At 50.5% G+C, this 70925-nt stretch overlaps 1 protein-coding gene and 1 pseudogene across 1 annotated transcript; one reads left to right on the top strand and one right to left on the bottom strand.

Moving 5' to 3' along the window:
- Window positions 1–35970: 35970 nt before the first annotated feature.
- On the bottom strand, window positions 35971–51989 carry LOC131571852 (zinc finger protein 239-like; annotated as a pseudogene).
- Window positions 51990–54781: 2792 nt separating this feature from the next.
- LOC131571851 (zinc finger protein 239-like) lies at window positions 54782–55865 on the top strand. The gene is made up of 3 exons (XM_058824607.1): window positions 54782–54833; window positions 55019–55086; window positions 55281–55865. Exons 1-3 carry the CDS (start codon window positions 54782–54784, stop codon window positions 55863–55865), a joined length of 705 nt encoding a protein of 234 aa, XP_058680590.1.
- Window positions 55866–70925: the final 15060 nt, after the last annotated feature.

Genomic DNA, 70925 nt, shown 5'->3' with positions numbered 1-70925 from the left:
TCCCTCTGACGGTGCCCAGGGCAGCCCCACTCTACAGCACATCCTCCTCCTGCTCCTCCTGTGCCACAGAGAAACTCGAAGAGTCCTCCTGACACATCCCCCAGGCTGTGGGGTGTGCTGGCTTCAGGAGATCCCTCCAGGAGCACAGGGGACACTGCCCTGCGCCCACACACTCACCATGAACAGGGCTGTGAAAATGTTTCCCCAAGTGAAGTCTCAGCTCAATGTCTTCCCAATCCTGATTGCCTTCAACCTGTCTCTGCCTGGCTCCTGTGCCCTCAGTGCCTGCAGGCAGAGCCCTCAGCCCTGCTGGGCTGGGAGAGGAGCTGGCCCTGGGAAGAGCTGTTCCTTTAAAGCTCAGCAGCACAGACACAGCCCAAGGACTTTAATGGACCTCTTGGGACTTTGGTGTTGTTTACATCAGACTCAGTCCCTGAGAGAGTGCTCAAAAACTTCTCAAGAACTCAAAATTAAATTGAAACTCTGAAACTTCTTGAAGATTTAATGGTTCCCACTGAGGAACATGACTGAGAAAGTGTCCCCAAGTTCCAGTTAGTGCAGAACACTGGAGGCAGTGATCACAGCTGGGGACAAAGAAGGCAAAGGTGTCTCTGGTGCTGAGCAAAGCTGGATGTGTTTCAGGAATGCAAAGGGCCAAGGCCTGAGCCCCAGCCCCTGGCCAGGCAGATCCTGTCCCTCCCTCCTTGCTCAGGGCTCTTCCCGGGATGGGCACTGGCATGTGGGGATGTGCAATGGCAAGGGCAGGAGCATGGGGCGGGCCCTGCCAGGCTGCTGAGCAGGGACAAGGAGGCAATGAGGCCCCAGCCCTGAAAGGGTCACTTGTCTCCTGCTCCTGCCTCAGGCCCAGTCCCAGCAGCCATGGCCAAAGTGCTGCCCAAGTTGGCTCTGGCAGGGCTGTCTTGCAGCTGCTGCCCATCCCTGTGCCCTGTGCAGCCCAGGCTGTCCCACGGTGTCCCTGCCCTGCGCCTCTGTCCCTGCAGGCTGTCGGCATCCCCTGGCTGCCCCACCTGGCTGGGCCCTTCCTTTGCTGCCAGCTCTGCCTCCTGCCTGCCCACACAAAGCCTTGGGCTGACCCAGACTCCTTTTGGAGGCGGCTGCACCACAGCCCTGCCCTGTGAGAGAAATTCCTTTGTCCTTGTGTCCAGTCCAGATCTCCCCAGTGGCAATTTACATTAATTTTTCCTTTTATCTCCCTGTTTACTATTATGTTAAAAGGATCCACCATCTCTGAAAGCGCCCTTCAGTCCCTCCCAGGGCTCTCCTCTGCTGTCCTGTCTCCACCCCACTGAGCACAGAGCTCCTCTCTCCCTGTACAGTGCTCATGTGCCTGAGGCCATAGGCACCTGGACAAGAGGCACAGCTCTTTTCTACAGGAAGGAACCCCCAGAGCCCCAGGGTTTTGAAGGCAGATCAGAGGCAGTCACCAGAGGCCAAGGCAAGCCAGACCTTTCTGTCCTTGCAGCTTTTGTCTGAAAGCTAATTTTGGATATTTGGGGAGTTTTGGAGGTGGAATTCCATTTAAGCCCGGATTGCTTGGAACAGAATGGCAGTTCTTCTCCACAGGAAGGAAAGGGCAGAGCCCCAGTGTTTCAAAGGCTGATTAGAGGCAGCCCCAAGGAGGCCAGACCTGTTTGTCTTGGCAGCTTTTGTTTGGGAGCAGTCCTTGGGTAGATGAACTTTGGGATGCCAAATTCCAGTTTTGTCCATGAGCACCTGGACAAGAGTGACAGTTCATTTCAATAGGAAGGAAAGTACAGAGCCCCAGTGTTTCACAGGCAGATGAGAGCTGGCCCTCAGGAAGCCAAGGGAACCTAGACAGTCGTGGCAGCTTTTGTCTGGGAGCTATCCTAGGAAATAAAGAATTTTGGAGGCGGATTCCCGATTTTGGCTATGGACACCTGCACTTGAAAGATGATTTTTCCATGGAAAGACAAGCTTGGCCCCCCATTGTTTTTAAGGCAGATGAGAGGTGGCCCCCAAGATATCAAGGTGTCACAGTGGTCACAAGGGTTGCAGGATGAAGAGAGAATGGTAACCTCATGTTCAGAAGGCTTGATTTAGTATTTTATGATATATATTACATTATGACTATACTAAAAAGAAATAAAGAAATAGAAGGAAAAATTCTCAGAAGGCTAGCTAAGCTAAGAATAGAAAAGGAATGAATAACAAAGGGCTGTGTCTCAGCAGAGAGCAAGACCCAGCTCTGCCGTGAGTGGTCAGTAAATCTAAACATCTAAAGGAGGCTAATCACGGATCCACGTGTTGCATTCCACAGCAGCAGATAACCATTGTTTACACTTTGTTGCTGAAACTTCTCAGCTTCAGCAGGAAATATCCTAACAAAAAGATTTTAATGAAAAGATGTCTGTGACATCAAGGTCACCCAGAGCTCTCTGTTCTAGGAGGTTTCATACAGGAATCATCCTTCAATATAATTGAATTTGGATGTAGAATCCCACTTTCAGCCATGAACCCCTGGAGGAAAATGAGAGGTCTTTCCCACAGGAAGGAAAGCACAGAACTCCAGGGTTTTAGGGGCAGATGAGAAGCAACCCTCAACATGCCAAGTTCAGCTGGACCAGTCAAGCCAAGCCAACCAGAACTTTTCCATGTTCTTGGATCCTTGGGGCCCTGCAGCATCACAATGGCCCTGTGGTTCCATGAGGGCCCGTAGTATCACAACAGATCTTTGTTTCCCCAAGTCCAATGATATCACAGTGGTCTCTCTGGGTCCCCTTTGGCACAATGGCCCCTTGCTTCCATGAGGCCTTGCAGTGTCAAAATGGTTTCCTTGGTTCCATGGTGTTGGGGAAGATGAAACAGGAATGGCTTATAAATATTATTGTCTGGTAAAAGAATATAGAAACTATAAGAGAGATCGATAAGAAAGCAGGCTTTGAGATACCTTAGTTACTAAAAAACTGGAAACAATAAGTGTGGCCAGACTGAAGGTAATCCCCTTTTGATGAAACAATACCCTCTGCTTGCCGACAGGTCCAAGGGTAAGAGCAGACCCTTCCAGCTTGGCAGAAGGGGCCCAAAGAGGAGATTTAGGGTTTAAAATGTAACACAGTATGGTAATGTAATGATTCCTATAGGCTGTATGTAAGTGCTATAGGATTTGTATATTGTACTAGATTGGTTAGTGAGAAATAGAATATTCAACACAGAAGATTTATTGTATTGTAATGGGAACCTCACTCTCTTATGCTTTTCCTTTCTTACCCTTTTACTCTCTTACCCTCTCATTCTCTCTACCCCTCTCTTCTCTTGGGCCTGCTCTGAGCTGTGGCTGGCAGCTCCAAGTAGGGCCCCGGCACACAGACCCTCTGCAATAAACTGCAAGTTCCGTGACCTGGCTTCAGAAATCTTTTGTCTCCATCTGTCCCGACCGTCCTACTCCCCAACACACCGAGACCATGGGACTGTGCGAAGTACCACAATGGCCCCATTGGGAGCTGCAGCTGCTGCTATGCACTTGCAGGGGCTGAGGCCGTGGGGCAGTGCCCAGAGCAGCCTGGCCTGAGCCGGTCTCGGGGAAACGTGGGGCTGCCCCCCGGCCCAGCACAGAAGGGGGAGTTCCCCGGCTGTGGGAGGCTTGTTCCTCCATGGCTCTCCTCCATGACCAGCCCCGGCTGAAGGCGAATGCTCAGCGCTCCTTCCGCAGGAAGGTGGCCCCTGCCTGGCTCCCAGGGCCGTGGCAAACTAGAGCCGGGACGCCCTGAGCAGCCCTGACCAGAGGTGACAGGGGAAGGGAAGGGACACAATCCCCCCAGGAGGGGCAGGTCCCCATCCCGCCCCCTGGGCACCTCGGGATCTGCAGCGCTTGGGGACACCGTGGTGAGGGATGGGTACAGGGGTGGGCACAGGGGTGGGCACAGGAATGGGCACAGGGGGGCCCTGCTGAGTGTCTGCATCCAGGTGAGACCCCCACAGCACCCCCGAAGGTTTGGGGGGCCGGGACCGTGCAGGGCTCTGTCCCCAGGAGGGAAGTGCAGCCCCGGCATCCGGGGGACGGTGACACGGGCACAGCCCTGGGGCTGCCGCGGTCACCCAGGGGACGGTGACACGGGCACGGGCATGGGCACAGCCCTGGGGCTGCCACGGACACTTGGGAGATGGTGACACGGGCACGGGCATGGGCACAGCCCTGGGGCTGCCGCGGTCACCCAGGGGACGGTGACTTGGGCACGGGCATGGGCACAGCCCTGGGGCTGCCACGGACACTTGGGAGATGGTAACATGGGCACGGGCATGGGCACAGCCCTGGGGCTGCCGCGGTCACCCAGGGGACGGTGACTTGGGCACGGGCATGGGCACAGCCCTGGGGCTGCCACGGACGCTTTGGGGGGACGGTGACATGGGCACGGGCACAGCCCTGGGGCTGCCGCGGTCACCCGGGGGACGGTGACACAGGCATGGGCATGGGCACAGCCCTGGGGCTGCCACAAGCACCCAGGGGATGGTGACACGGGCACGGGCACAGCCCTGGGGCTGCCCTGGGCACCCGCGGGGCAGGCGGGTCTGGGGGCTCCCGAGGGTCCCCACCCTGCTGAGCCCGACGGCCGCTCCACAGCCGCTCTCTGGCCGGGATTCCAAGCGGCGCCAGCTCTGCCAGGATCAGGATGGACACTCTTGGCTTTCGGGGGTGGCACAGAGGTTCTGCAGCCTGTGGGAGCTGCTGGGAACCTCCGGCACTGGGGGCTGCAGGCACAGGAGTCCAAATGTGCCTGGAGGCCACCTGTCCCCCCTGCCCCAAAGTAACACCGGGGGATGTCCCAGAGAGGGGACAGCGACCTCGGGGAACAGCTGTGGTGTCACAGAGGGGCTGTGTCATCGAGGCACCACTGTGGCTGTGATGAGAGGGGCACAGAGCAGCTGTGATGCCAGCAAGGGGCTGTGTGACATCACAGAATGGGTTGAGTGGAGTGGGCAGTGACATCACAGAGTGGGTTATGACATCACAGAGTAGGTTCTGTGGAGTCATTGATCAGGTAAGACAAAATAGATGGGACTGTGTGACATCACAAAGCCAGCTGTGACATCAGAGCGCAAGCTTTGACATCACAGGACAGATTTGTGACATCACAGGGTGGACTGTGACATCACAGAGTAAGTTGAGATATTACAGAGCAGGCTGTGACATCACAGGGGAGATTCTGGCATCATAGAGGGTGGCAGAGTGACATCACAGAGTGGGCCATGACATCAGGGAGTGGGATGTGACATCACAGTGAACTGTGTGACATCACAAAGCAGGCTGACATCAGCTGTGACTCCCAGAGCAGGATATGACATCACAGAGCAGGCTGTGATATCACATGAGGGCTGTATGAGTTCACTGGCTTGGTCACTCTGCCTTAGCCTCCCTCACAGTTTCCCCCCAGAAGTTCAATGCTGTTCATGCCGAGCAGAGTCCCTATCCCCTGATATCCCCCTGGTCCACATGGAGCTGCAGCCTCCCCCAAGGATGTTCCACAAGATCAACTCCAAAACCTGACATGGGGACAGGGGGCTGGGCTGTGTGATCAGGACATCAAGGACATGGATTATCCAGATCACTGTGGCCTGAGTTGGGTTCCCCAGGGCAGGAAAGATGTCTGGCAGCTGGAGCAGGGTCTGGGAAGGGCCTCCAAGGTGGGGCTGGAGCCCTTGGGCTGTGAGCAGAGGCTGAGGGAGCTGGGCTTGTCCAGCCCGCAGCAGGGAAGGCTGAGGGGCTCCTCATGCCAGCCTGGCAGTGCCAGAGAGGAGGTCATGGAGAACACAGAGCCAGGCTCTTCACAGGGGGGTCTGGGGGGCAGACAAAAGCCGATGGGTGGAAGGGGAAAGAGGAGAGATCAGCCAGAACAGGAGGAGATGAAATGAGTCAGGCTGGTTTCAGCATTTCCTCAACACTAAAAGCAGCTTGACCCCCTTCTCCATCCACCACTGACAGCTTTGCAAATCAGGAATTATTCAGGCTGCTTTACCCCCAGTCCAGGATGGGCATCCTGATACAAGAACATCACAGTGTTTATCACAGAACCATATTTATCTAAAAATAATTTTAGTATGGAAATCACTTGTGAATGGTGGAGATGTCAGATGCTGCTGGGACGTTGCACATAGCTCAGGGAAGAGCGTGGTTGTTATTGAATTGTGTCCTGTTCAACTGTGGTCTGTTGGCCATGAAGAGAAACTTCCTGTGCCTCTGAGTCTCACCAGTTCCTGACCCCCAAAGGACACAAAACTGATGAGTTCTGGTTTCCACTCCAGTGGTGGCACCTGCACCTCCCTCCATCCCCAGAGCAGAGCTCCCTTGTCCCAGGGAGTCCCTGGCAATGAAGGGATGAAGGAAACAGGACAGGCTGTGGGGATCAGGGGCAGGGTGGGGCCAGAGATTTGGGGTGGTTGTGAGACCAGGGCAGGACCCGGCCCTTGGCCTTGGTGGACCTCATCCAATTGTCCTGGGCCAATGGCTCCAGCCTGGCCAGATCCCTCTGCAGAGCTTCCTGCCCTCCAGCACAGCCACACTGCCACCCAGCTTGGGCTCACCTGGGAACTGGCTGAGGGTGCACTGGATGGCCTCATCCAGATCAGCAATAAAGAGATTTCACTGATCTTGGCCCAATCCTGAGCCCTGGGGACACCCCTGGATGTGACTCCACTCAGCTGCTGTGAGTGCCCGGGATTGGATGGGGGAAATGCTGGGGTGGGGGTAGGGACAAAGTGTGATTGATTGTCAGCCATGAAGGGTCTTGATTTTCATATCTGTTCAGACTGCATGAGGAGGTGCTGGGGATCAATATCAACTGGGGATTGCTGATAGCAATTTTAAAAGGGGAAAATAAAACTAAACAGGACAAAACAATTCTCCTTTCATTGTTTTCAATATAGTAGATTCACTTTGAATATACTTCTGAAATCTGCCTGATTAACCACAGAAGAATCAAAGACTTGAATTATTCCCATGGGCTTGTAATGTTTGGGTGTTTTGAACAAATGTTTATGAGCCTTTGTCACTGAATTTCTCAACTGAAGAGCTCAAGAAAGATGAGGCCTCTGGAAAAGTAAAATTCATCACCAATCTCCAAGGGGCTGAGGATCCATCCCCATCAGAGCAGCAATGAACAGAAATGGGCACAGCTTGGTGGCTGCCCCAGCTTTGGCATGGGCCCTGGGCCTGCAGCAGGAGCAGCTCTTGAGGGCCCCAAGGCCAGGGCTCTTGTGCTGCCCTGGGCAGATGGGATGGCAGCAGGGGCTGCAGAGCTCTCAGCACCTCAGCCCGAGGGGAGCAGGGCAGCCAGGGAGCCTCCTTTGGCCTTGGCCAAGCACCTTCCCCCATGGCTGGGGCTGAGTCCTGTGGCAGCTGCAGCTGCTGCTGTGCCCTTGCCAGGGGCTGAGGCCGTGGGCCAGTGCCCAGAGCAGCCTGGCCTGAGCAGAGCTGTGGGGCCAGAGCCGGCTGGGCTGGGCTGGGGAGAGGCCCTTGGTGCTGCCCAGAGCTCAGGGCAGCTGGCAGAGCTTGCAGGGAGCTGGGCTGGGCTCAGAGAGCCTGGCCCAGAAACCATCAGTGTCCATCTCAGCCTGGCTGAGCGTGCAGGGGCCAAGAAGAGCAGCCCAGAGTCTGTAAGTTCTCTGGGTGGGAGCTGAGCTTGTGAGCCCTTGAGCCCTGCCAAGTGCTGGGGCTGCTCCTCCAGCTCCAGAGGAGATGGGACAGATGAGAGCACAGACAAATCATTCATGCTGCATTCTTTCTTGTGTTGTGTTATATAGATGACCTGGATCCATATGTAGAGGATGTGTTTTGTGTCAGATAACACTGGTAGAGTTAGAAGAATAGTACTATGTACCTGAAAAAATTGTTTCATGCATAATACACACTGAGGAAAAAAAGGCACATATGATCAGAACAGCATCTGAGTTTTTCAGAGGATGAGAGACCCATTGATTTTCCAGTAGTCAAACCTGTTCCAGTACTTTCCTCAGGGCTTCCTTGAGATGAAGTGACCAGCAGAGGCCAAGGCCAGTCAGAGCTCTCTGTCCTGGCAGCTTTTGTCGGGGAGAACCCTTGCATATAGGGAGTTTTTTAGAGGGAGTATCCGTTTTGGCTGTGAGAACCTGGGAAGACAGATGGTTCTTTTCCATCGGAAGGAAAGCACAGAGCCCCAGCTCTCCAGGGGCTGATGAGAGGCAGCCCCCAGCATTCCAAGATCAACTGGACCTATCAGGTGGCCCCTGGGAGGCCAAAACGGCCAGATCTGTTCAATCTCCCCTTGCTTCCAGGTGGCCCTGCAGTATCACAATGTTCTCCTTGTTTCTGCAATGTCACAATGGCCTCATGCTTCCATGAGGCCGTGCAGGGTCACAGTGGCCCTTTGGTTCCATGGGGCCCCACAGTGTCACAATGGTCTGTCTCCATGATTCCATGGGGCCTTGCAATGCCACAATGCTCTCCATGGATCCATGGTGCCCTGCAGGATCACAACGGCCCTTTGGCTCCACGAGGCCCTGAAATGCAACAATGGTCTCACAAAGCCCTGCTGCTCCACACTGGGCCCTTGGAACCATGCGGCCCAGCAGTGTCACAGGGATGGCCTTGGTGCCACGAGGCCCCACAGTGTCGCAGTGGTCTCCACAGGAAGGAAACAACCGAGCCCTCATGTTCCAGGGTCAGGTGAGGGGCAGTCACCAGAGGTCAAGGGCAGACATATTGGACAGTGCTGGCAGATTTCATCTGGGAGCAATTGTTAGGTCATGTACGGGGCGTGAGGGGCAAGGAGATCCAGGCAACTCATCCCCAATGATCTTGTGGCACAGAGGAAGTTTATTTTCCAGGCTACTCTTTATATAGAACATTTGAAAGACCAGTGTGGATATTCTTGTTGGTCTGAGCTCCATACCCCCTCCGGATTTGGCCAGTTAAATGCTTACAGCTTCATAAGAGACCTGACTGGGAGAAGCCCCTGACAGTCAGTCCTGGGACTTGGTAGCAAATATGCTTTTTGGTAAAAAGCAATCTCCAGATATTTGGAGTTTTAGAGGCAGAATATTAATTTTGGCCATGCATGCCTGGAGGGGAAGGACGGTTCTTTTCCATAGGAAGGAAAGCATGGAACACCAGTGTTTCAGGGGCAGATGAAAGGTGGCAATCAGAGGCCAAGGCCAGCCAGACCTCTCTACCCTCGTAGCTTTTGTCTGAAACCAACCCTTGGATATAGGGAATTTTGCAGGTGGAACCTACATTTGGCCATTTTTACTTAGGTGAGAAGGATTAGAAGATGAGAAGCACAGAGCCCAAATGTTTCAAAGACAGAAGAGTAGACAGGTGGCTCCCAGGTAGCCAAGCCAGCCAGACCTGTTTTCTAGGCAGCTTTTGTCACCAAGAAATCCTTGGATATACAGAATTTGGGGGGCTGAGTTTCAATTTCAGCCCTGGACATGCTGATGAAAAGGATGGTTCTTTTCCATTGGAAGGAAAGCACGGAGCCCCAGTGTTTCAAAAGCAGGTGAGAGGCAGCCCCCAAGAGGCCAAGGGCAACCTGTCTGTCCCGGCAGCTTTTACCTGGGAGCAATCCTTGGATGGATGGCGTTTTGGAGGTGGAATCCCAGTTTCAGCCATGAGCACCAGGTCAAGGTGGATGGTTTTTCCAGAGGAAAGAAAAGTGCAAAGCCCAAGATTTTTGGAAGAAGATGAGAGGTGGCCACACATGGGCCAAGAGAGCCAGACACCTCCTGACATTTTTCATCTGGGGTAAATCCTTGGATATAGGGAATTTTGGAGGTGGAGTTTCAGTTTTTGTTGTGGGTGCCTGGCCAGGAAGGAGAGTTCTTTTCATTAGGAAAGCCCAGAGCCCCAGTGTTTCAAAGGCAGATGAGAGACAGCCCTCAGGAAGACAAGGCCAGCCAGATTTTTATCTTCTAGCATGTTTGTTCTGGGATATATGCTTGGATATAGGGAATTCTGGAGGTGGGTTCCCAGCATTGGCCATGGGGACCTGGACATGAAAAGTTCTTTTCTCCCATAGGAAAGAAAATCACATGGCCTCAGTGTTTCAAAGGCAGATGAGAGGTGGACTCGGGGTGGTCAAGCCAGAAAGATCTGTCTGTTCTGGCAGATTTCATCTGGGAACAATCTTTGCATATAAGGAAAAATGGAGAAAGAATCCCAATTTTGGCAATGGACACTTGGAAAGAGGGACAGTTCTTTCCATAGGAAGGAGAGCCCAGAGCCCCAGTGCTTCAGGGGCTAATGAGAAATACCCCTTGACATGCCAAGGTCAGCCAGACCTGTCAGATGGCCCCCAGAAGGCCAAGCCAGTCAAACAGTCAAGACCTGTTTCATGCTCCCTGGATTCCATGGGGCCCCACAGTATCACAATGGTCTCCTTGGTTCCCTGAGTCCCTCTAGTGTGAAAATGTTCTCCTTGTCACAATGTTCTCCTTGCTTCTGTAGAGTCACAATGGATCTTTGCTTCCATGAGGTCTTGCATTGTCACAATGGTTTCTTGGTTCCACCAAGCCCTGAGGCATCACCATGTCCCTTTGGCTCCATGTGGCCCCACTGTGTCACAATGGCTCCTTGGTTCTATGGCCCCACATCTTCATCCTTGAGCCTTGGTTCCATAGGGTCCCTGAGTTTCACAACGGTCTCCTCAATTCCATGAGGCACAAGGGTGCCACAATGGTCTCTAATTCCATGAAGTTCCAGAGTGTCTCCATGGTGTCCTTGGATCTGCATTGCCACATGTCAGGATCCATCCTAGTGAACAGATGACCTGATGGTTCGTAGGAGTGACCTCAGAGTGCAAAAACTAGCACAGTACAAAGGGATTTGCAGTGATAATCAAACCAAATGCAGTTTTATTGAAATAACCACAGCAAAAATGCAATAGAGGGATTAAGAGAATGAAAAAGATAGAGAAAGAGAGAGAAGAGAGAGAGAGAGAGGGAATATAGCTACCAATGCAGAGACGAAGTCCTTCGGTCCAGTCCAGCCGAGGGTCCGCCTGCTACGCTGGGGAGATCTCAAAGGCTCTAGCAAACTCAGAGTTTTTTATTATTGAAAATTGTGAGGGGAGGGGGGGAAACAGATACAATAGGGAACAGATGTAACAGGTAGTCCATGTTCTCAGCAGTAAATGAGCTTGATAGATGTAACAGGTACTCTATGTTGTCAGCAGTAAATGAGAGTCATTGTTTTCTTGGTTCAGTGGTCACAATCTGCAGGCAAACATCTCGCTTCAGTCAGCTTGCCTCCCCCACACACCTCCCCCGGGCTGGGGGTTTCAGCCCCAGTCCTTGGAAGGAGCAGAGGGGCCTTTTAGGAGTTTCATGTCTCAGTCTTTGGTGTGGAAGCTTCTTACATCTCAGTCTGTCTGTCACAGTGGCTGTAAAACAAGTGAGGGTCTTCTATGGGAGACCACCTGAAACACAGGAGAAGTCCAGCCAGGCCGAGAGATGGGACAGCTTCCAAAGCTGCTATTGTTGCAAATGGGGCACTGTCATAGGAGGGGGACCAGGACACCAAATGGTTCATCACAGGTCCAGTTTATTGAAGAAAGCATCAAACACTTATACAGCAAATAACAAGCTTATGAATATTCTGTAAGCCAAGCAGTCTATTGGTTAAACTATACCATGAACTCTTCCTCATTCCTTAGGGGTTACATCTCTCTTTCTCATGTCTCTTTTCACTATTTGTTATCCTACTACAGCTAGGCCCAAGGACACGCTATCTCACAGGTGCAGAACATGGAATTAGCCACGGCTTTGTACTTTTCCATTCTCTAGCAGCTAAGATCCCAACAGAACACAGTGCCGCCTTCTTAGCATACAGCAAACACACCTGTGAAAACAATAGCTTAACACTGAGCTTTCCGGTCTCAGGGCATTTGGCATGTGACTTTTCTCCTTCAGAGCCAGATATAGATGGGGGTGTCTTCTCTTCAGTGGTCTCCCAAGGACGGTCGTGAGGCAGATGAAGGAAAATTCTGACAGACTCTCACACCACAATGGTCCCTTGGTTCCATGAGTTTCTGTACTGTCAGCAATGGTTTCTTTGTTCCAACGAGGCCTCGATGTGTCGCAATGGCTCCTTGGTTCCATGACATTCCATAGTGTAATGTATGGAAAATCATACTATGAAAAGCCAGTGTCTATAAATGAGACAGAGGAGTCCTGCAACTTTATTCCAATAAAGGGAAAGAGTCTACCAGGGCACACACCCACAGGGTTTTCTCTCTCGAGGTTTCAGAGGGTGCAGCCTCCTTTTATCCAAACTCCTGGCTGCACGTTGCCCTATTCCTGTCCCCATTGGCCGAGGTACTAGGAAGGTTCAGCCTTCCCAAATCACCTGTCACATATTCCCCTCTCAAACCTGTAATTTTACCCCAAAGTTCAGAAACTCAAACCTGTCATTTTACCCCAAAGTTCATAAACTCAAGCTCATGCAGACCCACATGTCTGTTTCAGGAGCCAAGCTGTCTAGACTCTGTAATAAAGTTAATGTACACATTAAGACCATTTCAAAGATGTTAACACCAAAACCTTTACCCATCAAATTGCCTGTAATGAATCTTCCTTACAATTCACAATGGACTCCTCATTTCCATGAGACCCCACTGTGTCACAAGGGCCCCTTGGTTCTGTGAGGTTCCCCAGTGTCACCATGGTGTCCTTGGACCCACATTGTCACATCTGACCCTTGGTTCTGTGAGGTTCCCCAGTGTCACCATGGTCACTGTCAGAGTCTGGATGAGATCAATGTCCCGAGACACCTTGGGATGAGCTGTCATTCAGTCACACAGTGGGGGACAGCGCTAACCCAGCCCTGGTTGCCCAAGCAATCACAAATCCCACCTGGGGGGAGCCCCACAAGGGCACAGGGGTTTAAAAACACAGAGCACAAGGTCAGCCCCTGGCATGAACTGTTCTTCTCCTGGGTTTGTGTCTCACCCACGCTGGAACCCCAGGAGCTGGGAGCCACATGCATGTCCTTCTATAGAGCTTCTGTCTTTCTGTCTCTCTCTTTCCTCTCCTTCTAATGCTCTTCCTATGGAACATTTTTGGGTACCTCCAGAACTGAAGTGTTTAAAGGTTTCCAGGTTAAATGGGCCAAGTTAATGAAATTACTGCTATGGTGTTTTATGTTGAATTGGATGTTACATTGAATCTTTTCCCAAAGTTTCTTAGATTTTGTACTTTACCAGTAAAACTGTGTCATTTGGACCTCTTGAGAATATCTAGTAGGTGATTCTCCTAAGCACCAAAGTCAAGTAAAGGAGCCTTTGGTTGCCCCCAGCATTTGAATGTTCTGGGGTGTCCCAGCCCCGCAGGCTCACAATGGCCTCTTGTTTCCATGAGGCCCTGCTGTGTCACACCGGCCCTCGGTTCCCTGAGGATCTGTAGTGTCATATGGGTTTGTGACATTCGTCCTTGCTGCCCCTCACATCCCCCTGGCCCACCAAGAGCCCTGAGGCACCCGTGAGGGACAGGTCCTGCTGTCTCAGGCTGGGCTCAGGGCTTGGCCTTTCTGCTTCCTGCAACCAGCCCAGGCCTTGCTCAGCATTGCAGTTCCCTGCTCAGAGCCTTGGGCTCCCTGCAGTCCTGGCCTCAAGGATCTGCTCTCACCAGTCCTTGGGGAGTCTTTGGCACTCCCTGCCCTCAGTGGGACCCAGTGATGCTCCAAGGCACTTGGAGTTTTGCTTCCGACTCCTTGAGCAGTTTCTTCAGCCTTCTCTCAGCACCTGAGGGTCCTGGACTCGGCCACAAATCCACCATGGGGCTCAACAAAATACAGAAAGCCCTCGGGGGCTCTTTCTTTTCCTTCAGTTGTCTTTCAAGTGTCCAGGGCTTGTGCAGCTGACTGGAGTCAGTTTGGAGTTCTGTTAACAAGGAAGATTTCAAAGTGCACCTCATGACTTTTCTTGTTTACTCAAGGCAATGTTTTTATTTTTCAGCTAAGAGAAGAGCTGATAGAAGCATTCCCCAGGTGATCTTGATGCTGAATGTCTCCATAGGAGGTCTGGGCACAGAGAAGAATGAGCCTCTTGAGGGCTGACCCTGTTTGGACAAGCTGCTCCTCACCCCCAGCCTCACCATGACTGACATGGCCCACCTGGCACTGACATCCCTGTGCCCTGCAGCAGAACCTTGTCCCCTGAGCTCTGAAGCTCCATGTCCCAGCCCATTGCACCATGTCCCACCTGCTCTCCTCAGGGCTCTACCTGCACACAGGCCCAGGAGAAGTTTTCCTGTTGGGAAGGAAAGCATGGAAAAGCCTGAGCAGGTTTCCTAAACAACAAACCCCACTCAGGAACCACCTACTCAGTCCAGGCTACCTGGAATGGTGGCACCTTTCTCCAAGGGACAGTGTGAGCAGAAATGATCTCTGGGAGCAGAATTCTCTGAGTCTTGCAGCTGAATTCTCTGTCCATGTCCTTTCCCTGGATCTCTGTTAAAGATAGAAGCTGCTGGTGCCATCCTCACTGTTAACCTCTCTCTTGAATGCAAACAAATATTTCCAGGTGTAAAGATTTTTCCTTTTTTCTACAAAACTTTTGCATTTCCCGTGGAACGAAGAGGCCCTTTTTTGCAGTGAGGGGGTGACATGGAAGCAAGGAGTCAATTGTGACCCTGGGGTCTCATGGAACAAATGGGCCATGGTGACACAGCAGGGCCACGTGGATCCAGTTGTCCATTCTGACACTGTGGATCCAAGGAGACCATGGAGACACCCCCAGAACCTCATGGAACCAAGGAGTCCATGGTGACACAGCGGGGCTGCATGGAGCCAATGGTCCATGGTGACACTGCCCATCCAAGGAGGCCATTCTGCCACTGCGGAAGCTCATGGAGCGAGGGAGGCTATTGTGACACTGAAGAACTTCTTGGCACCAAATATCCATGGTGACACAGCAGGGCATCATGGGAACCAAGGAACCTCTGTTTGCAGTATGGACACTCATGGAACCAGGGGCTGTTGTGGCACTGCAGAACCAACAGAGCTGCTGGACCTTGTCCCCTGGCCCTGCACAGCTCCTTGGGAGGCATGGCAGGAGCAGCACCCTGGGAGCCTCAGGAATGCCCTTCTGGGATCCATGGCACACACTCCCAGGGGCTGCAATTCCAGTTCCCAGCCAGGAAAAGATGTTCCTGCCCTCAAAGGCAAAGCTCTTAAGAAGGAGCCAAAAGCCAAGTGGAGCAAGATCCTACAATGACATTTCACTGCCAGCCTTCATAACTTCACCCATGGTTGTTGTAGCTCATGGATTGGGAAGTAAATCAGGGCAGGATCTTTGGTGGGAGCTGCCCTGGGTTAAGAGACACACTGAGAGAGAAACAGAGCAGGCAAAGTGAGGCAGGAGAGAAAGGAGGACACAAACACAATAAGCTGAGAAGGTGACACTCTGAAAAACAGAACTGGAACTGATGGAAAATGAATGGGACAGAAATCAATAGTTCTGAAAGTTTTATTTACTATCAAAATAGATCACACACACCCAGACCTACACAATCCCAATCCCACACCCTCAAATTTCGATCTCACTTCTCCCAATCTCCTTCCAACACCATCTCACCCTGGAGATTGTGGAATCAACTAGATATGGCATGGGACTGAGTTTTTCTGAGGTGGGAACAAGGCAATTTGACATGAATTGAGCCATTTTGGGGTAAAATTGAGGTGTTTTCAGTGGGATTGAATAATTTTGAGGTGACAGACCAATTTATCTTGAATTCTGGAGTGCAAGAATATGGAGAATACTTCCTGAAATCCCCCAAGAACACACAAATCTTCCAGAATATGTTCCCAAACCATAAATTCCACCTCAAGCACCTGTTAAATAGTAGGATTTTAGATATCCTTGATCAATTACTTTCTTTTTTGTCATATTTCAGGTGTTTGTAAGTGATAAAGAAAAATCAGGAGAAAATTAGGGCCAAACCAAAAGGATAACCAGCCAGGTGTCCTCCCAACATGGATCACAGGAAATGTGGGTCACCAGGGCTCTGACCAATGTGGATCCTCCCATGGGGGATGAAGCTGGAGCGGTGCACGAAGCTCTTCGGCAGTTGGAGCACTTGCAGGACTTCCCTTACCGGTGCATCCATTGGTGTCTGGTCAAGTCAGAGCTGCCAAAGAAACTCTTCCCACACTGGGGACACTCGTAGGGCCTCTCCCCAGTGTGGATGCACGGGTGGGTGACGGGGATGGAGTTGTCCTTGAAGCCCTTCCCACAGTCAGGGCAGCAGAAGGGCCTCTCCTCAGTGTGAATCCACTGGTGGCTGAGGAGATTGGAGCTGGTCTGAAACCTCTTCTGACTCTCGGGACACTCATAGGGCCTCTCCCCAGTGTGGATTATTTGGTTGACGATCAGCTGGGACCTACAACTGAAGATCTTCTCACATTCCCCATACTTGTAGGGGAGGGCATTCCCTGGTGTGGATCCTCTGGTGGCAGCTCAGGCTGAAGCTCCAGCTGAGACAGAGTAAAGATCCATTCTGAATTAGGTGAAGTGTCTAAGAGAGGTGAAAAGTCTATGAGGCCAAAGCTGAAGGAAAAACTCGCATGCCGAGACAGCAAGGAGACAGAGAAAGAAAAACAGAAAAGACCACAAGGTCGATTTGCCCCCGACTTAGAAATTCCTTTGATAAAGAAGAACTGGTGCTAAATGTCACACGGAATGAATATGTATGAACTTATTGTGAAACTGTATGCACATGCATTTGGAAGGGGGATAAAAGACGACCTGAGGTCTTCAGAGGTACACATGCCTTGCTGGGGGACTTGCGTCAGGCACGTGTCGTAAAACAAACATACCGGGCTTTACAACTTTTATAAAGTTGTGAGGTTTCTTCTTTTCTCCGCAAAACACAGTGTGGAACTCAGGAGATTCAGATTGCTTCAAAAACCCCAAAAAGTGAAAACCCCTCTTAGGCTGGGTGCAGCCAGCTCTGCAAGCACAGCAGGGCCCAGGGCAGTGAGGACAGACAGGATGGGGCTGGGCAATGTGGAGCAAGGTTGTCCACACTGGGTCAGAGCTCCAGGCACAGCTTCTGTGAGCAGGCCAGAGCTGCTGAGGGGAGACCCTGGGTCAATATCAATCACAGAATCCTGCAACCAGATCTGCTCTAAAGAGAAATAAAACAAAATACTTCCTTTAAAATAGGAATGTGTATTTTTTTACAAGGTGTTTGAAATCTTTCTCCATAAAAGGACTTGGAAAATTTTAATGACCCTCTCAGGACTTTGGTGTTGTTTACATCAGACTCAGTCCCTGAGAGTGTCTTCAAAAAAATTCTCAAGAACTCAAACTTAAATTGAAAGTCTGAAGTTTTAATGGTTCCCACTGAGGAACACGACTGAGAAAGGGTCCCCAGGTTCCAGTTAGAGCAGAACACTGGAGGCAGTGGTGACAGCTGGGGACAAACAAGGCCAAGGTGTCTCTGGTGCTGAGCAAAGCTGGATGTGTTTGAGGAATGCAAAGGGCCAAGGCCTGAGCCCCAGCCCCTGGCCAGGCAGATCCTGTCCCTCCCTCCTTGCTCAGGGCTCTTCCCGGGATGGGCACTGGCATGTGGGGCTGTGCAATGGCAAGGGCAGGAGCATGGGGTGGCCCCTGCCAGGCTGCTGAGCAGGGACAAGGAGGCAATGAGGCCCCAGGCCTGCAAGGGTCACTTGTCTCCTGCTCCTGCCTCAGGCCCAGTCCCAGCAGCCATGGCCAAAGTGCTGCCCAAGTCGGCTCTGGCAGGGCTGTCTTGCAGCTGCTGCCCATCCCTGTGCCCTGTGCAGCCCAGGCTGTCCCACGGTGTCCCTGCCCTGCGCCTCTGTCCCTGCAGGCTGTCGGCATCCCCCGGCTGCCCCACCTGGCTGGGCCCTTCCTGTGCTGACAGCTCTGCCTCCTGCCTCCCTCTGCCTGCCCACACAAAGCCTGGGGCTAATACCAAAAATGTTTATTCCATTTTTACCCTGCCTGTGAACTTTGAGCACAGGAACAAGGCATGCAGGGGCTGCTTTCCTAGCAAGAAAGAGGAAGAGAAGAAGAAGACATCTGGCTCAAGGGTGCAGGGATAGAGAAAAAAATGAGTGAATCTGGGGACTTGGGATGGGTTTTTTGGAAATGGGTAAATTGTAATTCACATTTAGGGACTATATATAAGTAACACACTGGTAGAATTCCATGTCCACATAGAGGTAGGAGTTATCCCATGTTGGACCTTAGGCCTGAATAAATGATTCTCTCTAAAAGAGCAAATGAGGGTTATGGAGCCTTATTCTGATATTTCAGAGATTTGTTGACAGTGGGGCCTCACAGAAACAAGGAGTCAGCTGTGACACTCTGCAAATTCATGAAACAAAGGGTCCATTGTGACACAGCAGAACCCCATGGAACCAAAATCCATTTTGGCCACATTGGGGCCACATGAAAGCAGTGGTCCATTGTGATACTGCGGATCCAAGGAGACCATTGTGACCCTGAGAAAACTCTTGGAACCATGAGGCCATTATGACACAGCAAGGCCTGATAGAACCAAGGGTCCCTTGTTAAACAGTGTGGCCTCATGGAACAATGAGCCATTGTGACACAGCGTGGCCACATGGAGCCAAGGGGCCACTGTGACACTGTGGATCCAACGAGACCATTGGGACTGAGGAACCTCATGGAACCAAGAATCCGTTGTTCCACTGTGGGGCCCTGTGGAACCAAGGGGAGCACAGGGATATTGTGGGGCTTTATGGAATAATGGAGACTGTTCTGACACTTTGGGACCCACTGGAACCAAGGGGCCATTAGAGCATGGCAGGGCCTGGTGGAATCAAGGGGACTGCAGTGAACACGGTGGGTGTCCATGGATGAAGGGTCCATTCCAACACCCTGGGCCCAAGGATACCTGTCCCGCCTCGGCTGTTCTAAAGGCCTGGTAAGGCTGTGGATGGCTTTGGGGCAGGACGAAGGATGAAAGGAGTCTTCAGGTTTTTCAATTCTTCAGTGTTGTTTATCAATTCTTATCTTCAATAATTTCTCCTGGCCCGACAGAGGTCCGCACCGCAAGCCAGCCATGAGCACACTGACCTTCCTTCGGGGCGGCCGCTTATTTTTGTACCAAAAACTACATGTAGGATATTTACCTTTTCCTCCCAATACCTTTCACCCTTATTGACAAGTGCACATTCAGTAAGAACCAATCTCAAAGTGCCACCATCACCACCAAAGATGGATGACAAGAAGAAGAAGAAGAAGGACAGGACACGTCCTAATTCCTCCATCTTGTCTCCTAGAACCCCCCTGTACCGAGATTCTAAAACCTGTGTTTTCACTCTATAATTAATTTATCCATTCACCACTTATCCCTGTGTGATCCTCTCACCCTCATACAGGTGTTGCATGCCATGCAGGATCAAAGTCTAGCCACCAAACACTTCTGGCAACGTTCCAGGACTTCTGAGCCCCCCCAGGGGTTACCTTGACAACTCAGGACATCAGGAATGATGTGCTGAGTTCCCACAGATACCATTGTGACACTCTGGGGCATCATGGAACCAAAGGTCTATTGTGACACAGCAGGGCCTCATGGAACCATGGAGGCCATTTTTACACTTGGAGGCCTTGTGGAACCAAAGGGCCATTGTGGCACTTCAGAGCCTTGTGGAGCCAAGGGTACCACAGTGACACTGTGGGGCTCTGTGAAACCAATGGTCTGTTGTGACACTGCAAGGCCTTAGGGGATCATGGAGACCATTCTGACACTACAAGGCCTCCTGAAACCAAGGAACCATTGTGACACTGTGGGGTCTTGTCAGGCCAAGGGGCAGATGTCAGACTGCGTGGCACCATGGAACCAAGGAGGCCATTGTGACATTGTGGGGCCTCATGGAATCCTGGAGGCCATGATGACACTTGGAGGCCTTGTTGACTCAAGGGACCTCTGCAAGACCTCATGGAACCAAAGAGACCCTTCTGACATTGTGAGTCCCCATGGAACCAAGGGTCCATTGTGACACTGCAGCACCAAGGAGATCCCTGTGACAGTGCCAGGCCTCATGGAAGCCAGAGACCATTGTGACACAGGGGACCTCATGGAACCAAAGGAGCATTGAGACACAGCAAAGCCTCATGGAACCAAGGGCACAATAGTGACATTGTTTGGCACCAAGGAACCAAGGGGGGATTCTTAAAGTGAAGAATCAATGAGACCATTGTGACACTATGAGGCATCATGAAACCAAAGGCCATTTTTACACAGGAGGACTTCATGGAACCAAGGAGTCCATTGTGACACTATGAGGCCCTGTTGGGCCAAAGGACAATTGTCACACTGTGTGGCACCATGGAACCAAGGGACCATTGTGACACTACAGGGCCCCATGGACCTAAGGATTCTTGGAACAATGTGGGACTCATGGAATCAAAGGTCCATTGTGACTTTGCGGGGCCTCATGGAAGTAAGGGAGAACAATTGTGACACTGTGGGGCTCCATGGGACAAAGGGGCCATTGTGATACAGCTGGGCCTCATGGAACCATGGGAGACCATTATGACACATGGGGCCTCATGGAAACAAAGGAGCATTGTGACACAGCAAGGCCTCAGTGAATCAAGGGAAGACAATAGTGACACTGTGGGGCTCTATGGGACAAAGGGGCCATTCTGACACCGGCTCAGGGAGTCGTGGGTCTATAGTGACACAGCACGGCCTTGTGGAACCAAGGAGACCATTGTGACATCATGGAAACTTATGGAACCAAGGGTCCATTGTTAGAGTCCAGAACCAAAGAGACCATTGTGACAGTACAGAACCTAAAGGGACCAAGATTCCATTATTATGCAGCGGAACCAAGGAACCACTGTGACACAGCAGGGCCACATGGAACCAATAGTCCATGGAGATACTGTGGATCCAAGGAGACCATGGTGATGCAGTGGAACCTCGTGGAATCAAGGGGCCATTGTGACACTGTGGGGGGCCCGTGGAACCAAATATTCATGGTGACACAGCGGGGCTGCTTCTGACCAATTGTCCATTGTGACACTGCAGATCCAAGAGACCAGGATGACACTCTGGCAGTTGATGGAACCAAGGGGCTGTTGTGACACACCAAGGCCTCGTGGAACCAAGTACAGCATTGTGGCAGAGCAGAACCAAGGAGGCCATTTTGACAGTACAGAACCCAATGGATCCAAGGGTCCATTGTTCTACAGCAGGGCCTCATGGAACCAACGGGCCATTGTGAAACTGTGGGGCATAATGGAGTCAAGGACACCACTGATACTGAAATCTGCTGGATAGAAACTTTTGAACACAGTTTGGAGTAATTGAAAGCAGATATTCTTTATTACAGCATGGTGGTCACTTGGGCCATCCTTCCTCCATTGGAGTGCACTGAGCATCAAATAAACAGAGTTTTTATCACACACACTGATTATGTATTCATTTGCTATCTCCACTTCCTCTGAGTTTATTTGACATAGTTGCACCCCTTATCACAAATCCTTTCATGGTTCTTTGTGTTTTGTCTTCAACATCCAGTGTCCTTTTGAGGTGGCTGTTCCTTGACCCTTCCTTTTGAGTAAGGGCAATATTATTGTTCTGCATAACTTCTGTTTTGTCAGCCTTGCAGAGCTGAGCTGGCATCCTGCTTGCATTTCTTGGGACTTCTGTTTGCCAAAGGTACATCCTCAATTAGTTTCTCCAAGGCTGGGCTGTTCTGTTCTACTGTCCTTGACAAGAGTAAATGTTGTTTTGTTCTCCTGTCCCTGTCTCAGTGCTCGCCTCGCATGAGGTGTCTGCAAGTCCCCCAACCTATGGCCCTGGGGTGGGCAAGTTCCTGGGGAACAGGGATGGGACAGCTGGGCTGGACTGACCCAAGGGATGTTCCATTCCATGTCACACCATGATCAGCAATCACCATAGAGAAATGGGGGGACGAGGGGGTAGGGGATTAATTTATTTTTTAAGACATTTTTCTTTCAAAACAGCACCAACACATGCAGAATCCTCTCCTGCCACAAGGTGGTTATGTTGCCCGATTGATAAATGACACAAAACTCGGATAAGTTTTGTGGGTGCTTTATTAAGGGCCCGGGGAACTGGGGGACTCACGTCCCAAAGTCCGAGCCCCCAAATTCACGTATGGGTGCTTCCCTCTTATACATGCGATTCACAACAAAGTCTCTAAGGAACAGTTTCCCCGTTCTCCTTGCCTAGCTTCTAAGAAACAGTTTCCCGTTCCCCTTGCCTGGTCACAGACTCCTTGTGATACATTCCTTGGTTCACAAACAAGATCATTAATCCTCTGCTTATCTTATTCTAAGAGCATTGTATGCTGCCTCTTAGACAGGTTAGCATTCTTACTTTCTTGCACTAGTTTAATTATTTATTAAATCCCTAAGACTACCTGCTAGGTTACACACAAAACTCAACACACTTCTCAACGGCTACAAAACTGCTTTTTAACAAACCAGTTCACACACAACTCACTATAATTAAATATTTTGCTAAATTTCATTTCTTTTCCAACAGTTAAACATTTTCTGCTGATAGGAGATTTCCTGTGAATTTGCTTATCTTCTGTTTATGGCTTTTTCTGTTTGAGGTTGATTTGTTTGTGGGGTTTTTGTGTTGTTGTAGGTGGGTCTTGCTTTGGTTTTTTGATTGGGTTTGTGATTTTTTTGGTCAGGTTTGGGTTTTTCCTTATTGAACTGCCTTTTCTTCTGATGCACAAGTTTTTTCTGCCCTTTCTTGGGGCTTACTTGGCACCTGATGGCAAGATAAATTTACCCAACTCAGTCATCTTGCCCAATTACATTTTGCAGTCACCATCAACTAGATGAGTTCAGTCAAAGACTCCCTGCAAATTGGCAGCATCCACAAAGGAATTGAAAGTACATTTCATGCCATTTTAGAGAAAATAGAAATATTCCACAGTAGTGGCCAAGGGCTGGTCACTGAGGGCTGTCACCAGGGTGTGGCTGCCAAGAGGACTGTACCATGGATGACATTTGACCCTTATTGTTCAGCCAAACTCCCACCCAGCCCATGTTCCACTCCTTCAGCCCAGCTCTCTCCAGTCTGGCTCTGAGGAGGCCACAGCAGACCCTGTCCCAGGCCTGGCTGAAGTCTGGGCACACAACATCCCCTCCTTTTACCTCCCACGTGGGTTCTGCAGTCCCTGCCCTGTCCTGCCAGTGCCTGGAATGGCTGCAGGAGGATTTGCCACATCCCCTTCCCTGCTGAGCCTGACCAGGCTGTGACTCTCCCACTGCCCCTCCCTGCCCTGTTTGCAGACTGGTTCCATGTCTGCCCTTCCCAAGTGCCCAGGACCCTCTGGGATGGCTCTGGCCTTTCCAAGGGGTTTGAGAGAGGTCCCACAGTTTTGCTGCCCAGCCTTCTCAACAGCCCTGACACCAAAGGCCTTTTCCACATCCCTCAGTTCCAGGTCAGTGTCCATAACACAGCACAGCCCTGTCCAGGTCCTCGGGCTGGTTCAGAAGGGAGGCAGCTCTGATTTCTCCCCACAGACCCTCACTCTATCCAATGTCTATCTGTACAGTCCATGGCTGCCCTGAGAATTTTTTCCCAGGAGCCTCCCTGCCTGGGATATTTCTCTCTGTGCAGTCCTAACCACAATCCCACAAAGAATTCAGGTGTTTGCCCAGATGACGTTACTCTCAGAGTGAAGTGGCCTCAAGGCCCTGTTTGTGCCACTAGAACAGTGCCAGCCCCAGGTGCTGCTGATGGTGTTTGTGCTCACTGGGGTTCATCTCCCCACACACACGATGCACTGCTGAGATCTCCTCAGCACAGAGCAAACATGGCCTGCGGGCCTGGTCACTTGGTGTCCCTCCGTGCAGGGACAAACAACCTCCTGCAGGTGGGGAGAGGCCAGTGCTGGCAATGGTGGTTGCAGGGGCTGGTGTGGGACAATTGCCCTGGGCCACCTTCCCAGCCTGCCCCAGAAAAAAGACACCGTCCAGGCCCTGCTCTCCTGCTGCCTCAGGTCCATGCCAGGAGCTCTGGCTGTGCCAGGACACTGCTGTGAGCCCCCCCTGCACACTCCCCCCTGCCCTTGGTTCCACGATGTTCCATGATGTCACAATGGTCTCCTTGGTTCCATGGTGTCACCATGGTCTCCTCAGATTCACATTGTCACAATGGACAACTGGCTCCATGGCCCTTGCTGTGTCACAATAAACCCTCAGTGCCATGAGGTTCTGTGGTGTCACAATGGTCTGCCTGGTTCAACGAGGCCCTGGAGTGTCACAATGGCTGCTTGGTTCTATGAGCTTCCACAGCATCAACAATGGTCTCCTTGTTTCTGCAGTGTCACAATGGACTCTGGTTCCACGAGGTCCCTAAATGTCACTGGTCTACTGGGTTCCATGTGGCCCTGCTGTGTCACCACGGCTCCTTGGTACCATGAGTTTCAAACTGTCAGCAATGCTTCCTTTGTTCCAATTAGGCCCTGCTGTGTCACAATGGACCATGAGTTCCATGAAGTTCTTCAGTGTCACAATGGCCCCTTGGATCCATGAGACCCCACAGTGTCACCATGGTGTCCTTGGATCCACAGTGCCATAATGGACCATTGTTGCAGCTGCAATAGCTGCTAATAAAGCCCAGGGCAGGGAAGCAAAAAGGGCCTTTGCATGGAATGCACAGATGTTTAATTCAGCCGTGCAGTGAGATGTTCAGGGTCGCAAGGCAGGAGTCCTGGGAGGACTCCAGGTTTCTGTATCTCTAGAGGAAGGGGCTGATCAGTGGCATGGGGGCAGTACAAAGATGGGGCCAATGGGGGAATGGGGAGAGAGTGGCTGAGGGACACAGAACAAGGGGAAGGAGCCAATGGGGTCGAATGGGTTATGAGGGAAGCTTCTTGTGTCTCCCTAACCCAGGGAATGCCTCTCACGATCTCCACAGCTGCAGAGTGAAAAAAATGACCCCTTGATTCTTTTGGGCTCCTCAGGATCCCAGTGGCCCCTAGGCTGCATGAGGCCCAGCTGCGTCACACTGGCCCCATGCTTCCATTGGGCCCCACAGCGTCACAACTGTGCCCTCTTAGTTCTATGAAGCCCCTCAATTTCACAATGGACCTTTGGTTCCATGCGCCCACATTGTTCCAGGATCCTCAGTTCCATTGGGCACTGTAGTGTCACAATGGCCCCTTGCTTCCGTGAGGCCTCTCTGTAGAACAATGGACTGTTGGTTCTACTGGGTTCCAAATCGTCAAAATGGCCTCCTTGGTTCTGCACTGCCACAATGCTCTCCTTGGTTCCACCAGGCCTTGGTGTGTCACAACAGCCCCTTGGTTCCATCAGCTGCCACAGTTTCACCCTGGTCTCTTGGATCTGCAGTGTCACAATGGACAATTGGTCAGAAGCAGCCCCGCTGTGTCACCACAAATATTTGGTTCCAAGGGCCCCCCACAGTGTCACAATGGCCCCTTGGTTCCATGAGGTTCCACTGCATCACCATGGTCTCCTTGGATCCGCAGTAACTCTATGGACCATTGGTTCCATGTGGCCCTGCTGTGTCACAGTGGTTCCACTGCATAACAATGGAATCTTGGTCCCTTTAGGTTCTGTACTGTCACAATGGTGTCCTTGGTTCTGGACTCTAACAATGGACCCTTGGTTCCATAAGTTTCCATGATGTCACAATGGTCTCCTTGGTTCCACGAGGCGTTGCTGTGTCACTATGGACCCATGACTCCATGAGCCGGTATCAGAATGGCCCCTTTGTCCCATAGAGCTCTACAGTGTCACTACTGTCTCCCCTTGGTTCATTGAGGCCTTGCTGTGTCACAATGCTCCTTTGTTTCCATGAGGCCCCATGTGTCATAATGGTCTCCCATGGTTCCATGAGGCCCAGCTGTATCACAATGGCCCCTTTGTCCTATGGAGCTCCACAGTATCACAATTATCCTCCCTTAATTCCATGAGGCCCCGCAAAGTCACAATGGACCTTTGATTCCATGAGTCCCACATTGTTCCAAGAATCCTTAGGTCCATGGGGCCCTGTAGTGTCACAATGGTCCCTTGGTTCCATGGTGCCACACAGTGTGACAATTGTCCTTTGGCCCAACAGGGCCTCATAGTGTCACAATGGACTCCTTGGTTCCATGAAGTCCTCCTGTGTAAAAAAGGCCTGTGGTTCCATGATGCCTCATAGTGTCACAATGGTCTCATTGATTCTTCACTTTAAGAATCCCCCCTTGGTTCCTTGGTGCCAAACAATGTCACTATTGTGCCCTTGGTTCCATGAGGCTTTGCTGTGTCTCAATGCTCCTTTGGTTCCATGAGGTCCCCTGTGTCACAATGGTCTCTGGCTTCCATGAGGCCTGGCACTGTCACAGGGATCTCCTTGGTGCTGCAGTGTCACAATGGACCCTTGGTTCCATGGGGACTCACAATGTCAGAAGGGTCTCTTTGGTTCCATGAGGTCCTGCAGAGCTCCCTTGAGTCAACAAGGCCTCCAATCGTCATCATGGCCTCCAGGATTCCATGAGGCCCCACAATGTCACAATGGCCTCCTTGGTTCCATGGTGCCACGCAGTCTGACATCTGCCCCTTGGCCTGACAAGACCCCACAGTGTCACAATGGTTCCTTGGTTTCAGGAGGCCTTGTAGTGTCAGAATGGTCTCCATGATCCCCTAAGGCCTTGCAGTGTCACAACAGACCATTGGTTTCACAGAGCCCCACAGTGTCACTGTGGTACCCTTGGCTCCACAAGGCTCTGAAGTGCCACAATGGCCCTTTGGTTCCACAAGGCCTCCAAGTGTAAAAATGGCCTCCATGGTTCCATGAGGCCCTGCTGTGTCACAATAGACCTTTGGTTCCATGATGCCCCAGAGTGTCACAATGGTGTCTGTGGGAACTCAGCACATCATTCCTGATGTCCTGAGTTGTCAAGGTAACCCCTGGGGGGCTCAGAAGTCCTGGAACGTTGCCAGAAGTGTTTGGTGGCTAGACTTTGATCCTGCATGGCATGCAACACCTGTATGAGGGTGAGAGGATCACACAGGGATAAGTGGTGAATGGATAAATTAATTATAGAGTGAAAACACAGGTTTTAGAATCTCGGTACAGGGGGGTTCTAGGAGACAAGATGGAGGAATTAGGACGTGTCCTGTCCTTCTTCTTCTTCTTCTTGTCATCCATCTTTGGTGGTGATGGTGGCACTTTGAGATTGGTTCGTACTGAATGTGCACTTGTCAATAAGGGTGAAAGGTATTGGGAGGAAAAGGTAAATATCCTACATGTAGTTTTTGGTACAAAAATAAGCGGCCGCCCCGAGGGAGGTCAGTGTGCTCATGGCTGGCTTGCTGTTTGGACCTCTGTCGGGCCAGGAGAAATTATTGTAGATAAGAATTGATAAACAACACTGAAGAATTGAAAAACCTGAAGACTCCTTTCATCCTTCGTCCTGCCCCAAAGCCATCCACAGCCTTACCAGGCCTTTAGAACAGCCGAGGCGGGACAGGTATCCTTGGGCCCAGGGTGTTGGAATGGACCCTTCATCCATGGACACCCACCGTGTTCACTGCAGTCCCCTTGATTCCACCAGGCCCTGCCATGCTCTAATGGCCCCTTGGTTTCAATGGGTCCCAAAGTGTCAGAACAGTCTCCATTATTCCATAAAGCCCCACAATATCTCTGTGCTCCCCTTGGTTCCACAGGGCCACACAGTGGAACAACGGATTCTTGGTTCCATGAGGTTCCTCAGTCCCAATGGTCTCGTTGGATCCACAGTGTCACAGTGGCCCCTTGGTTCCATGTGGCCACACTGTGTCACAATGGCTCATGGTTCCATGAGGCCACACTGTTTAACAAGGGACCCTTGGTTCCATCAGGCCTTGCTGTGTCATAATGGCCTTGTGGTTCCATGAGCTCTCACACTGCCAGCAGCAGTCTCCTTGGTTCTGCTGTGTCACCATGGACCCTTTGTTCCATGAGTTTGCAGAGTGTCACAGCTGACTCCTTGTTTCTGTGAGGCCCCACTGTCAACAAATCTCTGAAATATCAGAATAAGGCTCCATAACCCTCATTTGCTCTTTTAGAGAGAATCATTTATTCAGGCCTAAGGTCCAACATGGGATAACTCCTACCTCTATGTGGACATGGAATTCTACCAGTGTGTTACTTATATATAGTCCCTAAATGTGAATTACAATTTACCCATTTCCAAAAAACCCATCCCAAGTCCCCAGATTCACTCCTTTTTTTCTCTATCCCTGCACCCTTGAGCCAGATGTCTTCTTCTTTTCTTCCTCTTTCTTGCTAGGAAAGCAGCCCCTGCATGCCTTGTTCCTGTGCTAAAAGTTCACAGGCAGGGTAAAACTGGAATGAGCATTTTTGGTATCAGCCCCAGGCTCTGTGTGGGCAGGCAGAGGCAGACAGGAGGCAGAGCTGTCAGCACAGGAAGGGCCCAGCCAGGTGGGGCAGCCGGGGGATGCCGACAGCCTGCAGGGACAGAGGCGCAGGGCAGGGACACCGTGGGACAGCCTGGGCTGCACAGGGCACAGCGATGGGCAGCAGCTGCAAGACAGCCCTGCCAGAGCCAACTTGGGCAGCACTTTGGCCATGGCTGCTGGGCCTGGGCCTGAGGCAGGAGCAGGAGACAAGTGACCCTTGCAGGCCTGGGGCCTCATTGCCTCCTTGTCCCTGCTCAGCAGCCTGGCAGGGGCCACCCCATGCTCCTGCCCTTGGCATTGCACATCCCTACATGCCAGTGCCCATCCCGGCAAGAGCCCTGAGCAAGGAGGGAGGGACAGGATCTGCCTGGCCAGGGGCTGGGGCTCAGGCCTTGGCCCTTTGCATTCCTGAAACACATCCAGCTTTGCTCAGCACCAGAGACACCTTTGCCTTGTTTGTCCCCAGCTGTCATCACTGCCTCCAGTGTTCTGCTCTAACTGGAACCTGGGGACACTTTGTGAGATGTGTCCCTCAGTGGGATACATTAAAACTTCAAGAAAATTTGGAGTTTAAATTTACCTTTGTGTTATTGACCCTCAAAGACTGAGTCTGATGTAAACAACAGCAAAGCCCTGAGAGGGTCATTAAAGTTTTCCTAGTCCAGTTATGGAGAAAGATTTCAAAGAGCAGTAATAAAATATACATTCCTGTTTTAAAGGGTGTCTTTGATTAAATTTCCCTGTAGAGCAGAGGTGATTGCAGCATTCTGTGATTGATACTGACCCAGGGTCTCTCTTCAGCAGCTCTGGCCTTCCCACAGAAGCTGTGCCTGGAGCTCTGACCCAGTATGGACAACCTTGCTCCTCATTGCCCAGCCCCGTCCTGTCTGTCCTCACTGCCCTGGGCCCTGCTGTGCTTGCAGAGCTGCCTGCACCCAGCCTCAGAGGGGTTTTCCCTTTTTGTACTTTTTGAAGCAATCTGAAACTGCTGAGTTTCCCCACTGCAAACAGACACACTGCTCAGGTGTGTGCCAGCCCCAGGTGCCACCAAAGCCACTGCAGAGCTGCCCTGGGCCAGCTGTGAGGGTGGATCATCAGCCCAAGCTGCACTGGGCCCCTGCAAGGGGCTGTGGCCATGGGCACTGCACTGACCCCACTGCTGGGTTTGGCTGCCACGGCCACCGTGAGAAATGAAACTGTGCTTGGAAACACTGGGGAGGACTGGGACATACTGGGAACACTGGGAACGCTGTGGGAGAGACTGGGACATACTGGGGACACTGGGAACGCAGTGGGAAACACTGGGACATACTGGGAGTGACAATGGGGAGGACTGGGAAAACCTGTAAACACAAGGAATGCTGAGGGAGAATGTGGGTGGACTGGGATGGACTGTGGGGGTACACTGGGACATACTGGGAGTGATACTGGGGCAAACTGGGGACACTGGGGACATTGCAGAGAAGACTGGGGACACTGGGGCATCCAGTAGATGATACTGGGGGGAACTGGAAGGGACTGGGAATGAACTCAGGTGTATTGGGAGGGACTGGGCTGTACTGGGAGGGACTGGTGTGCATTGGCTCTTCCCGCCTCCGCCGCGTCCCATTTGCCGAGCCTCCCACCTATCACTGACCGCAGCCAATCAGCTTTAGGATTTAGAGCTTTGGGGGCGGTGCCTAGAGTCGGCGCCATATTTTATTTTTGCCTTCAACTCCCGTCATGCCTCGCGGCTTGACTGAGCCTCATTGCAGCCGGGACTACCACGCCCGTCATGCACCGCGCCCCACATAACGCCGGGATCCGCCCCCACCTGTCCCATAAGTGTCCCGCAGACCCTCCAGGATCCCTCAGTGACCCCTCGGCGCCAATTCGGGACCCCCAAAAGCGTCCCCGAACCACGGAGTGCTCTCAACCCCAGAGATGCCCGGTACAGCCGCTTCTGGGAATTCATCTCCTCTCATCCCCCGCGGCCCCAGAGCCCCTCAGAACAGAGTCCGCGCCAAAACTCCTGCCTAGCCCCCGCCCTAAAGAGCCCGGTTGGAGCTTCCCGAGCTCCCTCCAAGGGCTCCCGAGCTGTTTCCGTTCCCCCGAGGACCTCAAGTAGCGGCTTGAACGCAAAAGTGTCCCCCAAGTGCCTCCCCGAACCTCCAAACATCGCGTTCAAACCACTTCCGGGACTACAGCTCCCATCATGCTGCGCGGCGCACGTCCAGCGCTATTTCAGCCGGGACTTCATCTCCCGTCACACCCCGCGCCCCACTGAGAGCCATTGCAGCTGCGCCCAGAACTCCCGTGATGCTCCGCGGCTCGGTTAAACCGTATGATACCCGCGCTTACAACTCCCATCACCCCCCGCGCCCTGTTCGAGCCCCCGCAAGGGCCCGCCCGGACCCCGAAGGGCCCCAAATTCCCCTCCCTGACCTGCAAGGACCCCCTGGACCCCCAAGTTCTGTCCCGGACCCCGAACTTTCCCTCAGAATCCCTGAGTGCTCCTTCAAGTGCCCACCCGGCTCCCCCAAGTGTCCTCCAGACCCTAAAGTTCTCTCTGAATTCCCTCCCCAGACCCAAAACTGCCCCAAATGTGACCCAGAAATGTCTTCATGGACCCCAAAGTGACCCTTCTTGACCCTGTACTGTAAAAGGATTATAAAAAAGATGATATAATGTCTACAAATATATCTAATTACCAGAAAGAGGAATAAATAAATAGCTACTGGAGCTTAATAAATTAATGAAGGTGTGAAAAACGCCAATCGCTTGCTTTAAAATTTTTTAAACTTTAATTGTAATAAAATTGTTATAAAAAGAGCAATACAATTAGAGTAATAATAATTTGGACAAACTGAATTAGGACAATATGAGACAATAAAGACAAAGAATTACGGACGTCCAGGTACCTTTTTATGGGCAGCACGAGCCCACAAAAGGACACTTGCTAACAAAGGATTAACCCTTAAACCAATAGCCTGTTGCATAATCATACACTTCATACATGATGCATAAATTCCATTCAAATACAGGATTCGGTCTGGTCATCATCAAATTCTTCCTTCTAATCCTAACAGTGCCTTTGAGGCAGGAAGAAGTTTTTTCTTCTGATAAGAGGGCAATAAATTCTTTTTCTCTGAAAGATTTAGGTGTCCTGGGGCTGCTATCTGGTGCAAGTGCCTCATTCCTTTCTTTAAAAATCCCACTAACATATGGTAAATACCTGCATGGAGCCATATACTATGCACTTTTCACAAAGTGAATTGTGTTAGCTAGAAACTTTGAGCATTAATTTTCTTGCCTACTAAAAATGTAGTGATTTTCTCTATATAAATATAAAAATTAGATAATAAAATCCAATACTGTTGTTACAAATATAAATAAATTCAGCATCAAGATCACTTGGGGAGTGCTTCCATCCCCTCTTCTCTGAAATGAAAAGTAAAAAAATGCATCCTTGATTAAAAACCAGTCATGATGTGCACTGTGGAATCTCCCTCCTGAAGTCAACTCCAAACTGATTCCAATCACTGCACAAGCCCTGGAGAACCTGAAGACAATGGAAGGGAGACAAAGAGCTCCTGAGGGCTTTCTGTATTTTAATCAGCCCCACGCTGGATTTGGGGCTGGCTCCAGGAGCCTCAGACACTGAGAGAAGGATGAAGAAGCTGCTCAAGGAGTCAGCAGCAAAACTCCAAGTGCCTGGGAGCATGGCTGGGCCCCACTGAGGGCAGGGAGTGCCAAAGGCTGCCCAGGGACTGCTGAGAGCAGATCCTTGAGGGCAGGATTGCAGGGAGCCCAAGGCTCTGAGCAGGGAACTGCAATGCTGAGCAAGGCCTGGCTTGGCTGCAGAAAGCAGAAAGGCCAAGCCCTGAGCCCAGCCTGGGCCTGCAGGGCCTGTCCCTCATGGGTGCCTCGGGGCTGTTTGTGGGGCAGGGGGATGTGAGGGGCAGCAAGAACAAGTGGCATCAACCTGCAGCCCTTGCCAGCCTCCGCAAGGAGGCTGAGGGAGAACCAGAGTGCAGCCCCTGCCAGGAAAGTTCCTCCTGTGGGGCCTCCAGAGGCGCTGCCTGAGCCCAGGGCACAAAGGCCTGGGTGCCTGTGGCTCTGCCAGCCCGGCCCAGCCCTTCGCCATCTGTCCTCCAGGCTGTGCCCCCTGGGCGTGCTGCTTCTCTGCCCTGGCCGACTGCACTTGCCCATCTCGCTGTCCCCCAGCATTTCTCACCCAGCGTTGCTGTGCCCTCCCTGGGCTCCCTGCACCCAGCGCTGCCGGCTCCTGGCACACAGAGCCCGGCCATGGCCCAGCCTCACGCTGCCACACCTCCAGCACCAACATTCTGCCCTGCGAGGGACTTTGCTTTCTGCTCAGCTCCAGGCTGAACCTTCCAAGCTGCACTTTGGGGAGGTTTCCTGCAATTCCCACTGCCAAGGAAAGCTCTGTCTCCTGCTGGTCACAAACAGAGAAGGGCTGGTGGGAGATGTGGTGGTCAGACGCTGTCTGGGGCACAGTGACCATGAAATTATTGATTTTTTAAACATTCTGAGAAAGGAGGGGCATCAAAGAATCTTGTACACTGGAGTTACAGAGAGCAGACTTTGGCCTATATAGGATTGATTTGGGGATTACAACCTCAGGTACTGATTTTTAAAATCAGCCATTAAGAACAAAGCAGCCCTTAAAAACAAACGTGTCCAGGAAGGATGGACACCTTTCAAGAAAGAAATTCTGAAGGAACAGCAACAGCCCAAAAGTGAGCTACCAAGGAAAATGAGTGGCCTGGCTGGGCAGGGAGCAAATTAAATTATACCACTTAAATGATAAAATCATTATGTAGCCAAATGCAGGACAGGCAGGCAACTCAGGAAATGTTTGAAGATGTTCCTAGGTAATGCAGAAAGAAAACTGGAGAGGTGAAAGCGCAATCAGGACTTAACGTGGCCACTTCTGTGAAGGTTAATGAAAATTATTTTATAAATACATTAATGGCAAAAGGAGGGGTAAGGAAACTTCCATTCCTTGTTGGGGGGATATTGTTACCATAGATGAGGAAAAGGCTGAGGTACTTTACCTCTGCCTAGCCTCAGTTTTCAAGACTAACTCCAGTTGTCCTCAGGACAAGCGTTCTCCTGGGCTGGTGGAAGGGCAGAGGGAGCAGAACAGCCCCCCTGTAATCCAGGAGGAAGCAGCTGGGGACCTGCTGAGCCCCTCAGATGCTCACAGGTGTCTCTGGGAACAGATGGGATCCATCCTAGAGGGATGAGGGAGCTGTGGAAGAGCTCCCCAAGCTGCTCCCCACCAATTCCCATCAGTGCTGGCTCAGCAGGGAGGGCCCAGGGAACTGGAGGTGCCAATGTGAGCCCATCCGCAAGAAGGCTGGAAGGAGGAACTGGGGAACTCCAGGCCTGTCAGCCTGCCCTGGGTGCCCAGCAAGGTTTTGGAACAGATCACCTTGAGTGCCATCAGAGGGCACCCACAGGATGGCCGAGGGATCAGAGCAAGCCAGCGTGGATTTCAATATCTGCATTGATGATCTGCATGAGGGGACTGAGTCCAGAATCAGCAAATTTGCAGATGACACCAAGCTGGGTGTGAGTGTGGATCTGCTGGAGGGTAGGAGGGCTCTGCAGAGGGCCCTGGACAGGCTGGATCCAGAGCCCAAATCCAACAAGGTCAGGTTGAACAAGTCCAAGTGCCGGGTCCTGCACTTTGGCCACAACCACCCCTGCAGTGCTACAGGCTGGGGACAGAGTGGCTGGACAGCAGACAGGCAGAAAGGGACCCGCAGGAACTGATGGACAGCAGGCTGGGCATGAGCCAGCAGTGTGCCCAGGTGGGCAAGAAGGCCAATGGCTCCTGGCCTGGATCAGGAATGGTGTGGCCAGCAGGAGCAGGGCAAGGATTCTTCCACTGCAAGCAGCACTGCTGAGGCCACAACTCGACTGCTGTGTCCAGCTCTAGGCCCCCAATTTAGGAAGGACAAGGAGGGGCTGGAGAGGTTCCAGAGAAGGGAAACAAGGCTGGTGAGGGGTCTGGAACACAAGTCCTCTGAGGAGTGACTGAGGGACCTGGGTTTGTTTATCTTGGTGAGAAGAGGAGGCTCAGGGAGACAAAGCAGTGTCAGGGCACAGGTTGGACTTGATTGTCTCCAAGGTCTTTTCCAACCTTGCTGATTCTGTGATTCTCTGGAACCACCCTTGGAGCACACACAGAATGAGCCCTGGGCCTCCTCTTCAGAAGCTCCAGCAGCCCAGGTCCCTCAGCTTCTCCTGCCAGCCCCAAAGCCCATCCTGTCAGTCCTGCAGAGCCTCTGCAGCTCCTCCTCACTGCCCAGAACAGGGAGCCCCAGAGCCAGACACAGCAGCACAGATGTGCCCCCCTGGCCTGGGGTGCCGCTGGCAAGGGAGCAGCACCAGGCACTGCAGGAGCCTGCAGACAATTCCTGCAGCACTTGTAGGATGATCCTGCTGCCCAAGGGACGTTCCCATGGTGCCAAGTTGGGAACTGCAATGGGGAGTGGGGCCAGAGAGGAAAGGGCAAACAGGGATGGGCTGTTTGCAGGGGAGAGGACAGCAATGTGCAATAGGAGGGAATCTAGATCAGGGACAAATAAAGAAAGCAAAGGTGAAGCCAGGGAAATGCTCAGGGCAGTTTGGGGGTGGCTGCCAGGCAGCCCTGGCTCTGAGCAACAGCGTCTGCAGTGGGACAGGAAACTCCCAGCTGATAGGAACAAACTTTCTGGCTGACTGCAGAGGCCAGGACAAAGCTGAGTGGTTTCCCTGGTGTCCCCCAGCCCTTGCTGGCCCCAGGGGCTGATGGCATTTGTGCTCCCTCAGGTTCATGTCCCCACACCAGCAGCATGGGGGTGCTCCGCCTGCTCTGTGCAATGCAAACAGGGGCTGCTGAGCCAGTGCTGCCGTGTCTGTGCCTGCAAGGATGGGGCACCTGTGTGAGCTGGGGGAGAGGCCAGGCCTGCAGAGGGGAGATGTTGTTGGCAGCTCCATGAGGACGCTCTGGGACGCTGCCCTGGGCTGTGCAGCGCACTGGGGATGGATCAGCCCCTATTCTGCTGCTCCTTCCCCTCTCCCCCAGGGCCCTTGCAGAGCCCAAGCCATGCTGTTTGCCCCCAGCCTGCCCATGGCCAACCTGGGGCTGCTCACGAGGCTTTGCTGTGCTGAGCATTGGCCTGGCCGTGTTCTTGAGAGAGCCTGGGCAAGGAGCCTGGAGCCCCCAGGCCCTGGGCTGAGGCGTCAGCGCTGCCCCAGCAGTGCCCATGGCCTGTCCCTGCTGCAGCCCCGGCACTGCCACCCCCAGGGCTGTGCCCGGCCCCAAGAGCACTCAGGCCCTGCAGCAACACCAGGGCCACCAGGGCAGCGGGGCAGGGCCACGGCAGCAGCACTGGCAACACCAAGTGCTGCTGCTGCTGCTGGGCACAGCTGCTGGGCCAGCACTGATCTGCCCCAGCTCTGCACACAGACTTTGCTGCTGCAGCTCCAGAGAAGGCAACAAAAGGGGGCATCTGCAGTGTAAAGCATCTTTGCTGAGAGATGCTTTACTTTGCTTAAGCCATCAAGAGCAGAGCTCCTCATTGACACAGTCAGGGGCCACTGCAAATTTTGAGAGAAACAAAATGAGAAACGGTACAAAGCATTGTATTTCTTTGTGGGCAATATTAAAAATTTAATACAAAGTGAAAGAACCTCTAAACTGAAACGAACTTAAAGTATCAAAGATGACTTTTATTAAAATTTATTTGCATAAATTTTCCAGCAGTTTACTGTTTCTGAAATTGTCCAGCCATCAGTCTCCACACTGCAGCCTTGAGCTCCTGGTTCCTCAGGCTGTAGATGAGGGGGTTGAGGGCTGGAGGCACCACCGAGTACAGAACTTACAGGGCCAGATCCAGGGATGGGGAGGACATGGAGGGGGGCTTCAGGTAGGCAAATGTGTCTGTGCTGATAAACAAGGATAGCACACCCAGGTGAGAGAGGCAGGTGGAAAAGGCTTTGTGCCTTCCCTGCTCAGAGGGGATCCTCAGCACAGCCCTGAAGATCTGCACATAGGAGAAAACAATGAACAGAAAACAGCCAAAAGCTAAACAGACAGCAAGCGATGAAATCCAAATTTTTCTGAAGGTGGAGTGTGAGCATGAGAGCTTGAGAATCTGGGGCACCTCACAGAAGAACTGGCCCAGGGCATTGCCATGGCACAGGGGCAGGGAAAATGTATTGGCTGTGTGCAGCAGAGCATTGAGAAAGGCAGTGGCCCAGGCAGCTGTTGCCATGTGGGCACAAGCTCTGCTGCCCAGGAGGGACCCGTAGTGCAGGGGTTTGCAGATGGACACGTAGCGGTCGTAGGACATGACGGTCAAGAAGAAATACTCTGCTGAGATGAAGAAAAGAAAGAAAAAGAGGTGAGCAGCACATCCTGAGTAGGAGATATTCCTGGTGTCCCAGAGGGAATTGTGCATGGCTTTGGGGACAGTGGTGCAGATGGAGCCCAGGTCACTGAAGGCCAGGTTGAGCAGGAAGAAGAACATGGGCGTGTGCAGGTGGTGCCGCAGGCTACGGCGCTGATGATGAGGCCGTTGCCCAGGAGGGCAGCCAGGGAGATGCCCAGCAAGAGGCAGAAGTGCAGGAGCTGCAGCTGCCGCGTGTCTGCCAATGCCAGCAGGAGGAAGTGCCTGATGGAGCTGCTGTTGGACATTTGCTGATCCTTGGCATGGGGACCTATTCATGGAGAAAAAGACATTGTAGAGATAGAGGAGACACCTGTAAACAAAATCAAATAAATTTCCCACACACTGTCCCCTGTAACAGACACAGGCCTCCTTTTGTGTTCAAGAGTTCTGCAGTTTTCTTTTTAAGCTCCCTCTGTTCTATCCTGGTATTCTTGGATATCGTAAACACTCAGCATTTTTGCTGCCCCCAGGGAGAATAGAGTGATTTCTCTGAGAAAAAGTGATGAGTGGAGACTAAGGGGAGGTGGTCTGTCATTCTGATCTGTTCAGATTTTCTCAGGGGTTTAAAATTTAGCAGGTGGAGTGTGACCAACTTCCCATGTTTTTTCCCAAAAATGCCTTAAGTACTGCTGAGAGCAGATGGATCCCCCACAGCCCAGCTCCACATTTGTGGCCAAGGGCTCTCTTTGCTCATTTCACAAACCCAGCAGCATTTTCAGTGTCTCAACACCTCTGCCTTTCCCCATCAATCTTATAACTCAGAGATGCTCTAGGACAGGTTTGAGCCCTGGATTGGAGCTCCCAGCTCTGACTGAAATCTCAGGGACACTTTCAAGTGTCCTTATGCTGGCATTGGATTAAGGGAGGTGCAGCTCCTTCCCTGGCTGCACTGACAGCATTGCCCAGAGCTGGGCAGTGGGGACAGCGTCACCCTGAGCCAGCTGTGCCCTCTGCCAGAGCCCCCAGTGCCGGGCAGCTGCTCCCAGCCCTGTGCTCTGCAGAGGGAACTGGGCCCGGGGCTGCAGAGCTGCCCCACGGCTCTGCTGCAGCTCTGCCTGCACAGGAGGGGCTGCACGCCTTGGAGCCCCAGCCCTGAGAGCAGAGGCTGGGCTGGGGCACAGGAGGGAGGGGGCTTGTTCAGAGGGAGGGGCTGCACTGGAGGGGGTCCTGTGGGCATCTCTAAACTCTCCCTGCCACAGCATTGCTGGATATTGTTTTCTCTCCTTGCCTGTTCTTCTCTCTGCTTCCTGCAGATTTTCCTCCTGCAGGTGTTTTCCTGTGCCTGATCTCTCCCTGCCAACACTCACAGACCCCAAATCTCTGTGCTCTCTCCTTGGCCTGACAGAACCCTGTGTTTGCAGGGCACTGGCTGGGGCAGGTTCTGTTTTCAGCTGGGAGAAACAACAGCACAGACTGAGTCTGTTGGCTCCAGCAAAGGTGATGCTGGTTCTGTCCATGGGCAGAGTGGCTGAAAGCACATTAGGGATCTCCTGTGACCCTATAATCACCAAAAGTAACAGTTCAGATGTCTCAGACACTTGTCAAAATTCATAATTAATTATTCATAACCTACCTTTAATATTTATCCCCCCTCCCTGCCATTCTCCAAAAGCAGGAAACTGATTTCAAAGTCTTAGGAAATTTTCTCATTTTTGTTAAAATCCTTGACTTGGAAATATTCCATGACTGATTAGAACCCCTCAGCATATCAGAGTTTCATGAGCATTTCACCTCCCCTACTCAGAGTTGTACTCACAGAGTCTGTAGGCACTGGGATGTTCCAGCTGCAGGAGATGGCTCTAGGAGCTGCAGCTGCATTTTCCTGCAGCCAGAGGTTCCTGTGCCAAGGGCTGGCAGTGATTCTGCCCCAGGCGCTTCTCAGCACCTTCCCAGCCCTGACTGATTGAAGCTCTCTGTGTCTCTGTGCTGTGCCCGGGGTGGTTGCAGGCAGTGCCCCAGCCCTGCTGGGCTGGAGAAAAGCTGCTCATCAAGAGAAATGTGCTTTTGAAGCTCTTCTTGGTTACCAGGAGCTGCCTCTGTGCCAGGAGCCCAGCCCAGCTCAGCAGCACAGACACAGCACCAGGACTTTAATGAGCCTCTGGGGCTTTGTGCTCAGGCGCTGAACATCGGTCCCTGAGAGGGAGCTGAAGAAACCTCTCCAGAACTCTAAGTCAGAATCCAACTCCAAAGTTTCTTGGACTTTTAATGGGTCCCACTGAGGAGCACAACTGAGAAAGTGTCCCCAGGCCCCAAGCAGAGCAGAGAACTGGAGGCAGTGATGACAGGTGGGGACAAAGAGAAGCCAAGTCTTGGTGCCCTGGGGCACAGCAGGGTCTGTGCCACCAAGGGCTGTGAGGAGACACCTTGTCCTGAGGCCCTGGGGCCTCCTGGCACAGCCTCAGCCAGGCTGGGCACTGTCAGCCCCTTGTTCTGCCCTCAGCATCCCCCCCTAGCCCACATCCTAGGGGCCTCAAGGATCTGCTGGAAGGAGTCCCTGGGGAGTCTTGCTCAGCAATGGCCCTGGGGGCTCCTTCATGCTCCCTGTAGGGACTGCAGGTTTTTGAAAGGACTTTGGGTTTGGCTTTTGCCTTGAGTCTCTGAGATGTCTCTGCCATCCTGGCCTCCAATTATCTGCTCTACTTAGTCCCTGGAGAGGCTTTGTCAGTAACAACACTCAGTGGGACGCATTAATACTTCAAGGTACTTCAGTTATTTTAAGGTACTTGGTATTTCCCTTTTGATACTGACTCTGTGAGAGGTTTGTGCAATCATGGCCCCAATTCTCTGCTTTAACGAGTCCCTTGAGAGCTTTGCACTGACACTCAGTAGGGCTCATTAGCACTTTGAGATACTCAAGGTTTTTAAGGTACTTTATGGATTTAAGAATACTTTTAGGTACTTTTATGGATTTTTCTTCCGACACTGAGTCTCTGAGAGGTTTTTGTGCCATCCTGGCCTCCAATTCTCTTGTCCAAGGAGTCCACGAGGATCCTGTGTTGGATATCTTCCCCCTTTTCTCTTGTACAACAAAGATGGAACTGAAAGAATTTTGTAAGACTTTCTAAAAGCATTCAAACAAACATGGGACAATTAACAACACAAGAACAACCACTAAGAGAATGAATAGTCCTGTTTTAGGTAGACATCACCTAACCCTTTAGTCCTCAGGATTGGAAGAGTTTATTGAACCAATCTTTGTTTTCCACTTGAAGCTTCTTGAACCCTTCCTTCAGTACCTGAATGCTCTTGTGGATTGACTCACTGTGGATGGAGAGGTTCATGCAACACATGCCCTCAGAGTCTACACAGCCATGTCCATGTGCGCAGAGTAAAAACTCTATCGCTGTTCTGCAAGGTGGCGTGTTTGATGAACTCTATGTCTGAGAGCAGACCACTCAATGTGAGGGAGGTAGCATTGGTTTGCTTACTTAACAGGCACCCAACATGGTCTAATTGTCCTAAAGCTTTAGCTGCTGCCACCCAAGGCAGTCCACATTGGGGGTGCTACCATCCGATACCTGGATCAAAGCTTGCGAAGCCATCTCTTTGATATCATCCAATACTTCTCTCAGGACACCTGCTGCTTGATCATCTGGTAGGCTGTGTTTTCCTTCTCCAGCTGGATGATTGTTTGTCAATTCCGCCCTTGCCTCATTATTAGCATAGTCTGCTATTAATTGATTTACTAAACACTTCCATCCCTCTTCCCAAAGGGTGTATTCTGTAGGTGACAACAACATGGTCATAATATATTTTAAATCATATGAGGTTGAGACATGTGCTGTAATTATGGGCCTCATTAGTCCATTAAAACAAGGTAAGTCCTTCCTATGGTCTTTAGCTGCCCTACACAGATCCTTGACTTCCCTGTAAACCAATGGCTGATAGCTGGGATTCTGCCCCCTTCTTTCATAACATACCAGGGCAACGAGGAGTTTCGAGACTATTTGCCAGTCTCCTTTCTTTACTGCTTCTTTCTGGATCCTTTCCTGGGGATCTTCTGGGGTTGAGGGGCAAGGTGCCTCTGGGGAATCCAAACTGTTTTCTAAGGAGGAAGAATAACTTTGAGGAGAAACATTTGGATTAGAAATAGTGTGACAGTTGGGCTTAGTATTTGTGACCATGGAGTTATATTGTTGCCTGAGGGTGAGGCGAAGGGCGCTGTCATTTTGTCAGGTGTTGGGGAGGAAGGGTCTTCATTTAGGATGGCATACCCCTGGGCTGGCATTCTGGAGGCATGGCCCAGGCTGAAGGTGGAATGATTGAAAGTGGGGGCGTGACCTGCAGTTCTGGGGGTGGAGTCTGGAGGTTCATTCAGGGTGGAAGAGAAGGTTGTGGTAGCAGGAAGTGGAGGAGCCAAGATGGAGGGAGGACAGTCAGGCTCAGGGGCATCTGGAAAATTTTTCATGATCCACCTCACAATTGATTTTAATTTGTTCTTTGAAGATATTTGGTCATGATCAGTGAGAATTAACTTAGAGCATCCATATATGCATCTTTCTACTTTGGAGATTCGGCTGCCCATTTTTCTCTTTCTCCACCTTAGGTGGAACAGCCACTGGAACACTCCAAATCAATAATGGGACGTGGGTGCATATTGTAAAAACACAGTAGCAAAATGGGCAATAATTGTCCTGCGTTTCCCTAAACCCACCTGCAATCCTACACAGGTGAAACTGTCGTTGTTCCTGGGGATCCTGTCTGAGATCCCTCAAAACAATGATGAATCTGCCAGCCTGACACAATCCAAAATCCCGGGGAGCACTGGTCTATCCATCAGCCAACCACTCTGACGAGACTAAATGTCATGGTCTCTGTTTGGGCGGCAAAGGTCTCAATGAGGGTGGCTGTGACAAACCTTTCTGGTTCCCCAGCTTCAGGGCAAAGGTGGTGAAAACGAAAAGAAGCAGATGCTGGGGAAGATGAAACAGGAAAGCCTTATAAATATGATTGCCTGGCAAAAGATTTTGAGAATATGGAAACTATAAGTGAGATTAAAACGAAATCAAACTTTGAGACACCAAGCCTTAGTTACTGAACAACTGGAAAACAATGGTATGGCCAGCTGAAAGTAATCTTCCTTTGATGAAACAATACTCTCTGCTTGCAGACAGGTCCAAGTGTCAGAGCAAACTGTACTAGCTTGTCAGAAGGAGTCCAAAGAGTACTTTTTAGGGTTTAAAATGTAGCACAGTATGGTAATGTAATCATTCTTATAGACTCTATATAAATGCTATAAGATTTGTATCTTGTACTAGATTGGTTAGTGAAAATTAGAATATACACAGCACAGAAGAAGATTTATTGTATAGTAATGGGAAGTCCCCTCCTCTTTTGGGCATCCATTTTTTGGGTGTCTCTTTTAAGCTCCTCTTTCGGGCCTGCTCCGAGCTGTGGCTGGAAGCTTCAAACAAGGCCCCTGCACCCACACCCTTTGCAATAAACCACAAGTTCCAAGACTTGGCTTCAGATATCTCTTGTCTCTGTCTGTCCCAACTGTCCTAGCCCCCAATGATCCTACAAGCAGGATCAATGGAGTTGCCCAAAAAGAACTTTAGTAACAGGGTGAAAAACAATTAACATGGAGAAGTCAAGCACAGTACAAGGGTTGGGATTCAAAGACCTGAGATAAAGGCGAAGCAACAGTATAGTGACCAGTATCTTAATGGTCTATTGGTTTCCATGAAGGCTCGCTGTGTCCAATGGCCCCTTGGTTCCATTGGGGCCCAGTAGTGCAACAATGATTCCCTTGGTTCCACAAGTTCCCAAAGTGTCACAATGGCCCCTTCCTTCCATGAGGCTCTGCAGGGTCACAATGGTCTCCATGATTCCATGGGGCCTTGCAATGCCACAATGCTCTCCATGGATCCATGGTGCCCTGCAGGATCACAATGGCCCTTTGACTCCACGAGGCCCTAAAATGCTACAATTGTCTTTTGGTTCCACGAAGCCTCACGGCTTCACACTGGCCCCTTGGGACCATGCAGCTCAAAGAGCCACAATTATGCCCTTGGTTCCACAAGGCCCCACAGTGTCACCATGGCCCCCTGGATCCATGGTACCCTGCAGGATCAAAATGTTCCCCTTGGTTCCACAAGTTCCTACAGTGGAACAGGGTCCACAAGGGCCTGCAGTGTCACCATGGCCCATTGGTTCCACAATCCTCCACAGTGTCACAAAAATCAACAATCTCCATAGGAAGGAAACAAGTGAGTCCCAGTGGTGCAGGGCCAGATGAGAGGCAGTCACCAGAGGCCAAGTCTAGCCAGGTTTGACTGTATGGGCAGATTTTGTCTGGGAGTAACCCTTGGATATAGAGAATTTTAGACATGGAATCCCAATTTTGGTGAAGGTTCCTAGACAAGAAAGGCAGTTCTTTCCCACAGGAAGGAAAGCACAGAGCCCCAGTGCTTCGCAGTCAGATGGGAAGTGGCCCTTGACATGTCAAATTCAGTGGGACCTGTCAGACAGCCTCCAGGAGGCCAAACCAGGCAGACTTGTTCCATGTTCCTTTGATTTCATGGAGCCCCATACTGTCACAATGGTCTCATTATTCCATGAGGTCTCGCAATGTCACAATGGCGTCTTTGTTTCATGAGCCCCAACAGAGTCACAAGGGTCCATTGTCTCCATGTAGCCCCGCTGTGTCACAATGGTTCCTTTTATATATTGGTCCCACAGTTTCATTATTGACCCTTCCTTCCACAGGGCCCCCTGAGTTGCACAACAGCACCCTTGATTCTTTGAGGTTCTCTAATGTCACCATGGTGTCCTTGGACCTGCATTGTCACAACTGACCCATGAGGTTCCGTAGTGCCACCGTGGTCGCTGTCAGAGGCTGGATGAGATCAATGTCCCGAGACACCTTCGGATGCTCGGAACACCCATGTGGGGACAAGGTTGGGTCAGGCCTTGGTTTGTGGTGGGACAGAACCCCACCCACAGCCCTGACCTGGCAGAGCTGTCAATCACATAGCAGATGCTGTGCCAACCCCACTCTGATTGGCTGAGCTGTCAATCAATCACACACTACCAGCCGGTGCCTACCCTAAATCTGATTGGACAAGCAACTGGCAGTCCCACCCCAGGGGCGGGCCCATGAAGGCCCACGGGACTAAAAGCCAGAGCACGAGGCCAGCCCCTGGCCTGCATCCCAGTTTCTCCTGGGGTTCCTCTGTTGGTGTAGCTGGAATCTGAGTAGTTGGTACCTATGTGTGTGTCTTTCTATGGATCTTCTGTCTTTCTGATGTTCTCTATTTGTTCTCCTTCTAATCCTACTTACCTGGAACGTTTTTGGGTAACTAAACATCTTAAGGGTTGAAGGTCTTTAGGTTAAATTGGCTAAGTTAATGAAGTTAATGCTTTGATAAGAGTTTTATGTTGAAGTGGATGTTGTAATAAACCCTTTGCCCAAGTTCCTTGACTGTCGATATTTTGCCAGTAAAATTTTGTGTTATTTGGACATCTTAGCTCAGCTGGTTTTTGCATGGTGCTGGTATCACCGAGGCTGTGGGTTCAATCCCTGTGTGGGCCATTCACTTAAGAGCTGGACTTGATGGTCCTCGTGGGTCCCTTCCTACCAAGAATGTTCTTTGCATCTGCCCATGCTGAGACTATCTGATTGGTGTTTCTCCTGTGCACCAAACTCAAGGAAAGGAAGCTTTGGTTATCCCCAGCATTTCAGTGCTTTGGGCTGTTCCAGCCCTGCAGGCTGACAATGGCCTCTTGTTTCCATGAGGCCTCACAGTGTCCCACTGGCTCCTTGGTTCCATGGGGATCTGCAGTGTCACACAGGTTGATGCCATTTGTCCTTGCTGTCCCTCACATCCCCCTGGCCCACAAACAGCCCCGAGCCACTCGTGAGGGACAGGCCCTGCTGGCCCAGGCTGGGCTCAGGGCTTGGCCTTTCTGCTTCCTGCAACCAGCCCAGGCCTTGCTCAGCATTGCAGTTCCCTGCTCAGAGCCTTTGGCTGCCTGCAATCCTGGCCTCAAGTATCTGCTCTCAGCAGTCCCTGGGGAGCCTTTGGCACTCCCTACCCTCAGTGGGGCCCAGCCATGCTCCAAGGCACTTGGAGTTTTGCTTCTGACTTCTTGAGCAGCTTCTTCAGCCTTCTCTCAGTGCCTAAGGGTCCTGGACTCAGCCCCAAATCCTCTGTGGGGATCATCAAAATACAGAAAGCCCTCAGGAGCTCTTTTCCTTCCTTCCTTCCTTCCTTCCTTCCTTCCTTCCTTCCTTCCTTCCTTCCTTCCTTCCTTCCTTCCTTCCTTCCTTCCTTCCTTCCTTCCTTCCTTCCTTCGCTTTGGGAGCTGATTGGAGTCAGTTTGGAGTTCTGTTAAGGAGAAAGATTTCAAAATGCACCTCATACTTTTTTTCTTAAATCAAGTGAGTATTTTTTATTTTCCAGATCAGGGAAGAGCTGATAGAAGTATTCCCCAAGTGATCCAAATGCTGAATGTCTCCTTAGGAGGTCTGGGCCCAGAGAAGAATGAGCCCCTGGAGGGCTGACCCTGTTTGGACAAGCTGCTCCTCACTCCCAGCCTCACCATGACTGACATGGCCCACCTGGCACGGGCATCCCTGTGCCCTGCAGCAGAACATTGTCCCCTGAGCTGTGCAGCTCCATGTCCCAGCCCATTGCACCATGCCCCACCTGCTCTCATCAGGGCTCTGCCTGCACACAGGCCCAGGAGAAGTTTTCCTTTTGGGAAGGAAAGAATGGCAAAGCCTGAGCAGGTTTCCTGAACAACAAACCCCACTCAGGAGCCACCTGCTCAGTCCAGGCTGCCTGGAATGGTGTCACCTTTCTCCAAGGGACAGTGTGAGCAGAAATGATCTCTGGAAGCAGAATTCTCTGAGTCTCCCAGCTGAATTCTCTATCCCTGTCCTTTCCCTGGATCTCTGTTGCAGATGGAAGCTACTGGTGCCATCCTCACCTTTGACCTCTCTTTGGAATGCAAACAAATATTCCGACGTATGTTCAGCAGGATCTGCTCAATGTTTCTACAAAACATTTGTGTTCCTCATGGAACGAAGGGGCCATTTTGGCACTGAGGGGGTGATTTGGAAGCAAGGAGTCAGTTGTGACCATGGAGTGCCATGGAACCAAGGGGCCGTGGTGACACAGCAAGGCCACGTGGATCCAGTGGTCCATTGTGACACTGTGGATGCAAGGAGACCATGGAGACACCCCCAGAACTTCATGGAACCAAGGAGTCCATGGTGACACTGCCCATCCAAGGAGGCATTTGGACACTGCGGAAGCTCATGGAGTGAGGGAGGCCATTGTGACACTGAAGAACTTCTTGGCACCAAATATCCATGGTGACACAGCAGGGCATCATGGGAACCAAGGAACCACTGCTGGCAGTAGGGAAACTCATGGAACCAGGGGCCATTGTGGCACTGCAGAACCAACAGAGCTGCTGGACCTTGTCCCCTGGCCCTGCACAGCTCCTTGGGAGGCACGGCAGGAGCAGCTCCCTGGGAGCCTCGGGAATGCCCCTCTGGGATCCATGGCACACACTCCCAGGGGCTGCAATTCCAGTTCCCAGCCAGGAAAAGATGTTCCTGCCCTTTAAGGCAAAGCTCTCAAGAAGGAGCCAAAAGCCAAGAGGAGCACGATCTTACAGTGACATTTCGCTGTCAGCCTTCATAACTTCACCCATGGTTGTTGTAGCTCCTGGATTGGGAGTTAAATCAGGGCAGGGTCTTTGGTGGGAGCTGCCCTGGGTCAAGGGAGACACTGAGAGAGAAATAGAGCAGGCAAAGTGAGGCAGGAGAGAAAGGAGGGCGCAAACACAATCAGCTGAGAAGGTGGTATTCTGCAAAACAGAACTGGAACTGATGGAAAATCGATGGGACAGAAACCAATAGTTCTGAAAATTTTATTTTCTATCAAAATACATCCCACACACCTAGCCCCCCACCATCCTGATTCCACACCCTCAAATTTGGATCCCACTTCTCCCAGTCTGTATCCAATCCCATCTCACCCTGGAGGCTGTGGAGTTGAGTAATTTTGGCATGGGACTGAGTTTTTTTGAGGTGGGAACAAGGCAATTTGATGTGGGATTGGGCCCCTTGAGGGTAAGATTGACTTGTTTTCAGTGGGACTGAGTAATTTGGAGATGACAGATCAATCCATCTTTACTTGAGTAGTGCAAAGATAAGGAGGATACTTCCCGAAATCTCCCAAGAACCCATAAATCTTCCAGAATATGTCCCAAAACCATAAATTCCTGTTCAAGTAACTGTTAACTGATTGAACTTTACACATCTTTGATAAATTTCTTTCTTTTTAGTCCTATTTCAGGTGTTTTTAAGTGATAAGGAAATATTAAGAGGAAACTGGAGCCAAACCAAAAGGATAACCAGCCAGGTGTCCTCTCAGCGCAGATCACTGGGAATGTGGGTCACCATGGCTCTGCCCAACGTTGATCCTCCCATGGAGGATGAAGCTGGAGCAGTGCAAAAAGCTCTTCCTGCAATTGGGGCATTTGCAGGGCTTCCCTTACTGGTGACTCTGTTGGTGTCTGATCAGGTGAGAGCTCCTGGAGAAACTCTTCCCCACTGGGGATACTCATAGGGCCTCTCCCCTGTGTGAATGCACCGCTGGGTGATGAGGTGGGAGTTGTGCTTGAAGCCCTTGCCACAGTCAGGGCAGCAGAAGGGCCTCTCCTCTTTGTGATTCTGCTGGTGGTGGAGCAGATGGGAGCTGGTCTGAAACCTCTTCTGACATGCAGGACACTTGTAGGGCCTCTCCCCAGTGTGGATCATTTGGTGGATGATAAGCTGGGACCTCTGTCGTGGGTTGACAGCCTTTATCCCAATATCGTGTGTTGTGTCTGGCAGCTGTGCCTTTTCTCTCTTCCCCCCCCCGGCCGTCTTGCTGCGGCGGGGCGGGGAAGAGAGGGGGGGAGTGTTTGACCAGGTCTCTTTGGCTTTTGGGCTTTTTGCTGCTTGGCTGAGCTAGCCGCTTTGCTTGCTTGCTTTCTGCTTTTTGCGCTGGTTTTTTTTTCCTTTTCTTTTGTTCCCTCTTTCTTACCCTCCCCTGAAGATACTGGACCGGCTCCGGACCTGACCTGAAGAGCTCCAGGGCACCCAAAGCTTGCAAAGAAGATCCGCGCCCTCTCAACACAGTGTGTTTTTTGTTTTCTTTTCTTTTCTTGTGTTGGGGAATGTTCTTTTGTTACTTGTAAATAAATAGGTTTTGTTTTCCACTTTGCTCCTCCGAGAAATTCCTTCCCGAACCCGGTGTTGGGGGAGGGGTGGTTGGAGGTTTGTTTTGTTTTGGGGGGCTCCCTTTTGGAGATTTCCCCTAATTTGTCCTAAACCAGGACAATATACTTTTTGATGCGTTGGCCGGGAAAGGAGGGAGGCCAAAAAACAGTGGAAAAAAAACCTATAACAATAATATTTTGGTTTTGGCTATTTTGTGGGCATATTGGTGATTCATAATGTCATTTGGAGTGGAGGCTTGCCGATCGTTCTGGTCCCTAGGGGTTTTTGAAGTTTTAATACTTTTGTGGTCCCTGGGGTTATTTCCTTACCCAAAAATAGCTCTGATGTTGTCCCTAATAAGTAGCTTTTGTAAGCGGGGGGCACTAACCAGAATAGTCATTGTGCTGGTCTTATGTGTGATGATGGGTCGGATAAAAATGCTGGATTTCATTTCAGGGATTTATGGTCTGTTATTGTGGTTGTTTACTCAGTTTGTTTGGGGAGAAGAAGGGGAAGGGGCTTTTCAGCCTTTGTCTTCCTTCTTGTCCTCCAAACTGTTGACATCTCTATTAGAAAATACTGAATTTCCCCTGAGTTTGAAAGAAACCATCTTTCTGGCATTTAATTTATTAAGCCTTTTCTATACTGTCTGGAGTGTGTATAAAATGAAGACTGAGATTTCTAGAGGGGTTAGAGACACTCCTGACTCAGGAGTAAAACAAAGCAGGAAAAATCTTGACTGGAGTGGGAAATGGGAGGACATGGGCCAGACTTTAAAGGAATTTTCTGATCCTATGGACTGGGACTTTCCATCTGATCAAATTCAGAATCCAGTCGAGGTGGCAAAGTATTTGAGGGAGAAGTGCCATGGTAATACTAAGGAAGAAAGGATTACTGCAGTGAGCTGGGCCTTGGCATTTGTTTACCGTACTCTGCTAGATACTGTGGAGCAGCAGATAACAGAAAGGGAACAGGGAGATAAGTTAGTTACTACCCCAGTGACCCAGGCTGCAGCTAACATCCCAGGCTCCAGGCTAGCAGCTGAGTCAGACAGTAGGCCCCAAACCATGGCTGTTGCAGCTAATACAAGAGGTGGAAAGTGTAAAAGCAAGACCGATCGAAAGGTGGAGGATGATGATGATGATGATGCAGGAGAAGGTGAATCCAGTCAATTTGCTGAAATCAAAGCTATTCAACTGGCCCTAGGTATTGCAGAGAGAGAGAAGTGGCCGAGGCTCTATTTGTATACCGATTCTTGGATGGTAGCCAACGCTCTATGGGGATGGCTGAAGAGATGGAAAGAGGCGAACTGGCAGCGAAGAGGAAAACCAATTTGGGCTGCTGAAGAGTGGAAAGATATCGCTACTCGGTTAGAGAAGTTACCTGTGAAGGTTCGCCATGTAGATGCCCATGTCCCCAGAAGTAGAGCTAATGAAGAGCAGCAAAACAACCAGCAAGTACATCAGGCTGCAAAGATAGGAGAGTTGAAGATAGATCTCGACTGGGAGCATAAGGGAGAGTTATTCTTAGCACGATGGGCCCATGATGCCTCAGGCCACCAGGGTAGAGATGCCACCTATAAGTGGGCACGAGACCGAGGGGTGGATCTAACCATGGACAGTATTTCTCAGGTTATTCGTGACTGTGAGACGTGCGCTGCCATTAAGCAGGTCAAGCGGGTGAAGCCCCTCTGGTATGGGGGGCGGTGGTCTAAGTACAAATATGGGGAGGCCTGGCAGATTGATTACATCACACTGCCTCAAACCCGCCAGGGCAAGCGCTATGTACTAACCATGGTAGAAGCCACCACGGGATGGTTGGAAACCTACCCTGTGTCTCATGCCACAGCCCGTAACACTATCTTGGGCCTTGAAAAGCAGGTCCTTTGGAGGCACGGTACTCCCGAGAGAATTGAGTCGGATAATGGGACTCATTTTAAAAACAATCTTATTAATACTTGGGCTAGGGAACATGGCATCGAGTGGATATACCATATTCCCTATAATGCACCAGCTGCAGGGAAAGTGGAAAGGTATAATGGATTGTTAAAAACCACCTTAAAAGCATTGGGTGGGGGGTCTTTAAAAAACTGGGAGCAGCATTTGGCAAAGGCTACCTGGTTAGTTAACACTCGAGGTTCCACCAACCGAGCAGGTCCTGCTCAGTCTGAGCTCCTTGATATAGTAGATGGGGATAAAGCCCCAGTGGCCCATGTCAGAGGTTTGTTGGGAAAGACAGTATGGATCAACCCTGCCTCGAGTAGAGACAAACCCATCCGTGGGATTGTCTTTGCTCAAGGACCAGGTTATACATGGTGGATAATGCAGAAAGATGGAACAACACGGTGTGTACCTCAGGGAGACCTGATCGTGGGATGAGACTCATATATGAATGTCATTGTTTGTTGAATGTGAGACAGAAGGAACCTGTAAGTGTCAAAGGTCTGAGCAAGTAAGATGAGAGGAATGCGTAAGTGTCAAAGGTGTGAGTAAGTGAAATGAAAGTTTTTTATTGTATATTCACGATATGGGATAAGGGGTGGAGTGTCGTGGGTTGACAGCCTTTATCCCAATATCATGTGTTGTGTCTGGCAGCTGTGCCTTTTCTCTCTTCCCCCCCTCGGCCGTCTTGCTGCGGCGGGGCGGGGAAGAGAGGGGGGGAGTGTTTGACCAGGTCTCTTTGGCTTTTGGGCTTTTTGCTGCTTGGCTGGGCTAGCCGCTTTGCTTGCTTGCTTTCTGCTTTTTGCGCTGGTTTTTTTTTCCTTTTCTTTTGTTCCCTCTTTCTTACCCTCCCCTGAAGATACTGGACCGGCTCCGGACCTGACCTGAAGAGCTCCAGGGCACCCAAAGCTTGCAAAGAAGATCCGCGCCCTCTCAACACAGTGTGTTTTTTGTTTTCTTTTCTTTTCTTGTGTTGGGAAGTGTTCTTTTGTTACTTGTAAATAAATAGGTTTTGTTTTCCACTTTGCTCCTCCGAGAAATTCCTTCCCGAACCCGGTGTTGGGGGAGGGGTGGTTGGAGGTTTGTTTTATTTTGGGGGGCTCCCTTTTGGAGATTTCCCCTAATTTGTCCTAAACCAGGACACCTCCGACTGAAGCCCTTCCCACATTCCCCACACTTGTATGGCCTTTCCCCAGTGTGGATCATCTGGTGGTGGATCAAGTGGGATTTCTGCCTGAAGATCTTCCCAGATTCCCCAAACTCCTAGGGCCGTTCCATGGTGTGGGTCCTCTGGTTGGAGATCAGGTTAGTGCTCTGGCTAAAGCTCATCCTACACTCCCCACACTGGTAGGGCTTCTCCCTGGATTGGATGCGTCAGTGGATGATGAGGTGGGATTTCTGCTTGAAGCCCATCCCAAACTAAGGGCAGCAGAAGGGGCTCTCCTCTGAGTGAATCCGCTGGTGGTGCAGGAGGAGATTGGAGCTGGTCTGAAACCTCTTCTGACACTTGGGACATTCATAGGGCCTCTCCCCAGTGTGAATGCGTTGGCATGTGACTAGGGCAGAGCTGCAGCTGTAGCCCTTCCCACACTCCCCACACTTGTAGGGCCATTCACCATTGTGGATCATCTGGTGGCCGATCAGGGTGCTGCTCTGCCTGAAGCTCTTCCCACACTCCAAGCACTTGTAGGGCTTCTCTTCCTCAAGGTTCTGCCATGGGGATTTGTCCTCCCTGGCTTCCATCCTCAACTCCTCTTCTGGGGGAGGAAGAACAAGGGGAGGATGGGATTTGTCTCCATGCAACAGGGAAGGGGAAGGAGATCCCCCCAGTGAATCCCTGGCAGGATGGTGTTGGCAACAGGGTTGTCCTGCAGCCAGGAGCCATGCTGGGCTGGGAGATGGAGCAGGAGAAGAGGGGGACAAAGGCACTGACTTCCTCCTCACCTGCCTGGGTGTCCTGGGGCATTGTGTCAGTTTGAAAAGACAGGTGTCTGCTAAGGAAGGCAAGAGACTCCCTTGAAATGGAAAATGTTGATCCCTTCCCTTGGAATTATAATTTTCAAAATAAGGGGTTGTCAAGCAAAATTTATGGGAATAGAAATAACAGTTCTTCAGTAGGAAAATTAAAATGCGGTAGTACTAAAAAACTACTTACAGAGTCAGAATACAACCTGACACCCTGTGGGTCAGAGTGTTGGTAGCACTCCCATTAAATGGTGGCTGCAGTGCTCCTGCAGTGCCAGGTGTGGCTCTGTTGGAGCAGTGATCCTGTAGAAGGGTGGAGTTATCTTCTGAAGTTCCAGTGGTGGTGTCGATGGGCCTGGTCTTCCTCTGGGATGCAGTGGAGCTGAAAGCTGCTCTTCTGGGAATCCTGTGGGAGAAGGCTGACTCTGTTGTTCACATTCTCAGATTATATCCCATTAGGAATGCTTGGCTCCTCCCTCTGGGTGGAGTTTCTCACAATGGGATGATGTAATTTTTATCAGTGACACTCAATGGCCCATTAACAGAAGATATCTCCCTGGAGGTAGGATTCCTTATGGAACAGAGAAAGTAAACTGCTCAATTAACAGATGATAACTGCTTCACCTTTAACAGATGGTAATTGAATACACATCCAGCTAAACCTGAGAAACTGTTCCAGCCTTGGAAAGCAGGATTTGGTACCAGGATTTGATAGGGAATGCAACCCTGACTGAAGGCAGAGATAGAATCTCCAGAAATGGAGAGTTGTGTGATAATAATTTCAATATATTCTCTTTTGGAATTATTTACTAACGATTATTTGCTTTGCCTATCTAATACTTTTGAAAATTTTTGCAAATTTACATTATTTAAATTAGCCTGTTCCTTAAGTTAAGTTAGTGTCTGAGTGTTTGGTGCTGGCCCTGCCCACCGGTGAAACAGGGCCCCATCCTGGCTAAGTGTTACCTGGAAAGACAAAATTTCTCACTCCAAATGCCCCCCCTTCCTCCTTATTCCTCCCACATTATACACTCATGATGATGTCCTATGGTCTGGGGTATCCCTGGGGTCAGCTGGGATCACCTGTCTGGGCTGTGTCCCCTCTCAACCTCCCCCACACCCTCAGCCTCTCCCCAGCATGGCTGGACAAGGGGCAGGACAGGCCTTGGCTCAGTGCGAGCTCAACAAGAACAAAACCATCTCTGTGTGCTCAGCACCCGGCCGTGGCAATTCCTCTGCTCCCACCCTGGACCCCCCTTTCCCACCCCTCTGCCCTGTGGCTGCTGCAGCACTGGCTGACAATAGAAGCAATTCTGTGGCAATCCCAAGTTTCGTTGGTTCCTGCACACCTCCAGCTCAGGTGCTGACAGGTTCCAATAAAAGAAAAGTGCAATTTCTGCCCAATACAGATATTATTAAAAGGAAGTGGAAGCTCTTAGTAGGTGTCACAAAAGTGACAGGGATGAAGAGAATAATGATTCTCACATTTGACAAAAAACCCAAGCCTGGGAATTCAGGAGTTTTTCGGGAATTTACCTACTTGAGCTGGGCTTCTTGTGGGACTTTCAGGAGCCTTGTGTTCCTCACCGTGGGGTGAATGAACCTTGAGAGTCTTGCTGGTATCATTTGCTCCCTTTCCTCCAGTGATTTTAACAAACTGTTCTGGAAGGACAACAAAATATTTTTAAACAGGCCACCCACAACAGCCATTTTCTTCATCAGTTCTCCAATAGATCACTCAGAGGAAGCTGCATCCAAGTTTCCAAGAGTTCCTCCAGAGAGAATCACAACCTCCTCAGAGGACGGGAACCATGATGTTGTCAAAGGCACTTGGGGTCAGAGAACAGTGCCCTGAACCCACTATGGCAAAATAATGTTGCAATCTGGTTAAGAAAATTGTTAGAGAGATGCCTCTGTACCAATTAATGTCCTAACAAGACCAAATCCATTGTGGATTTTATTGAACAGTAAATGTGAGGTAGAGAGAGATGGAAAGAAAGAGAAAAGGGAGGAGAGCAAGGGAGTGACAGGGACAAAGACCTCCCCTCGGCAGGGCAAGTGTGACATTGTCCCCTGTGTGTGTGTGGCCTTCCCAGGGTGGGGGTTTACACCTGAGCCAGTTTGGGTAAGAGGGGTGGTGTTCACCCCCTGAGCAGGGATTACCCCACTGTTTCAGGTTGCAATGCAAGATGCAACCAAATGCATGTTTTCAATCCCCATCTTCATCAACTGTTATAAACAGGTGGGGCAGTGTTCTTTATCTCTTCCATGACTCAGCCCTGATAACGCCCTCCAGGGGAGATATCTTCTGTGAACTGGCCATTGAGTGTCACTGCAGGACTGATAAAATTCCATCATCCCATTGTGGGATGCTCTGCCCAGGGGGAGGAACCAAGCATTCCTACCTGGATATAAGCTGAGGCTGGCAACACCAGGAGCACCTTGCCTACTGGATTCCCAGATGACAAGAGCTCCATAACCACCACTGGACCTTCAGAGGAAGACCAGACCCTTCTGCAGGATCACTGCTCTGACAGAATCACGTTAATCACTCCAACAGGACTGCAGCCACCATTTAATGGGACTGCTGCCAACACCCTGACACACAGGGTGTCAGGTTATATCCTGACTTTGTCAGTTTAAGGCAGTGTTTCTGTATCATTGCATTGATCTTCATTTTGGTTTTGAATTGCAATTCTGGTTTAGACCTTCCCCAGGTTTGCCTTCAAACCAGTACAAAAAACAATGTGATTATCCTGAAAGCAGGATTTCCCATTTCCAAACCTTTGCCAGATGGAAAAGGAGGCTGCGAGGAACAGGAAGGATCCCCGGGACACCCAGGCAGGTGAGAAGGAAGTCAGTGCCCCTTTCCCCCTCTCTCCTGCTCCATCCCCAGCCCAGCACCACCGCCGGCTTCAGGACAACCCTGCTGCCAACTCTGTCCTTCCCGGGATGCACTGGGGGGATCTCTTTCCCCTTCCCTCTGGTATGGAGGCAAATCCCATCCTCTCCTTGTTCTTCCTCCCCCAGACAAGAAGCTGAGGATTAGGACCAGAGAGGACAAATCCCCACAGAAGAACCTTGTGGAAGAGGCCGTTGTGAGTGACTCCAGGGCACAGGAATCCAATTGGGAGAAAAATCCCTAGAGATTCCACAGGAAGAGGGGTGTTGGATCTCTAGGGAAACCCAGGCCAGGGTGCTCTGAGGAGGAAAGACCCTCCCTGAGCCAGGAAGGTGGACAGAGCTTCAGACAGAACTCAGAGCTGGTTCTGTCCCAGCTTCACATGAGCAGCTTCACAATGGGGGAGAAGCGCTGCAAGTGCTTGGAGTGTGGGAAGAGCTTCAGGCAGAGAAGCAGATGATCCACACTGGTGAATGGCCCTATGAATGGGGGGAGTGTGGGAAGGGCTTCAGTGATAGGTCAGAACTCATCAGGCACCAACACATCTATACTGGGGAGAGGCCCTACAAGTGTCCCCAGTGTCAGAAGAGGTTTTGGACTGTCTCCAGTCTCCTCCAGCACCAGCGGATTCACATAGAGGAGAAGCCCTTCTGCTGCCCTGAATGTGGGAAGGGCTTGAAGCACAACTCCAGCCTTATCAGGCACTGGCACATCCATACTGGAGAGAGGCCCTACGAGTGTCCCCAGTGTCAGAAGAGGTTTCGGATCAGCTCCAATCTCCTCCTGCATGAGCGGATTCACACGGATGAGAGGCCCTTCCACTGCCCTGACTGCGGGAAGGGCTTCAAGCAAAACTCCAACCTCATCACCGACCAATGCATCCACACAGGGGAGAAGCCCTATGAGTGTCCCCAGTGTGGGAAGAGCTTCACCCATAGTTCTAACGTGACAAAACACCAACGGAGGCACCAGTAAGGGAAGCCCTGCTAATGCCTCAAGTGCAGGAGGAGCTTCGTGCTCTGCTCCAGCTTCATCCCCCATGGAAGTCTAACGTTGGGAAGAGCCCTGGTGATCCATGTTCCCTATGATCCATGCTGGGAAGACACCTGCCCCTATTCCTTCCCCTGGCAATGACATGGTGTGGAACTGAAGAACATGAGGGTCTGGCCATGGCCGTGTCATTACATTCACTCCCACCTCAGGTCATTGCCAGGGGCAGGAAAGGGACTCTCTCTCTCCCTGAGGAGAAGGCTGTCCTTTCCAGGTTGTAGAAATATGTTGCTGGGAAGAGCCAGGCAGTTCTGTTTTAGTTTTTCCTGTAAACAGTTTTATTTATCCCCTCTGTTATCAATATTGTTTCTGTTTCATTTTTTCCTTATCTCGTTGCTGTTCCCAATAAATTGTTCTTATCCCAGCCCGCAATCTTTGCCTTTTGTGCTTTCCCTTGGAGGCAGGAGGGCAGTGAGGGCAGCGCAGTTTTAGCAGGAGCAGGAAATTGGGGAATCCCATTCCTGAACCCCGGCCCGTGGAAACCGAGCATCCCAGCTGGTGCCAGCCCTGGTGGCCATGGCAACAGCCTTGGGAGCGGGTCCCTGGCTGGGGCTGTGGGAACCTCTTCCCTCTGGTGCCAGGGACAGGAGTGGAGGGAACGGCTGCAGCTGAGTCGGGGCAGGCTCAGGTTGGATGTCAGGAAAAGGTTTTTGCCCAGAGGCTGCTGGGGCCCTGCCCAGGCTCCCCAGGGAAGGGTCCCAGCTCCAGGGCTCTCTGAGCTCCAGCAGCGTTTGGACAGCGCTGCCAGGCCCAGGCTGGCATTGTTGGGGTGTCCTGTGCAGGGCCAGCAGTTGGACTGGAGGATCCTGATGGGTCCCTCCCAGCTCAGCCAATTCTGTGGTTCTGGGATCCCATGAGCCTGGGGATGGGGCTGCCAATGGTTGCCATGGCAACGGGCTCTGGCTGCAGGCCTGAGCTGGTGTCCATGGCAACCACCCCTGGCATGGGGTCTCCATGGAGCTGCCAAGGAAATGGACCATAGCAACAGGGGGCTGGTGATGGTTGCCATGGAAACTGGGCATAGCAACAGGGTCCTGGTGATGGTTGCCATGGAAACTGACCATATAAACAGGATGCCCCTGAGGGTTGCCTGCTAAGGATCAGATTTGTCACAGGCCCTCAGAAGGCTTCCATGGGGACTTTCCAAGAGTCTCCAGGCTGTTCCAGACCTGGAATGTCACAGGCACAGACAGGGGCTCCATGGAGACCTGTCAGGCATTTCTGGGATGGAAAAGAGCCGTGTGGTCAGAGGCAGTCACAGCCATTCCATGGTGACATCCCAGGGGACCTTGGGCTGCAAAGGCACCGATCTGTCACAGGCATACATGGGGGCTCCATGGTGACATCTCAGGAGTCCTCAGTCTGCCAAAGAGCCGGGATGTCCCAGACACTCACAGAGGTTCCTGTCATAGGCACAGTGGGACCTTCAGGCAAAATTTATTAGAAAAGCTCCTGTTGGGTCACAGGGTGCAGAAAGGATCCCCAATAGCCCCCATAGATCCCCAAATGTCACTGTTGAATCAGAGATGACACAGACTCGGATCAAAAGGCTAAGGGCTAAAAAACAGCTAAAGGGCTGTTTTTTCAATCCTCTTCTTTTATACCTTGGTTTGCTACAGGTGGACCTCACTGGTCCTTTAATCAACACATTTCACATGATTGGCCAATTAAGACAACATCCTTCAGTAAACAATTATTTGGAAAAAAGCCAACTTATTACAAACATTGTCAGCTAAGTGTTTATTCAAAAATCCACTCGGATAACACCATTTGTTGTTTGTTTTATGTTGGGCTTTCTGGGGACTCCCTGGATGGGGGAAACCCTCCTATAGCAGTTCTGTGCCAGGTAAAAGGAGATGCACAGGACTTTTTCAGTCTTCAGCTTCTTGTTTATTGCTATCTTATCTAACGTTTTGCATGCTGTGCACACCAGACCTGCATGCTGGGAAAACACCACAAAATGGCTCTGAAATGTATGGTTTCAAGGTCTTTTAAAGTTGTCTCATCCCATTAACTCCTAAAACATATGTAATTTCTACTTATCTACCAATAACTCATTCCTTGACTGTCCACATAACCTCTGCACTGTGCTTTCCTTGACCAATCACCCAATCACCAACACTTCAGAAAATGGAGTTGATGAAAAAGAAGACAGGGACTACACCCCAATTCCTCCATCTTGCTTCCTATCTAAAACATATTAAAAATCCCAAAACCTAAATTTCTCACCCAAGGCACATGCTATACTACCCTCTAATCTATTTTGGACTTTGGTAAATTCTAATCTCTCTCAAAGTCCTGGAAGTCCTCTCCATGGGGGATGGTTAAAGGCAGCGTTTCTCTGGGGGTCAGGACCCCTTTAGAGCAGACAGAGAAATATTCCCTGTGCCTTGGATTCCCACACATTTAACCTAAAACCCTTGAATCCTTGACATATGAAGTTAACTCAAAATGCTCCAGGTAAGTAGGATTAGAAGGAGAAGAAATAGAGAACAACAGAAAGACAGAAGATCCATAGAAAGAGACGCACATAGGTACCAACTGCTGGGGTTCCAGCATTACCAACAGAGGAACCCCAGGAGAAGGCAGGATCCAGACCATGGGCTGCCCTCGTGCTCCAGCTGTTAACCCCCTGGGCCTTCATGGGCCTGCCCCTGGGGTAGGACTGCCAGTTGCTTGTCCAGTAGCTTGTCAATGGTAGCACCAGCTGCTAGTGTATGATTGATTGATTAACAGCTGGGCTAATCAGAGCTGGGTTAACATCACCCCCTGCTGTGTGATTGACAGTTCTGCCAGGCCAGGGGGGCAGGGCTCTGTTACACCACAAACCAAGGCCTGACCCGGCCCTGGCCCCAAAGGGCATTCTGAGCATCCCAAGGTGTCTCGGGACATCGATCTCATCCAGCCTCTGACAGCGACCACAGTGACACTACGGAACCTCATGGAGCCATGGGTCAGTTGTGACAATGCAGGTCCAGGGAAACTATGGAGAGACTGTGGAATCTAGGAATCATTGAATCAAGGAGACCACTGTGCAAAACTTGGGCCCTATGGAAGTAAGGATCAACAATCAAACTGTGGTTTGACTGTGATTGATTTAAATAGAAACAAGGAGCCATTTTTTCACAGCAGGGCTGCGTGGGGCCAACGGACCCCTGTGACTGTGTTGGGGCTCATGAAACCAAGAAGCCATTGTGACATTGCCAGACCTCATGGAATCAAGGAGACCACTGTGACAGTGTTAGGACCCATGAAGTCAACGGAGCATGGAACAGGTCTGCCTGGTTTGGCCTCCTGGAGGCTGTCTGACAGGTCCCACTGAATTTCACAAGTCAAGGGCCACTTCTCATCTGACCATCAAGCACTGGGGCTCTAGGCTTTTCTTCCTATGGAAAAGAACTGTCTTTCTTGGCTTTTTTTAGACTCCCATGTCTGAAATGAGGATTCCGCCTCAAAAAATCCCTATATCCAAGGGTTTCTCCCAAACAAAATCTGCCCATACTAGTCAAGTCTGGCTAGCCTCAGCCTCTGGTGACTGCCTCTCATCTGCCCCAGGTCTCTGTTGTTTCCTTGCTATGGAGACCACTTTGACATTGTGGAGTGTTGTGGAGCCAAAGGACATTGTTATACTATAGGAACTTGTGGAACCATGGGGATCATTGTGACACTGTGGGTACCATGGATCCAAGGGGCCATTGTGACACTGTGGGGCCTCATGGAACCAAAGGAACATTGTGACCCTGCAGGGTCCCATGCTTCCATGAGGCCATTGTGACACTATGGAAGTTGTGGAAACAAGGGGATCATATTTGCACTACTGAGTCCCAATGGAACCAACGGGGAAATGGTGACACAGAGGGGCTTCATGGAACCCAAAGACCATTAGGACACCATGGGGCCTTGTGGAACCATGGAGTCCATTAGAATCCTTAAGGACTTGTGTAACCAAGGGGCCATTATGACACCTGAGGGCATAATGGAAGAAAGGAGCTATTGTGACACTGCACACTATGTTCATGTTCCCTGTGGAAGCAAGGGAACATGAAATAGGTATGGTTGCCTTGGCCTCCCAGGGATCATCTGACAGGTCTGGCTGACCTTGGAATGTGGAAGGCCACTCCCATCTGCCCCTGAAACACTGGGGCTCTGGGCTTTACTTTTTATGGAGAGGAACTGTCCATCTTTTCCAGGTATCCAGGCCAAAATTTGGATTTTACCTCCAAATTTCTGTGTATCCAAGGATTGCTGCCGGACAAAAGGTGCCAGGACAGAGAGGTCTGTCTGGTCTTTAACTCCTGAGTGCTAAAACTCACCTATTTTCCAAACACAAAAAAGGGCTCTGTTTTTTTCTTTGTATGGAAAAAAATCATCCTTCTCCAGGCACAAATGTCTGAAATTAAAATTCCACATTCAGAATTTCAAGTATCCAGGAGTTGCTCCAAGCAAGACAGACAGGTCAGGCTTGTCTTAGCCTCTGGTGGTTGCTGTTCATCAGCTCCTGAAACACGGGGGCTCCGTGCTTTGCTTCCTATGGAGACCAAGGTGACATTTGGGAGCCTCATGAAATGAAGCAGCTATGGTGTCACTGCAGAGCACCATGGATCCAAGGGACCATTGTGACACTGTGGAGCCTCATGGAACCAAGGACATGTGGCTCTGTTGGGCCATATGGTCCCAAGGATCAGTGCAAAGCAGTGATGCGGTAGTTAGCCCAGCTGTAACTCAGAGTCAACCAGATTTTACCCTGGAAGAACTGGGGGCAAGTTTCAAGCCCTCACAATCATTTGTTTAACTTGGGCTGAGCTTGAGAGTTCCCCCATAAGCCTTTATGTGGGATCTCAGCACCTCAGGACTGAGGTGCAGAGTGACCGAGACCACCCTTGGGGGGCTCGGGAGTCCTGGAATGTTGCCAGAAGTGTCTGGTGGCTGGACATTGATCCTACACGGGAGACGACACCTGTATGAGGATGGGAGGATTTCACTGGGGTGAATGGTGAAGGGATAAGTTAGTTATAGTGAAACACAGAGTTTAGGATTTCTGTACAGGGGGGTCTAAAGAAGTAAGATGGAGGAATTGGGGCGTGTCCTGTCCTTCTTCTTCTTCTTCTTGACCTCCATCTTTTGTGGTGATGTTGGCACTTTGGGATTGGTTATTACTAAAAGTGCACTGGTTAATAAGGGTAAAAGGCATTGGGGAAAAGTGATAAATATTGTACACGTAATTTTGAGTATAAAGATAGGTGACTGCCCCGGGGGCTCTCAGTGTGCTCATGGCTGGCTGCTGTGCAGACCTCTGTTGGGCCAAGAGAAAATCTTTTAGATAAACAATTAATAAACACCAAGACAACATCTGAAGCCTCTTCTCGTCCTTTGAAGCGCAGGCTGTCCAAGGCCACCCCGGGCCTTTCCAAGTCACCTAAACAGCCGAGAAACCAACAAGTGGCGTTCACTGCGTGGGCTACCGCCCACCAACCTTTCAGGGGGGGATCAGCCCTGAAGACCTGAAGAGCTGAAGAGCCAAGAGGGCAGCTCCGATCTAGGATGAGTTCCCAGGAGAGCACTGATAGCTCCTGAGGAGAGAAGCCTGAAGAAAAAAAGGAAAAAAAAAATGGCCAGAAGAGTCTGCAAAAAACAGCAGTCACTGAGAATTACATCTCTCAGCTTCTGCCGAAGAAAGTTCGTGGCAGAGCAGTCCGAACTGGAACCAGAAAAATGCCTCTGATTCCTTCTCCTGTGACCTGCTGGACAGAGACCGGGAGCCTTCGGACAGCTCTGACGACAGATTCGTGAGAAGGTCAGAAATAAGAACATGGGGGCACACTCTCCCAGGAACAGAGGGAAATTTTGTCCGCCTTACAAGGCGTGGCTGAATCATACATGGAAGGGATCCCAAAGAAAGAATTAAAACAGGTATTGTTGTGGGCGAGGCTCAATTATCCACTTGCAGAAACATGCCTGCTATTCGAAGTGGGGTTTTGGCAAGAAATTAATAGACATTTATATCTCTTAGCAACGAAAAAAGATGAGACAGTGTTAAAGCTGCTCTTGCCGGCAAGAACCATGCTAGAAGGCATTTTGGTGCAGTTGAAAAGACTGGAAAAGCAACGAAAAGTTGCGGCACCCTCAGAAGAAGCGGGGGAGCAAAGCTCCGGGAAAAAATTACTTCTAGCCTCAAGAAGCCAGGGGGAAAGGGCTCCGGAGGAAAGGGAGCAGGAAATAGTATCAAAGCCCCCGGTCCCAAAACCCAGAAACCCCAGGAAACTCCTAAAGCATCCTGAAACCCCGGAGAGTACAGGGAATCAGAATTGGAAGGGGGGATGAAGGGGGGAGAGAAGGGATCGGGGGAGGCGCTTACTCGCGGTGGGCACGGCGGCACGTTGGCGGCGGAGCAGGGCGGCCAGGCTGCGGCGGTGCAGGCGGGAGGCGTGAGTGAAGAGATAACGGGAGACATGAGTTCTGGTGTGGCTTTTGTCAGCGAAGCGCTGGGGGTGGCGGCCGCCCCGGCCGGCAGGGTAGCAGAGAGGCACGCAGAGGGTTAAACTCGCAAAAACCCGGAGGGGGAGTCACAAACCAGCGCAGGAGCATTAAACACGGGCGGCGAATTGGGGGAAACTGCGCAGCCCCAAAGGGCCACCGTAGAGAGACGCGGGAGGCGCACAGTGGTGATGTCAGACCCGGTGCGGAGTTCGGCCCGAATCGCGGAGCAGACCCGGGGGCTGGCGGGAGGCGGGCTGCGCACACCGGTGGGAGGAATGGACACAGCGTCAGAGGAGGAGGAGAAAGAGTCAGGGACAGACCGAGGGGAGGAGACTTCGGAGGTGGAACAAGGGGGAGAGAGTGACATCAGCTCGGGAGAGACAGGGAGCAGCTCGGAGAGCACGCATGCGCGGAGAGCAGAAAGCGGGCGGGGGCGGGCCAGGTCCCCTGTGACGTCTCGAGCGAGGAGGGGCCGTGCTCGGGATTCTATGTCCCGGGGCTCCACACCTTCTTTAGACTTGGTACCTTTAGTTGAAACCCTCAGGGTCCAAGGCTCATCCCTTCAAGGGAGACATTCTGGTGTTCGAACTCCATTATCAGCTGAATTAAAAGCCAGGCAAACACGGTCTCAAATGAGGTCGCCGACACGGCAGTCGACCGGAAGAGGAAGAGTAGTCGAGCTCATTCCATCTTCCGAGCTGGGGAGGCCGGTGACAGCGCCACCTAGTGGGAGGAGGACAGAAGTGCACGACATGCCGGATCTGTTTGGTGGAGCCACAGCGCCATCTCGTGGCGAGACTGCAACAATGCAGCAATTTTTCCAACAATATACAAAAAGAAAAGTACTTTAAAGAAGACAATATTAACACAACAAAGGGATTATCCATCGACTTCGGGATTTCATGAAGATGATGAAAGCTCAGATGAAGCACAGCTACAAGGAGAAGATGTCATAATGATCACAGCATCAGAAGGTGTTCTGACATGGATGCTGTCAGCAGCAGAAGCAGCAAAATGCTTCTTGCATTCAGTTGATACAGCAAAAAAAAATATCAACAGGATCCTCGAGTTTCCTTTTCAGATTTAGGAGCGAGGCCAAAAACCTCAAGGCGAGAAATGAGGCACGATGAATCACCGATGACATCCACAACACCATTATTCATGCAAATCCCAATGGAACCTCAAGAAGAGGAATTTCAAGAGCCGGTGAAGACGATGGATTGGAAGCAAATCAGAAAAGTATTGGCAAAAGAAAAGCATTTATTTCCGGGATCAGGAGATCTGACAATGCCGGTGACATATGATGCCCAGGGACAGAATCCAAGGTGGGAAAGGATGGGTCATGAGACACTTAAAGACTTAGGGAAGGTGGCTCAAACTTTTGGGCTGAATTCACAATACTTCAAACAGCTACTAAGAGGAACATTCACCTCATATGACCTCACGCCATATGATATTCGAAGTATTGTGGCAATGATTCTCACTGACACGCAAAGTCTTGTCTGGGAAAATAGGTGGAGAAAATATCTTTCTGAATTGCGGAATAGATATCAAGGTGGGCCAAACGCGAACCTCACAGAAGGGCAGTTAGCAGGAGATCCTCCAGACGACAACCCAGGGGAACAAGCAGCGTGGCTTCCACGAAGAATGTTAAGCGACATCAAAGAAGCAGCGCGAATGGCAATCATGCAAATTACACCAACAGGAGCTCCGGATGTTCCATTCTCTTGCATCAGGCAAGGTCCCACAGAGCCATTCATGTCGTTCATCGATCGACCCACGCAAGCCGTGGATCGACAGGTGACAATCGAAGAAGCGAAGAGGCCTCTCTTGGAGAGCTTGGCTTTTGGCAATGCCAACCTGGATTGTCAACGGGTCATTAGCGCCATGCCAGGACGGCCATCCTTGGCAGAGATGGTGGAGGCATGCAGCAAGGTGGGAACACCTCAGCATGTCGCAGCGATTGTGAAGAACGAATTAAGAGAGGAATGGGAAGAACAGTTAAAGGGACATTCAGAAAGGCAAACAGAGGACAAGACATTGGAAAAGATGCTCGAAAAAATACTCCATCAGCAGAACGAGAACATCAACAAAGTTCTTGCGACGATGCAGAAAAAGAACAATCCCCCAAGAGGACAGTGCTACAAATGTGGGGAGTTTGGGCACATGAAAAGGAATTGTCCACGAACACATACGCCAGCGCCAGCACAGAAGGTGGAAAGGCCAATTTGTGTGCGGTGCGGGAAAGGAAGACACTCTGTGAAAGAATGTTATTCCCAGACAGACGTGGATGGAAATCCATTACCACATCTGGGAAACCGCGAGTGCAGCGCGGCCGTAACCCACCAGCGCGCTCAGACACAAGTACTGGCAGTGTCACAAGAGCAGACAGGGCAATCATGAGTGAGCGACAAGCAGATGCCCTCAGCAAAACCCTCAGTCGATTCCACAGTGACCCAGACCTCCTCCCACCAGGGGCACAGTGTGCATTGGCAGCTTCAAAACTAGTATGCTTTCTAGATGAAAGTCATGCGGAGATACCAACGGGTATCCGCGGGGACTCATACAAGAAACAAGATTTCTTGATAGTTGGACAAGATAAATGCAGTATTCTTGGACTCATTGTTTATCCAACGGTTGTCTCAGCGGACAAAAATACAGAATTAACCGTTTTGGCAAGAGCGCTTCGTCCACCATTGACTGTACCGGAAAATACTGTGGTTGCGAGAGCTTTCGCATTGCCGCCACACGCAGTTGGAGAGGTCATGTCAATCTTCGACGAAGAAGGTTTCCCTATGAAGGAACATGTTGAAGTACATACCACATGGGTGAAGCACATAGGTCGAGACCGACCCACGCTCACATGCCAATTGACATGTGGGGACAGGACAATAGCGATCAGAGGTATGCTCGACACAGGGGCGGATGTAACGGTGATATCGTACATCTTTTGGCCACACAGTTGGAGCTTGGTCGCGCCCTTGGGTTCTCTCTCAGGCATAGGGGGAGCATCTCTGTGTCTGCAAAGTGAGAATTCTGTCGTTGTCACGGGACCAGGAGACAAGACGGTGATCATTCGTCCTTTTGTCATCCAAAAGCCGATCACAGTCTGGGGTTGGGACCTTTTGGCACAATGGGGCGCGAAGATCGAAGTGGATTTTTAATAGGGGTCACTGTGGCACTCGCCACATTGAAGCTGACATGGAAAACAGATGATCCAGTTTGGGTGGATCAGTGGCCCCTTGAGAGGAGAAAATTGAGTGCTTTGAAAGACCTGGTCCAAGAACAATTGCAGAAGGGACACATCAAGCCAACAGACAGCCCTTGGAATTCTCCAGTGTTTGTCATCAAGAAAAAGCTATCGGGCAAATGGAGGTTGTTACATGATCTCAGGAAGATCGACGAAGTCATAGAAGACATGGGACCACTTCAGTTGGGACTTCCATCTATCTCAATGATTCCCAGAGATTGGCAGCTTGTGGTCATTGACCTCAAGGATTGTTTTTTCAGTATTCCACTCCATCCAGATGATGCTCCAAGATTTGCCTTTTCAGTTCTGAGTATCAACAAGGAAACGCCTCTGCAACGGTACCATTGGGTCGTTCTTCCACAAGGCCTCAAAAATTCTCCGACGATCTGTCAATGGTACGTGGCACGAGCTTTGGCACCAGCGCGGAAGAAATTTCCAAAGGTGAAGATCATTCATTACATGGATGATTTGCTCATTGCAGCGTCAACACGACAGGAGCTGCAAGAAGCTTGTGACTGTGTGATTGCAGAGGTGCAAAAGGCAGGTCTGGAAATCAGCATTTCGAAGATTCAAGAGGTTGCACCTTGGAAATATCTAGGGTGGAAAATTTCAGAGAGAACAATAAAACCTCAGAAAATGGAGATCAGCACCAAGATCAGCAATTTGCATGATTTGCAACAGCTTTTGGGAGAAATCAACTGGATGAGGCCAGTTTTGGGAATCACAAACAGCGACATCCCAGCGTTGCTTGATCTTTTGAGAGGAGACACAGACATTCGGTCTCCCAGGACGCTCACGCCAGAAGCGAAAAAAGAGTTGGAGAAAGTCACGGATGCGATACAGAAAAGGCAGGCACATTGATTTGTTCCAACGTTGCCTTTTCAGTTGGCAGTGCTGGGGAAGAAAACACAGTTCCATGGCTTGATCTTCCAATGGGACGAATCACAAAAGGACTCTTTGATAATCATAGAGTGGATTTTCCTACCCCACAGGCCCGCAAAAACAATTCTCATAGATTTAGAGATGGCAGCACAAATCATCATAAAGGCGAGAACAAGGTTGCTGACAATGGCAGGAAGAGAATTCTCAGTCATCAGATTACCTCTGAAGCGAGACTATTTTGATTGGGCAATGCAACAATCGAAAGACTTGTTATTCGTGTTGTTAGCGTTCCCAGGAACTTGCACAGTCCACTTTCCACAACACAGAATACTGCAATCGCAAATATGCTACAGAGCAAAACCAAGAATAAGTGAAGAACCTTTGGACGGGATCACAGTGTTCACGGATGGCTCAGGGAAGACACACAAGTCAGTGATCACGTGGAGAGACTCAACGACAGGGGATTGGGAATCTGACGTGAGGATGGTTCAGGGCTCTCCACAAATTGTGGAGTTGGCAGCCGTTGTCCGAGCTTTTCAGTTTTTCGAACTACCTCTCAATGTGGTGACAGATTCCGCATATGTTGCGGGTGTGGTCAAGAGATTGGAGGGTTCGCTCTTGAAAGAAGTCAGTAATGAGGTTTTATACTCATATCTAACGAGCTTGAAAACACTGCTAGAGAGCAGAAAAAGAGAATATTTTATCACACACATTAGAACGCACACAACACTTCCGGGGTTTTTAGCGGAAGGGAATGCTCGGGCGGACAGGTTGACAATGCCCATTTCTCAAACACTGCCGGACATTTTTGAGCAGGCAAGATTAAGTCATGCGTTCTTTCATCAGAATGCGCAAGTGCTGATGGAGTCCTTTCGTCTCACAAAGAGTCAGGCTCGGGAGATCATTAGTGCTTGTCCAGACTGTCAGCTTGTGCATCCACCTTCTTCTACCGGAGCCATCAATCCGCGGGGGCTGCAAAGTCTTCAGTGGTGGCAGGCTGATGTCACGAAATATCCATCTTTTGGGAGGCTCAAAAATGTTCATGTTTCTGTAGATACTTTCTCAGGCGCAGTCTTTGCTTCAGCACATGCAGGGGAAACAGCAGACCATGCTTGCCGACATTTTCTGCAAGCATTCGCAGCATTAGGTGTGCCTCAGGAGATAAAAACAGATAATGGGCCAACGTATACAGGCAGGGTGCTTGACAGATTCCTGAAAAGATGCGGTGTCAGACATACGTTTTGTATTCCACATTCGCCCACAGGTCAAGCGGTCATTGAAAGAACACATCCCACCCTGAAATCCCTTCTGGACAGGCAAAGAAGGGGTGAACCAGAGGCAACACCTCACATGAAATTAAATAAGGCGCTGTATGTGTTGAATTTTCTAAATAGGTCATCCTCAGAACCTAATCCACCAATCGTGAGACATTTTCGAAACAGCACACAGGCAAAGCTAAGGGAAAATCCTTTAGTTTTGATCAGAAACCCAGAGACAGGACAAATAGAGGGTCCTTTCAAACTAATCACTTGGGGCAAGGGTTTCACTTGTATTTCCACAGATCGAGGTCTGAAGTGGGTGTCAGCGCGGCACGTGAAGCCATTCCGAACGCGAGAACATGAGAACGCTGATCCGAGAAACAAAGAAGTCGAGACTCAGACTGCTAAGAGCGATTCAGAAGAGAAATAAAAGGAAACTAAGGACTTTGGGGAATTTTCTTTAGGGTCTTGAATGAAAAGCAAAACAATGATTTCACATGAAAGCGAAGTAATGAGTTTCATGATGCTTATGTGCATCATTCTTTCATTCATTGCAGTAAGCAATGGAGGAAATTTACCTGTTAGTCAACCAAAGCAAAATGTATGGGAGACTTTAGCTCAGGCAGCGAATTTAGATAGTATTTGCCTGACACATTCGGGGCCAGGGAAACCATTTTCAGCATGTATGGTTGGATTGCCAGTGGACGAATGGCCAGTTCCAGGGCACTCCGCAGTTAACATTTCGCAGGTCATTAAAGATCCTGTGAAAGAGTGGTGTGCTTGGACACATCTACTTCCTGTGGCTTCTACAGAACCTCAGGAATTGGAGATTTTTGGGTCCATGACAATGGAAGTCTGCATGCAGTTTGAAACTCCGAAGGTCACAAAGGCGAAAACTATCGACTTGACTCTTAGTCATGAATTCTATAAGAATGCATCAGCATGGTGTAAATATACAGAGAAAACTGCCAGGGGATCAATCCAAGTCCCAGTGCAATAGCCACGGGGTTTGTTCTTAATTTGCGGGGACAGAATTTGGCACGGCATTCCTGCTAATGCCACGGGAGGTCCATGCAGCATTGGGGAAATTTCAATGTTATTGCCGGATTTGAACATGTTAAGGGAGAGAAAACGCAAAGAAAAAAGATCAATACAACATTATGCGACAGATTCAAATGACGAAATATTTTCTTGGGACAAGACAGCGAGAATTGCTACAGCAATCTTCTCACCTCAAACAGCATCAGGGGTAGCCTTGACTCAAGTCGACCGCATGGGTTGTTGGTTGAGCAAACATGCGCGGTCTGTGTCTGTCGCATTGGATGACACGTTAAAAGACATCAGTGGTGTAAGACAGGCGACTCTTCCAAACAGACCGGCGATCGATTATCTATTGCTCGCTCATGGACATGGGTGTGAAGAGTTTGAAGGGATGTGCTGCATGAATCTCTCAGATCATTCAAGGTCAATTCATGAAAGTATTAAAAATATAAAGGACAGCATAAAGAAGCTTGGCGAGATCACAGGATCATGGATCGATCAGCTGGTAGAATTCTTTGACATCTCTCCCATTTGGAGAGGAATTTTAAGGGTAGGGTTCTATGTTTTAATAGTTCTCCTAGTCCTCATACTTGTCGTCCCATGCATATTTGCATGTTTAAAACGTGCCATGAATCAGATAGCAAAAGAGGTCTTCTTGGTGCAAACAGAAGGGGGAGATGTGGGATCTCAGCACCTCAGGACTGATGTGCAGAGTGACCAAGACCACCCTTTAGGGGCTCGGGAGTCCTGGAATGTTGCCAGAAGTGTCTGGTGGCTGGACTTTGATCCTACACAGGAGACGACACCTGTATGAGGATGGGAGGATTTCACTGGGGTGAATGGTGAAGGGATAAGTTAATTAGAGTGAAACACAGGGTTTAATATTTCTGTACAGGGGGGTCTAAAGAAGTAAGATGGAGGAATTGGGGCGTGTCCTGTCCTTCTTCTTCTTCTTCTTCTTCTTGGCCTCCATCTTTTGTGGTGATATTGGCACTTTGGGATTGGTTATTACTAAAAGTGCACTGGTTAATAAGGGTAAAAGGTATTGGGGAAAAATGATAAATATTGTATACGTAATTTTGAGTATAAAGATAGGTGACCGCCCCAGGGGCTCTCAGTGTGCTCATGGCTGGCTGCTGTGCAGACCTCTGTTGGGCCAAGAGAAAATCTTTTAGATAAACAATTAATAAACACCGAGACCGAGAAAAGATCTGAAGCCTCTTCTCATACTTTGAAGCGCGGGCTGTCCAAGGCCACCCCGGGCCTTTCCAAGTCACCTAAACAGCCAAGAAACCAACACCTTTAGTGTTGTTATGCTAAGTTGTCAAAGTTCTCCTCCCTTATTGCCTTATTGGTTACTTGTTTCCCCTATATGGTTATTGTTCTAGTGTGTTCTACCCTCAAGTGTATATATTGTTGCTTCACCTTTATCTCAGGTCTTTGAATCCCACCCCTCATACTGTGCTCGACTTCTACATGTTAATTGTTTTTCACCCTGTTACTAAAAGATCTTTTAGGGCAACTCCATTGATCCTGCTTGTAGGATCATTATGGGGTAGGACGGTTGGAACAGACAGAGACAAGAGATGTCTGAAGCCAGGTCTTGGAAGTTGTGGTTTGTTGCATAGGGTGTGGGTGCAGGGGCCTTGTTTGAAGCTGCCAGCCACAGCTCAGAGCAGGCCCGAAAGAGGAGCTCGAAAGAGGCACCCAAAATGGATGCCCAAAAGAGGAGGGGAGTTCCCATTACTATAAAATAAATCTTCTTCTGTGCTGCATATTCTAATTTTCACTAACCAATCTAGTACAAGATACAAATCTAATAGCATTTACATACAGCCTATAAGAATCATTACATTACTATACTGTGTTACATTCTACACCCTAAAAACTACTATTTGGGCCCCTTCTGCCAAGCTAGTAGGGTCTGCTCTGACCCTTGGACCTGTCTGCAAGCAGAGGGTATTGTTTCATCAAAGGAAGATTACCTTCAGCTGGCCATACCATTATTTGCCAGTTGTCCAGTAACTAAGGCTTGGTGTCTCAAAGCTTGCTTTCATTTCAATCTCACTTATAGTT

Source organism: Ammospiza caudacuta, unplaced genomic scaffold (genome assembly GCF_027887145.1).
Source record: "Ammospiza caudacuta isolate bAmmCau1 unplaced genomic scaffold, bAmmCau1.pri scaffold_39, whole genome shotgun sequence".
NCBI classification, from domain to species: domain Eukaryota; kingdom Metazoa; phylum Chordata; class Aves; order Passeriformes; family Passerellidae; genus Ammospiza; species Ammospiza caudacuta.
This window is presented reverse-complemented; position numbering and strand designations above follow the sequence as displayed.

What these genes read in the sequence shown, in the direction of transcription:
- LOC131571851 (XM_058824607.1), top strand. Translation starts at nt 54,782, where the DNA reads ATGGAAAAGGAGGCTGCGAGGAACAGGAAGGATCCCCGGGACACCCAG. An exon ending in TCCCCGGGACACCCAGGCAG is followed by an intron (nt 54,834 to 55,018) that starts GTGAGAAGGAAG and finishes TTCCTCCCCCAG; the next exon opens with ACAAGAAGCTGAGGATTAGG. An exon ending in ACCTTGTGGAAGAGGCCGTT is followed by an intron (nt 55,087 to 55,280) that starts GTGAGTGACTCC and finishes TCACATGAGCAG; the next exon opens with CTTCACAATGGGGGAGAAGC.